Source organism: Brachyistius frenatus, unplaced genomic scaffold (genome assembly GCF_029030835.1).
Source record: "Brachyistius frenatus isolate BFR_SWC_R1_liver_20210118 unplaced genomic scaffold, ASM2903083v1 Contig_6, whole genome shotgun sequence".
Lineage (NCBI taxonomy): Eukaryota > Metazoa > Chordata > Actinopteri > Embiotocidae > Brachyistius > Brachyistius frenatus.
In genome coordinates, this window is record NW_027210605.1 from 7,151,417 (window position 1) to 7,222,590 (window position 71,174).

At 39.7% G+C, this 71,174-nt stretch overlaps 5 protein-coding genes across 6 annotated transcripts; 2 read left to right on the forward strand and 3 right to left on the reverse strand.

The window, feature by feature from the left end:
- Positions 1-748: 748 nt before the first annotated feature.
- Positions 749-3,054, reverse strand: prok1 (prokineticin 1). Its single transcript, XM_069688919.1, has 3 exons — positions 2,856-3,054; positions 1,691-1,816; positions 749-1,182 (listed from the first exon to the last, which is right to left on the reverse strand). The coding sequence occupies exons 1-3, from the start codon at positions 2,928-2,930 to the stop codon at positions 1,063-1,065; spliced, it is 321 nt and encodes a 106-aa protein (XP_069545020.1). The 5' UTR covers positions 2,931-3,054; the 3' UTR covers positions 749-1,062.
- Positions 3,055-5,422: 2,368 nt separating this feature from the next.
- On the forward strand, positions 5,423-8,093 carry lamtor5 (late endosomal/lysosomal adaptor, MAPK and MTOR activator 5). Its single transcript, XM_069688920.1, has 4 exons — positions 5,423-5,551; positions 5,644-5,705; positions 6,984-7,101; positions 7,668-8,093. The coding sequence occupies exons 1-4, from the start codon at positions 5,517-5,519 to the stop codon at positions 7,726-7,728; spliced, it is 276 nt and encodes a 91-aa protein (XP_069545021.1). The 5' UTR covers positions 5,423-5,516; the 3' UTR covers positions 7,729-8,093.
- A 563-nt stretch (positions 8,094-8,656) lies between these two features.
- Positions 8,657-37,505, forward strand: slc16a4 (solute carrier family 16 member 4). 2 transcript variants are annotated; one of them, XM_069688922.1, is made up of 10 exons: positions 8,657-8,881; positions 10,648-10,784; positions 21,020-21,154; positions 21,569-21,701; positions 21,927-22,070; positions 22,218-22,379; positions 22,474-23,124; positions 28,130-28,341; positions 31,293-31,386; positions 35,221-37,505. In XM_069688922.1, the coding sequence occupies exons 3-10, from the start codon at positions 21,038-21,040 to the stop codon at positions 35,427-35,429; spliced, it is 1,722 nt and encodes a 573-aa protein (XP_069545023.1). In that variant the 5' UTR covers positions 8,657-8,881; positions 10,648-10,784; positions 21,020-21,037; the 3' UTR covers positions 35,430-37,505. The 2 variants fall into 2 exon arrangements, with proteins under 2 accessions (XP_069545023.1, XP_069545024.1); XM_069688923.1 differs by lacking the exons at positions 8,657-8,881; positions 10,648-10,784 and adding an exon at positions 16,524-16,596.
- Positions 37,506-38,878: 1,373 nt separating this feature from the next.
- rbm15 (RNA binding motif protein 15) lies at positions 38,879-47,057 on the reverse strand. The gene has a single exon (XM_069688921.1). It carries the CDS (start codon positions 46,927-46,929, stop codon positions 44,377-44,379), a length of 2,553 nt encoding a protein of 850 aa, XP_069545022.1. The 5' UTR covers positions 46,930-47,057; the 3' UTR covers positions 38,879-44,376.
- Positions 47,058-50,610: 3,553 nt separating this feature from the next.
- Positions 50,611-56,550, reverse strand: alx3 (ALX homeobox 3). Its single transcript, XM_069689152.1, has 4 exons — positions 56,099-56,550; positions 51,830-52,104; positions 51,588-51,713; positions 50,611-51,368 (listed from the first exon to the last, which is right to left on the reverse strand). The coding sequence occupies exons 1-4, from the start codon at positions 56,448-56,450 to the stop codon at positions 51,018-51,020; spliced, it is 1,104 nt and encodes a 367-aa protein (XP_069545253.1). The 5' UTR covers positions 56,451-56,550; the 3' UTR covers positions 50,611-51,017.
- Positions 56,551-71,174: the final 14,624 nt, after the last annotated feature.

Below are 71,174 nucleotides of genomic sequence, written 5' to 3' on the forward strand. Positions count from 1 at the left end.
ACAGCTACAGCAACAAAGATAAAATGGAATTTTGTGTGAACAACAAGTAAGAAAATGCTACGTGAATTTTTTTTAGAAGTTAAAACCCACCATAAACTTTAGTTTAACTTTGAATGGAAAGTTCAACTCATATTTATCTAACATTAGATAGGCTATTTCAGTAACATTTATCAAAGCATAGTAGTGGACATTTTCTTTACTTTACTTTTGTAAAAGTAGCAATACTGAAATACAAGTAAAAGTCCAACATTGAAAATATGACTGAAGTGGCAGTAGATAATCATTTGCAAAATGTACATAAAATGTCAAACTTAAAAGTAGTTGTGCAGAAAATTGGTTGCTGTCAGTCTTATAATTATTATATTATGTGATTATTATTATTCATTAATGTATGTAGCATTTTATGTCTCAGCTGGTTGAGGTTGAGATCTTTTTTTTTTAAATTATGTACCCTGATATGGATTAACATAGGTTTTGTACTATAACAAGATTTGAAAAGACTGTTTACAATATTCAAAAAGGACAATTTTCTTTTCGAGACGTTGAAGAGGTTCTGCTGGAATTTCTTTCTGATCGAAATCTGCACTAAATATCAAATATATGGCACAATGTCATAGTTTGGTCGTAAAGGTAGCAGCACTAGGACTTTGATTATAAAGTTCTTCATCACAAAACTACTTGACACTTCCAACATATAACAGACATTATACTTTTATTGACAATAATGCTTGTACATTTCTCTTGATAAATTAACATAAAATGAGCATAAAAAAAAAAAAACAGCAAATGTTCTAATGGTTCACAAATAGCTTCCTGGGTTACTGTGGGTTCATTAATTATAGTGTGTAATGTCTACCGTGGCTCTTTACAATGACTTAGCATCTCTGTTTATGTGCCTGTTGTGTGCATCAATAGGATCCAAACTATGGGTTTTAGTGCATAGAGGACATAAATGAAGAAAACAGTCAGAGAAGATGATTTTGATCCACAGCCTGTTCAAGTCTTCTCTCTGAAGTGCTGTTTCCCGTCTGCTCGTCTTCATTTGAGTGTTTGGGCGTCTTGTTAGAAGTCCATGTTTTTGAAATCATCGGTACATCTATACTTGCTATCAGCATACCTGGTGCACACCAGGTGGGGGAGACAGGGGCAGGTGTGATGCTGCCTTTTTCCCAGATAGGGCACCTGAAAGTGGGAAAAAGGAGAAAAGAGGGGTAATCTGACAGTTTAAATCCTTCAAGTGACAAGTGGTGCTGCGGGTCTTAAAAAGCTTCTCTTTAAAGGTCTGATCTCAGAGATGGATGTGGTGTTAGCACGACTAATTGTTGCCTTGTCCAGATAATCAAAGAGATGTATGGCTCTGATCGCCTAGTTCTCTGTGGAAAAGATCGATAGCCTCTGCAGTTATCAGCAGCTTTTCCACAGCTTCAGCCAATCTGCCAGCACTTGATACAAATCAGAATTTCTGAGGAGAAGTGTGGGTGAGATGGAGAAGGAGTGTGACTTTGTGTGTGTGTGTGTGTGTGTGTGTGTGTGTGTGTGTGTGTGTGTGTGTGTGTGTGTGTGTGTGCGTGCGTGCGTGCGTGCGTGCGTGCGTGCGTGTGTGTGTGTGTGTGTATATATATATGTGTGTGTGTGTTGCAAATGCAAAGACTGTGATGCTGGAGGATTATGACATCACATTTCTACCCACCTTGTGGCTGAAGGGGTGGCATTCATCCCCGTCCACACCTCTTGGGACACACATCCTCAGACCCCTCAGCCATAGACTGACAGCACAGCAGAGACCAAAGCCACACTGTATATCTCTGTCACAGGCCTGCAGGACAGACAGAATGATGAGATGGTGGAGGCACAGACAGAACAGAATAAAAGGGGCACAGAGATGGAGGGATTGTTTGATGCCTGTGAATCAGTTTTATTTTCATTAATGCTAATAGAGATACCCTTTCATGTTTGAATCTATTTCATTACGTTTTGTAATAGAGATACCCTCTCATGTTCGTACATTGAGAGGCATTTTATCCATTGCCTGTCATCTCCTTAATCAGTTTACAAATGAATACCAATCAGAGGTCTGAAATTTCCTCTGTTTTTTCCACTGGATTTAAAGCGGAGGAGGATGTGGTCTCTCATCAGTCATTTCTAATCAAATTTTAACAATATTCTGCAGAAAAGTGAACTGCTCTGTTAATGTATTTTTCATGTTTATAAGTTGGCTGTTTTGAAATGGAGCCACAAATCAAGGGACAAAGGATAGAAGACCGTAAGTGCAAGTACACTTCCAATTGAATAGACTGACTTAGCCCTAAAGCTAATAATCATTTAATTGATCAGCTGGTCAAAATACAATGATTTTGTACTGATTAAGTCAGTTGTCAAGCAAACTATTCAAACAGTTCTTGACTCTTGCATCTGAAAGGTGAAGAGTTGCTTCTTTTCTCTACTTTGCTGTAAATTTAACATCTTTGTTTTTTTAAAAAGGAAGTTCAGACAAAACAAAACACTTTGAGGATGTCACTTTGGGCTCATGATACTAATGAGCATCTTAAATGATTGATTAATAAACAAAAAAAAAAATAAAGAGCAGATTGTCTGATGATGATAGATGCTGCCTTAGTGAGTAGCTAATTTAATTTATATATCATTTTAAGATCACATACAGTAGTGAATAAAAAAAAACTTAGATAAAGGGAGGATAACAATATATAATATTTTCAATTTGACAATACTCTAGAATAATTACAGTAGATGGTAATTTAGAGTAATTAGACACTCCTCCAACACTGATTAGACATCAATTTATAATGAAGAAAAACAACAACCGTGAGCAGCAGAGCCAGAAAATTGTCACTCACCCCTGTGATGACAGCTCCTCTGGACCAGCTCAGAGACAACAGGAGGAAGGACAGCAGCACCGCCGTGAAGCCCATGGCAGCAACAGGAGAACTGGATTCTCTCAACACCCTCAACACTGGACACCAACAGTGAACAAACTCTCCTGCACCTCACACTGGGCGACTCTTCAAACAGTTATAAAGGTTCCCAGAAGTCCTCAGAATGGGGAGCCTTTCTCTCTCCCCCTCTTTATCCACCTGCGCCCCCCTCCCCCCACCCAACACTCTCCCCTCCCTCCCTCCCTCCCTCCCTCCCTCCTTCCTGTCCTTCTTCCTCATGTCTGAAATCTCCCGACGCCCTCTCTGCCTGTCTGTTTAGTAGCTTTGTCATCTCACTCATCCAGCTGACAGCTGATGGAGGCTCACTGTGGTCCTCTCAACATGAACATCTTTGCCTGTTGTGGAGGGTTTGGTTCTACATCTCCTTAAGACTTAGGCTGTCAGAGTTGCCATTACCTCCAGTAGTTCAAACCAACAAAAATATATGGAGGACAGGTCAGCAGCAGATGACATTTACATGAACTAAACTGATTCTGACACCTCTTTGTGAGAAAAAGAGCCCAGGTGCCAAGTTGGCAGTTATTTGTCTGTCTGAAGTGGACAAGACAAAACTAATCAAAATCAAAGATGTTTGATGAGATTATTGAAATTACCACAGGTTGACTGATGGACCAGGCTTCATGTAAGACATTTATCGGCACGAAAGTGATGTTCCTTATTTATTATATAAATATGAGGTGTGGGTGCCATGATGCCATATCCTGGGACAGCTGTCATTAACTATAGCGGCACATCACTAATTAATCCACAGAGAGAATGATACATTCATAATGTTACAAAATAATCTGCTTTGTCATAGAAATAATGATGATATTTTTGTTGGAGTTATTCTACTTCTCACTGAGATTGCTGGTGTCACCAGCTACCAGAAAAGGGATAATAAGTCTTAATATCCCTGAATTATAGTATGTGTTATACAACAGGGTGGTGATACACTGACTGTGAGTCAGATCTCTATTTAGGGTCCTGCTCAGTTATAGATTTATTGTGGTTGTAAAATGGCTATATGCTGCAATTAATGAGGTCTAACATTTAATGCCAACCTCCCTTTGGTGCAAGATTAAAAACTGTGTGTGTGTGTGTGTGTGTGTGTGTGTGTGTGTGTGTGTGTGTGTGTGTGTGTGTGTGTGTGTGTGTGTGTGTGTGTGTGTGTGTGTGTGTGTGTGTGTGTGTGTGTGTGTGTGTGTGTGTGTGTGTGTGTAATGCATATAGATGCATGTGTTACAAGAAAAGAAGATACTGCATTTATGTGGCTCTTGTAAATTATTGTACATGCATAAACTTTGTGCGTGTGTTTGCCTATGGGTATGCTCGGACAGTAATGAGAAGCTGGTTGTCAGCGGAGGCAAGCAGGCTGTGATTTAGGCTGCGAGAAGAGAAATATGAGTGAGAGAAGAGGAGAGAAGAATCTAGAAGAAGCTAGAAGAATTAGAGGAAAGGAGGGGGGGACTACCCCATGGGTTACTCAGCAGGACATTACCCTGCTGCTGCGCAGGTGATGGATTCCTCCAGTGCAGCGGTCGCATAATTACATTCACCCATTTCTGCGCTGTCAGCAGGAACCCCTGAAACCTCACCGTCTTGGGATAGACAGCTGAAATCATGCAGGAAGCTCAGCCCGAAGGTCTCAAACTAACTTCTGAGGAAAACACATGAACAAAATCAACAAGGGGCTGCAAGAAATAAAGTTCCTGCTTTAAACTCATAGTCGGCTAGATTTTTTTGTTCAGGAAAAAAGGCAATATGTTGATAAATGTATTTAGTGCTTATTATGCTGAATAAATTATTGTAAAATTATTGTTATTAAAGCTGGGGTGGTGTACATGATAAGATAAGATCACTAAACAAAAACTGTTTCAAGACTGAGGAACATGTGACACTGGAGCTGTTTTAGGCAACATCGACTTGTGTGAGAGTCATTTGAATGTGACTGCTTGTGCAATCCTTCAGATCACAGCAGGAACTGGATTATTAATAGTTTCTACTTTATATTCAGGAGGGCAAAATAACTAAAGTAATCTGATTTTATACAAGATTTGTGCAAGTCTGAATATGAAAACCCATCTTTCTCAAGGGCTAGGATGAAGAGAGTGACAGATAAATGCTGAAATATAGAGTTACATTACATAACCAGTTCAGAAAATTATAATCATAATTATAATTATATCTACTGTATATTAAGCTTATATGTCATGATGTGTTTCTTTTGAAATGACTGCCATCATGACTAAAATCTCAGTAAAAACATTGTGAAAAATCTATCTATCTAGCAAATGGTCTACTGTCTAAGCATTTTAAATGTATGTAAACACATTGTTCTCAATATAATAAACAACACACTACACATATATGTCGAAAGCATATCATACCGTCACGTTTATGGTCTTTCGTCTTTCTATGGAAAGTATTTTACTGCGCTTTGTATGTTTTGGCCCTCATGGGGAACCATATTGCACGTGACGGTCAGCTGACTCTACCCGGAAGCTTCGAGGAAGCAGACCAACAACAACAAACTTTATACAGCAAAACTTGACTTTCTCGGTTGTTTAACGATTGTTACTCATGGAGTCGACCCTCGAGCAGCACCTTGACGATACGTAAGTTAAAACTGCAACGTGGTTGAGTTTGTATTGTGAAATATGCGACGTTAAAGACGACTTTTGTCTCCTTGTCTGTGTGTTTCTGGCAGCATGAAGAATCCAGCAGTTGTCGGTATGCTCTGCACGGATCAACAAGGACACAACCTGGGCTGTGAGATCACACTCGTTTTTGTTCTTTACTGAAGGAAAATAATGTTTGTTTCATCTATTCACAATGCTGCATACTTTCGGTAAAGTATGCAGGGGCAAAGTGATGCTCGACAAGGCACCATAAGTTACGACGTGTCATTGAACCATCAAAGTTGGGGTTTCTTTGCTTGAAAAGTGAGTCAATTGAATATTAATTAAAACCACAGTCATGTTTTAATAAAACATTTATTTATTTATTTTTTTAGAACAGAACAGTAAATTCTTTGCTGCACAATTAGATCTTATCGTCAACATTTCACACTAACTGTGAAATTGTTCACTTAATTTGAAGTGTTTAAATTTTCCATGCACGTAAACAGCTGGTTGAACTCTTGCTGGAGGAGAATTTTTCACAACCTGGTATATTTATATAGTAGCCTATAACATATAAGCAGTTTGTATAACTGATACATAAAGATTCAGCACATGTTTTACATTAGAGCAATTCATTAGAGCTTGAAACCCCTCTATAAATGGTGCCTTGTCAGGGCATGGTATCACTTTATTTTTTATTAAACTGACATTAGCGACATTAAACTCGACTACAAATGCTTCAGACAGTTAGAAGTCATTTTGTGGACAGTGGACATGTGATATGATCACAAAAGCCTAAGAAACCCATTTTAATTCTTCATGAAAGCCACATAACATACACACAGATTACTGTTATAAGAAAATGTACTTTTATTTTGAGAATATCACAATGTATAGAGAATTGTGATTTTCATTTGATGTTTGCGTGCTAGTTTACGAAACTGAAAAAAAGAGTAACAAAAAAATGCTCCAGATGTAAAATTTCTGTTTTACAATGCATATAACAATCAACTTGTTTCCCTTTTTGTTGTGTCAAACTTGGTCGCAAGCATTGCAAGGTTTCATCATAACAATCGCTTCTTACTGGAACTACTCATGCAGACATACATGCTTAAAACCACGGTTAAGTGGAAATTCTCAGTGACTTTTCTGATTATAACAATAAAAAAGAAAGTGAGGTTGTTTGTTAGCGTCACTTAAAATAAGTAACAGAGTCAGCTTTAGCATACGATGATCTCACTGTCATCTGATATATGAAAATACAATCTTATCGTCTCCTCTATGAAAAAGATGTAAAATCATGTGATAAAGTGAAAACCATGTTGATTTGACTTCTCGAATGTTAACTGTAGTTCTCAACTTTAGTGGAAGACATTTAATCACCACCTGTTTTTATGTTTCTTCATTATAACTCTTCTATTTCCAGGCCGTGGGTCCCTGTCTGATGAACATGGCGGTGTTGTGTCAGTTTTGGCCAAACAAGCTGCAGCTTTGACCAGAGACCTGTCAGACACTCCGACTGTGTGTCTGGAGTCTGAGTCAGGGTGAGCACTGACACAAGCTTTTGTCTAGTTTGCTTGACTGACTTGCATCATCTCTCTACTTATTTTTTTTTTTTTCCATCTCAGTGTATTTCAAGTATGTCTGTGCGGATTTGTTAATATGTGTGGCGATCAATAACAATGGAAAAAAAAACCTGTTGAAATAGATCCAAAGTCAGAGATTGTGCGTTTGTTGTTCATATCACTGCCTGAACTCAGAGTTCATTTTTGTGGCTGTGCTGCCACCTTCTGGACTCATTTGCTATCAGTTACTTCAATTCAACAGTCTTTAACATTCTTGGAGAGAAGTAATTTAACATGTTAAACGTTATAGTGACTATACAAACTGGAAGAGCCTGCTGCTTTGTGGTGACTTACTGGGTCTTTCTAGGTATAGCAGGATGACGGCTCATGTCAATCAATTGACAGGTTGACAAGTTTTATCTATCAAAGGCCAATAGTTAAATGCCATCTAGAAATATTCCCAAAACAAGTCACTTTTGTATTGTTTATCAAATTAATGTTTGTCATTGTATGATATAGAGTTTTTATTTTTGTTTGTTTTGTAGAAACATTTTGGTGAGGAGTCACGGGACCATCACAGTAGCAGTTCACAAGATCGCATCTTGAAGACAACAGGACTGACTGATGAGTTTTATTGTAAAGAGATGTACATGTAAACACACACAGAAGTTCAAGTGAATCTGACAAAAAGAAATCTGGAGTCTCCTCACTGAAGTGGTGTTTTCTGTATATTTCTTGTTTAAACCAGAGAATGCTTATTAAGTATGTGTGTGATTCCTTTGTTTTACTAAATAGATGTTATGCACTGATCGCTAAGTAATGCTGTTATATTGATGTCATGTACAGAACAGATCCAGTGTCGTGTTACAACCATGTTGCTGTGTGGTTTTTTTTGTTTTTTGTTACTGCCCTTTATTCCAAGGCAGTCATGCACAGAATAACAACCCTTAATAAACTTTAACTTGAGTTCGTGCTGGCCTCTGCGTTGTTAAGTATTAATTATTTTCTCGTTTGCACATTGTTACATGGTTGACCAATTCAACTGTTTTGGCAGCTGTGAAGACATTCATCGCCAAGGTAGAAAAAAAAAACAGGCTTCAAAGTTTACAATCATTAATCAAAACTGCTGTGAAGCCACTCGTACCTGCCCTATATATTTAGGAGCATGTAGGAACAACTAAGAGAAACGTGCCAAGTGTAGGCTGAGGAAACGAACTATAGCCTACTAATCTGACATATTGCTTGCCGATAGTTTTGGATAAAAAAAAAAAAAAAAAAAGTCCGTCCTGCTTTCTACAGCACAGGTTGCCTTTGCGCATACACTGTGCAGTGCGTCTTGGTGGCGCACCGCCTTCAGCAAGGACCCGAGTAAAGTATGCGGTGGCTCTGATGTTTTGACCGCAGAGTTTGTTTTTTTCCTCCCTCCCTCTGAGCCTTCAGATGGGGTTCATTGCTGCGTCTCAGTCACGTGGCTCTCCTCAGTGAAGGCTTTGCGCTCTGCAGCTCCTCGGCATAGCCAGCGATGCTGAGGCTGAGATGTGAGATGCAACTCAGAGGGTCCCCCGCATAGAGGCAAAGTTATGGCACGATCATCCTCGCAGAAAAGGGTTCCGCAGCAATGTCTTCCTGTCAAAAAGTCCCTCACTGGTGACGCGCATGCCTTACAGGGACGAGAAAGCGAGAAAACCCCAAATTACGCGTCAAACCAAACTAATTGAAATCTGGGCTGAAGCAAGTCGACGACAGAGGGAAATTACAGGTATGTACTGCTTATTTTTATGTTTTGGAAATTTTGAATATTTTTATGATATGATATGGCCGTACAAAACGTTCTGTTTAAATGTAATATATATATATATATATATTTATATTTATTTATTTTTTTGGGGGGGGTTTCTTTCTTTTTTGTGGTTAACATCTGTGCTGTCCTAAACACAATACCCCTCTCCCAAACTGTTATCCGTGCTTTAATCTCAATTCCTCAGGACTGATGTGTGGCGTTTCTCAGAACTCGATGCACCAGTGAGGCTGTAGTCATAGTTGGAGCCTCCAGGTAGTCACTTTGGGTTAACTTTAGGAAATAGTGAGGCAGGCAGGACAAGTTTATTTTTAGAGCACATTTCAACAACAAAGCAGTTCATAATAGTATAGAAAATTATATTCAAAATATTGGATAAATTCTTAAAGTGATGAATTCAAAAAGTTTTTGCAAAAGTAAACTAAGGTCCTATAAGGAAGAAAACAGTTCATCAGTCAATGCACAGTTTCCACAAAAAAGTGGGTTATTGATACTGTTGGCACATGCCTAAGTTTTTCTTTGAGTGTAAGTGAGTTTCTTTTGTTGCCTGTAGTATTTCTAATATTTTACAAAACGGTCCTGTTACAGGATTAAAAGATATACTTGTTCACCTCTGCTGATCACCTGCAGAGTGTGATCCGGACTTTTCATCTGCAGTCATTAGCCTTTATTCTCTGCAGGCACAGTAAGAGTATTAGAAACCATTTTACAGGCTACATTTGACAGTAATGCTGCAGGGTGAGATTCATTTACCAATCTGTGGTCACAGTAGGTACTATAAATAATGGATCTACTATTACAGTGACATCAGCAGATTGGATATAATGTGTATTTTGAAACTTGCCTGTTTTTCAGACTTTTACCGAATGCATTACTGGATGTTTTGCTGTGTCTTGAGTAATATGTGTGTGATCTTGATTGACCCACTTTTTGCTCCTCCATGAAGTGGGTTTTCTTTTCTTAGCTCTGAGCCCTGACAGACAGTTCATTTACACAACTAAGCTGTGCCAAACTTTTAATTATCTGCTGCGTAAACTGATTATTTGCAGATTTTTTTTTTTTTATAGGTGTTAGCTTTGGTCCTAAGGATGTCCATCACTAACATGCTGACATCAATTCTTATTTCAAATCCTGCCATCAATCAGACCACAGAAACTCCTTCACACAGTTTGAACACACTTTTTTTGCGAAGGTCGTGGTATATACTGTATAACTAAACTCAGACAGGAAGCATGTAAACAGGACTTACTGTCAAACACATCTTCTGCTCACCTGTGAGAACCAGCAAAACCGGTTAGGGTGTTTCAAGAGTTGATAAATCAGTTGAGGTTTGACAACTTGACTTGTTTTCAAATTCATTCTTCCCTGTTACTGAATAAATATTTAGCCTACATAGATGGTACTGAAGAGGCTGGGGCATTTATTCTTATCAGAGAGCTAGAGAAACATTCAAGGTGGATTTTTTTTTTTTTTGTATCACTATTAAACAGGCAAGAACAAACTTATGTGTCAAACAATTTGGTTTATGACCAAATACCTGTAAAACTAATGACATTGCCATCAGGCTGTTTATAGTTTTATGAATCCATCAATTATTCATGCTTTATAAATGGCTCCTTGATAAAAAAAAAATTAAAAAAAAGTGTCACCAGTTATTCTTACATCCACACTGTTCATCTCTTGTGTCATTTTTTGCTTCGCTTCTCATTGCTGCCTTCTTCTTGTAGGTATAAAGTTAATCTTGATGCAGCCATAGTTCCAAGTGCCCTTCGACCAACCTGAGAATGATACTCTGAGAAGAGAACTTCTGAGTTGTCTCTTCACCGCCAGTGCCTTCAGGCAAACTACAAAGACAGCATATCAGGTAACTCCATAAGCTGGTCAGGAAAGAATATGTGTTAAATTATTCTGCAGATGTTTTCTCTGCTTGGGTTAACAACAAAAACTGGTACCTAAATTGTGGATTACTAAAAGAAAAAATCGCATAACAGATATTCTTGTTAGGGAGGCATGTGTCTAGTTTGTCTCTTTCAGGGAAAACAGAAGCTCTGCAGGTGGAAGATTTCTGACTGCTGTCATTACTGATACAGAGAAGCTGAAATATAATTACTAATTTCAACAACAGTAAATAGAAGGTTTTCTGTGTAAAGTAATCAGTCAGAGCAGCTAAAGCGCAGGTGTAACTGTGCAGGACTCCTAACCATAAATGATCCTGAATTAAATTGGATTGTGCTACATAGATAGATAGGGGAGGTTTGCATTGATTTTTGTATTTATTGTTTGGATGCTGCTAATGAAAAAAAAAATCTTTGTTGGCCATCCATTTTTCCACTCCCAGCTATAGGGGCATCAAATACAAAAGCAAAATCTTTGAATTTCACGTAACAGCAAAATGTGATGCTAAGAACTCACGGAAGAAGAATGATATCTGCCAACTTGCAGGCAAAACTCATAACACCTTGACCCTTATCTACAAAGCTTACTGCCATATGTTTACACAACTAAAGTGTGCCTGTTTGTGTGTGTGGGGGGGTGCAATATTGGAAATGGCATCCACAGGGAGCAAATGAGAGGCAGGGACTTTGATTATAGTCTGTCATGGATTCTGATGGAAAGCAGGCTTTGAGCTCACTGTGCAGGAGGAGACACATGCTGTACATTCTTCCTCCTGGCCAAATTAGCCGTAATAAGTTTGGACTATGAAATCTACAGTGCTTGTTTCCTGACGCTAATTTGATATGAAGATAGTATGAGGATACACAGAGAGGAAATTTGAAGATAGCCATTTGATTTTTCTAACTCGGGCTGCTGTAGCATCACATTAACTTCAGCTGAACTTTACAGTGTGAAGATAGGGAACTTTGTCCCCATCATTTATTGCAATAACATTAGCAAGGCATCCCTTTCTATCCAGTGTAAACATGAGGTTCAACCACAACAATTAAAAACTGTTTCTATGTGCATGTGGGCATGTGAGTGTTGTTTTAAGACGCATTTATGAAACATCATGATCCGTCCTTTAAGTTGTTCTGTCTTCAAAGTATATAAGAAAGCAGGACGGTTAATATTTTACTGTTAATTCAACTTAACTGATCGAGTTGAAATCAAATTCACAAAATGGCCATGTTTGCATACTGTTAAACAAAAGAAAAAATAAACGTAATATCCAAAAACTGTTTGAGTGTAGTCCAATGTATTATAATAAAGAAATGGAAATGGTTGAGAATGCAATGTGCTACTTTAAATTAGAAATGATTTTTTTTTTCAATTGCTTTAGCTCCTATCATTAAAAATAAAATGCAAATTAAATTTTGAATTTCTAATTTGAATAAAATGCACCTCGCTGAATATTCGTGAATACTGTTTTGCTATTGTATTCAAACTATACAGTATTAGTTTGTAAATCAGAGATCTTGTCCCAGAGACTCAGCTGCTGCCAGATACTGTATTGTGTGAAGGAGAACCCTTAAGGAGGTTACAAGGCAGTATATCCACACAGTGTGCTCAATCCCACCCGAAACTGTAGCAGTGCAGTCTAAACTATGTGCAACTCTGGTATGGTTTGCTGTTCAGACAAAAAATGCCTTCGTTGGATTCAGGTTCCACTGCAGTTTTGTAGTTTCTGTTTAGCATCTTTTTTTAATTCTGGATTTTCACCCCTTGTCTGCAAACCTGTCCCATCTCCCACTTACATGCTTTCTTTCTCTTCTTCCCATCTGTCATAGTTTAGAGTGCAACTCTGATACAATCCTGTCCAGAAATCTGTTCCTTTATAAGTAATCTTACTCAATCCTGGCATGAATACACCTGAACAGCTGTGTTGCATTTTCTTCCTCATTTGCCCAAACTTTTGACATCAATCTGAAAATGTCAGTGTGTGATATTGATTTTCCTGAAAACATGAATCCATCACTGAAAATAAAATCAAAGACTCTAAACTAATGTCGCTCCCAAACTAATTAACAGGTCAAAGATTTACAGACTAACTGAGGTGCTAGATTGTGAACATGGGATTAAAACGGGTTTGTTCTTTCAATAATTATGAACTAGACAACTCATAAAACACGTTTATGATCTTTCATTCATTCATTGAGTCCTTTTTTACCCGTGCAGGGGCAAAACATTCACCCTGCTGCAAATTCAAGCAACATCCTTTCTTACAAACACAAATGGCAGGCTTTACAGGTGAGAGGCCTGTGAAACATGGTCCTCAACATCTCCACTACTTACATCATCCTCTCAGAAGTTCGAAGCTTCAATGTGGTACGAAATGAAAGAAAGGGAATTCTGATTTTTTTTTTTTGCGTCCCATTTTACTTTTTTGTTTGCTCATTTATTTTTCTTTCTGATTGACAATAATTATTTCTGTAGTGATCATTCAAATGAAACTGGACTGACAGGTGTACTGGCATACTTGTGTACGTGCAATGGATACTTGTTTTATGCCCAGAATTCGAACACTCAAAATGGCAGACAGAAACTAGTTAACTATGGAGGCTGATTTCAGGCAACTGGGGACTGTCACTCGTTATAGATAAATTACGATCAATGTTCTGCTAAATTTCCTTTCACTAAAACTCATAGGACTCATACTTTTCCTCCACTCCTCTTACAGTACATCTGAAACCTCAAATTAATAGATAAACACAAATGTAACTGCTTTGTTACTTTATCATGATGACATCGTAGCAAATGAGGGGCTTAATTGCACTATTGGCCCAGATTTTTTTTTTTTTTTTTTAATTTTCTGACCGTATAATCAGAATAGCCCTCTGCGTTTGAATGTACGAGCGGCTGTTGACTTTTAAGTTAAAATTTAAAACTTTTGGCACCTCCAGCACTCCTGTCAGTGCCAAAGCTTTTGGCCCTGCTGCTACTATTACTGCAACAAGCACCATCAGCACTAAAGCCCTGTGACTACTACGAAATCATTACACACCATAGCAACTACATAGTCCTCCCTTACAACCACCTGCAGTCACCACAGCAACACCCAATAAACCAGGCTCCCTTTTATGAAGTAGTTTGACTCATTTGGAAAAATATGCTAATTAATTTTTCTGTCAAGAGACAGATGAGAAAATGTTTTCGTTTTCTTGAGGTCCTAAAGCATTTTTACTAGATAGGATAATAAAGAGGGAGACACTGGTCCATTCAGCCATTCAGCCATCAGGATTCCCCACAAATTGTTATCTTCATACTTACAGATTAAGTAAATGTAATGTGTTGATCGGTGAGCTTTATAAGTGCCGGTAGGTAGATTCTGCTATGTCTGTAAAGAGCCAGGCTGTCTCTCCCTGGTTTCAGACTTTCTGTGTAGCATATAAAACCCACCACATGGACATGTTAACAAGGTTAACAACTTGTTTTCATTGAAGGGGGTCTTTAAAAATTGGCGTTGCAAATGTTTTATGGGGGAGGAAAAGGCACTGAACACAGTTGTTAGAGCTGGTAAAACTCAACATAAACCCAAACTTTCCTCGTTTCTTGTTTGAAAACTTCATGGGGCACCTTTAAGTCTTCTGTTTTCACTTTGTTCAGATGTCATGCGCAGTCCTGGACTTATAAATCAGGCTCCGAGAAGGGAGAGGTAAAAGGATCTGTCAAAATTATGTCTTTTTGTTTTTTGTCATTTCTTGGAGGGAAAGCTTTCTAAATTATATTATATTTAATGTATAGGTTAAATAGGGACATGATTTGGAGAACATTATTCACTAATTAACCTGACTAAAATCTAATATTAGAATAGATGCAGAGTGTGAAAGTTGGAGAGCGTTTGTCCCGGTATGAGCAGGCAGTAACACGGTGCTAATACAAGGTGCTGAATTCCAATCCCCCATCGCTCAAACCCTCAGACTCTCAGCACATTCACAAACATGCACTCAAGCACACTCTGAGGACAACTTGTTAACAGCACATGGGGGTTGGGGGGCGCTGGGGTGGGAAAACTTTCCTCGGACTACACTGGCCCAATTCATTCCACTTTAATCCGCTCTGTGCTCTCTGTCTGATTTGGGCCCGGCTTCTTATACATGTCTAAGTCAGACTGAGTTAGTGATGCAGGCTACAAAAGACTGGCGATAAACGCAAGGGTTTACTACACTCTCTCCTCCTACTTCCTTCAAGGTGACTTTGCTTTCCAGCATCTGATGCGACGTTAAAGGACAGGTTTTGATATAGACATTGGACCCAGTTTTAATTGTGTTTGATGATACCATCAAGAATATGCTGACTCAGACATATTTATAGCTACACCCAGCTTCATCTTGTTATGCAATTTGCTCTCCAGACTTTTGAAACTTTTATTTTATTTGTTTGGCTGGTTAGTATCGTCTTCTGATGATAAGAGTGTCCAAGTTTTCTCTTTGTTTTGCATGTTCTCTCTTTCACTGTGTGGGCTTCCTCCAACAGGGGAACTCTTCATTTTCCATGTGTGTGAATGTCACTATGAATACTTTTCACTCTTCATGTGTTTAAGTACAGTAACATTACCCTTTTATCTAGGGCTGCAAATAATGATTATTTTATTATTGATTCATTTCTCAATTATTTTGTGATTAATTGAACTGCTGTTTGGTCTTTAAAATTATAGTAATTGGTGAAAAATGTCAACTAGTGTTTCCCAAAGGCCAAAATGCAGCCTGAATATCTTGTTTTGTCCGCGACCAACATCCCACAACCAAAAGATATTACGTTTATTGTAATAGCAGACTAAAAGAACCAGCAAATAATCATATATAACAAGCTGGAATCAAAGAATTTAACATTTGTTCATTAAAAAAAAACAACTTTTATAGATAGTCTGCGATTAATTTTCTGTCAATCAACTAATCGATAAATTGACTAATACTTGACCTCTACCGTCATCCTGCAAATATTTGCATCATCTCCTGTTTACTCTAATTTACAAATTAAACATACCTCTCCTGCTTTGGTGCTTCTGATCTTCTGGCAGGTCTGAGTTCACTGTTTTTTTTTGTTGTTGGTTTTTTTGGTGCTAATTAAGAGTTTATTATTGATGGAAAAAAAGATTTGTCTCTTCCTCTTGTTTGCATTGTGGCTCCGGAAAGTCTCTTGTCAAGCAGGCTCCGAAAAGTATCTTGTTGTCTGTCTTATTTGCAAGTGATTCCTTTTTGTTTTACTTTCCGTATCTAATCGACGAGTCCCCTGTGTCCTTATCTTGTGACCTACGACCAACTCTATATTACCGTACGAAAACAGATACAAAGGGAATGGGGGTGACTGTCAACTGTTTGTCACACTGTATAAAAGCTGCCCTACGGAGGAGTGACGGAGAGGACTGCTGGGGAGAGCAATGCTGGGTAGAAAACTGCTGGGGGGAACACTGCTGGACACCTCTGTTTGAGGGTCCATGTAGTTGCTCCTTCTTGCAAGAATAAATGTCCGATGTGTTTGATTTTGAACCAAGCCTCTGAGTAATTTTTCCAACATAATTGGTCCTTCGAGACGGATCCCAACATCTCCTCCTCTCTCCGGACACAGCCTGAAACTGTGCACGGGGGAGTCTCGGACTCCTGAGGAAAGACCTCCGCGCTGTTTTTTTTTTTTTTATCGAAGCCGTTTGGACGTTGGTGAGACCAGGACTGACTGGAGAGAGGACGAGTGACAGGATCCTAGAACAAGGTTGATTCACCATCAAAACATCGGACACCCGGGTAAGACAATTTATTTTGTTGTTGTTTTGATCTAAAGGGTAGATTAGGTAAACTAAAGAGTCTGAGCAGACTAGGTAAACTAAAGAGTCTGAGTAGACTAGGTAAACTAAAGAGTCTGAGTAGATTAGGTAAACTAAAGAGTCTGAGTAGATTAGGTAACCTAAAGAGTGAGTAGACTAGGTAAACTAAAGAGTCTGAGTAGACTAGGTAAACTAAAGAGTCTGAGTAAACTAGGTAAACTAAAAGTCGCGCGTGCAAAAATAGGTCAGGGACCTACAGGTAACTATAAGAATAAATAATTAGATACTGTGAGTGTCCTACAAGTGTAAAGGTGTGCTGAAACCTAACGGTACACTGTATAAAGACCAGTTGCTTGGATGTACTCCATACAACTGGTTGGCTCACAGATAGCAAAAATGGGGACATGCTGTAATAAGATCTAAGAGCAATGCTGGACATCTCTCTTTGAGGGTGCATGTATTTGCTCCTTCTTGCAAGAATAAATGTCCGATATGTTTGATTTTGAACCAAGCCTCTGAGTAATTTTTCCAACAATTAATCACACAGTATTCCTCTCATACTTTGTTTATAGAGTTTATAATTGCTCTCCTTAATATTTGTTAATGATGCAAAATTATATTTGTATCGCATCATTTTCCTTTGGTAGGAGCAGGACAGTGTAACTGAATTGAAGTCAAATGGGACTGTATTTTCAGCCCTGTGTTAGAGTGTCCAGGACCGCAACAATCCTGGCCCAAGGTAAGCGTGTAGCGATAACTACGTTTCTTTTTGATAATGCTGCTCACATTGCTGCATGATGCATCTTACTCCTAGACACACACGGTTTGTCTGCTTCCAGAGAGCTGGTGGTTAATATTTGATCTGATGCCTCCTGCAGGTACAGCAGAATGATAGTGGCTAGTTTATTTTTACTTGCAGACAACACAGCCTGTTGGTTGGCCCTCGTGGAATGCGCGTGTATTTTTGGTCAGGTTTAGGTTCTTGGTCACCAATATGTGCTTTTACAACCACATGAGGATGTCTTGTTGGACTGACTGTTGAACACTGAGAAAAGAGACATTAGTATTTATTTTGTGATCATTTAAAATATTGAATTCTTCTTAAATTGCAATGAAAAGCAGGGAGTTTGTGGGGAATGCGAGAAGTAATTTAAGATAACTGATGTGTAAAACTTTTATTGCTAAATTTATTGCACACAGATGTTGGTTGATCTTTGTGCTGTAACACTAGCAGAGGGAGGGGTTACCTGATTTAAAAACCAGATGAATTATCTGCATGCATTACAGACCCTCAATAAATCTGCTTTGTGCATTATTTCCAATTACTGTAAATAAGAATGTATTCATTTATTGAGTCCATTCAAAAAGTAAAGCTGCCAAATAAGTGCGCTGAAGTGTTAGTGGCAAAACTACAAGTGGAAACAGTATAGGTGCAGAGATGAATGTTATCAGTTCAGGAGCCACCAGAGCACAGAGAAAGGAGACATATAGATGATGCATTACTACTGACTCGCACATCCTTCAGTGCTTGTGTGATTCAGTGCAGGGAGCAGAGATTAGGACACACGACTAATGTACAGTGTATATACGGTGAAAAGATGAGTTTGCTTAATGCCGGTGGTGTTGAAAGCATCTCTCCTGCTCAACCTCTGCTGCTGTGTGCCCTTGTGGTTTTGCTTTGGCCCTGGCACAGCCCCTGCATGCAGCTGTGAGATCTGCTTCTCAGCTGTTGCTAATAGGTAAAAAAAAAATTTTTTTATTTGAAACTTTGACTTAACTCTAGATTTCTCAATGTATTAGCCCGTATTTGTCTGGATGTTTTTTCTACCAGAAATCATTTTCAGTTTTTTTGTTTTGTCTTGTATGTTTCATTTCAACAAGGCTCATTATTCTGTAAATCTGCTGACACAAGTCAAAGTCCTTGGAGGATCCTTTTGAAACGTGCTCTATGATGAGCTCAAAGGGATTCAAGGTCAAACGTTGCCTGTTGGGATGCCAAGTCAATTGCAGTACAGCAAGAAGATGTCGCTTCTGAATCACTCCACAACAGCAGCACACCTTGCAGCTGGAATTGTTTTTGTTCTAAATGTATCCAGAGAATATTCAGATTATTATATATTATGAGAAATCTTCTGATAATGTCTTCGGCAGGAAGAGTTGTTTTTTTCTTTTCTTGTTGTTGCCACAGTGTTCCTCTTAGCAGTAGGATAATGTTGTCTAAAAACACTCCAAAAATGTTTTATGGAAAATTTCCAAAAATGTTCCACAAATGTCTCTTTTTTTTTTTTTTTTTTAATTTTGAAGATTAATTGTTTTTGCCATTTTTGCCTTCATTTAATAGGGGACAGTGAGTGAGAGAGAAAATGTGGGGAGGGAGGAGAGGAGTGACATGTAACTAATGGTTCATCCAACTGGATTTCGAACAACGAACTCGCTGTTCAGACAATTTGTGCTCGTGTGGTATGCGCCCTAACAAGTCGTTTGTTAGATCGCCTGAGAACGTCATCATTTTAAAATGGACTAATGTGCATTAAGATTGCAACACAACATTTTCTGAACGTTGCTCTGAGAGTGTTCTTCCTTTGTTATCATGTAGCATTGTGGGAATGTTTTATTAAAGAATGTGTATTAATGTGTTACCTCAACAACATCCCCAAATCATTCATGCTGCAGTTGGAACATCATTTCTTAGTTAACATTCAACATTGTAGGAACACGATTAGTATTGGTAAGCACCCTTAAAGTCTCTTTTGAACATTAGATTCAAAAGTTGTGGGAACATTCCCTGCGAGTCAGGCAGGTCCATTTCACAAAGCTTCAGTTTTACAGCTTAAGTCTTAACTTCATTAGTTACACATATACTATATACACACACATGCATACACACGTGTGAACACACATGGGTGCCAGGACAATATGGGTTGACATTTAGTAAAAAGAGACATTTAATTATCTATGTACACATTAATCCATTATCATCCTCGATGACCTTGTCTACTGTCTGCCAGTACAGATATCAAACTGCATTATCTGGGAGACAATCAGCGCATTTACATGCACTCAGATAACCACATTATTCATATTTCTACAGCTTTGTTTATGTTAAGGTACCCTATAGTGGCGAGATGTGATTTTAAATTGATTCTTTGGCCTTGAGGCCCCAATGAATGCTTGATGCATTTTCTTACTCATACTTGCCAATATTTGAGAAATCTACATTGTTTACAACCGCGTTTGCCTGCTGGCAGTCTTCTTCTTCTCTGCCTTTGTCGTTGCATTGCAGCCACCAGCTGTTAAATCGTGAAAATATCAGGAGATCAGTGTATTATGTCACACAGATGTAAATCAGCATGCATTTGTGTCCGTGTGTGCGTGCAGGAGAACTAACATACTGTAACAGGACCCACAACATTGCTCCATGGAGCTCGTAATGGTCAGAGTCTCCACCGGGTGCCTTTAATCACTGTAATGGATTAGAAGAAAGCTGGTTAATACAGCTACTTTTCTGATGGAGAAACCTAATTTCTTGGCCATGAACACAACTAACTTAGTTTCTGATAGGTTTTTCAATGTGCTGCTGTGACACAAACTTGAACAGCGACTGACTGTGGTTTTTAATTGTTGAAAAGTTGCTGTTCAGCAGCAGGTGTTCTTTTCTGAGCCAGAACCTCTTTGCAGTGAATTTGGAGATTGACATCATGTATTATTTGCACTTGCTGCGACACAGACGTAATGTCAACACATCGAAGACATTGGTGCGTGCAGTAGCTGTAATAAGGACAAAAGAGGTGGAAGAGTAACCAGCTTTAGTTATAGTGTGACTGCCCTGTTTTATAGCTCAGCGATTTAACAAGTTATTAGCATTACTGTCTTTTATTACTTACTCATGAAGGGTCATTGTGTACTGTACCATAATGGTAACAAATGAATGCTAAACCATTACTTTAATCGGCTCAAAAGGATTTGACTGATTGTTCTTTAGTTTCCTGTTAAAGCAGTGAAGGAGGACATTTGTATCATAGTTTTATTTATAAAATATTTCAGTTTTTCTTTTTTCATAAAGTGTCTGCTTATTTTCTCCTCAAAAACCCCAATATACTACATAATGTTTTGCTGTTGTTGTTGTTGTTGTTGTTGTTACATTGAAACTAAGAGATTTTCTTTCTTAAAAATGTGACAGCGAAAAACTTTCACATGTGCAATTTCTAATCTTAAATATTAATACATAAAACGCACACCACCAACTGTTTGAAGAAGGTGTTATCTTAATATGTATATAACCTTAAAATTGGTTCCCCACAAGAATCCCCACATTACCCACGGGAAGACATTTGTTTTAGAGTGTGGTTATGGCTTGTAATCAGATTAATGTCTCTGATGTAGCTTTCCTTTCTGTCTCCTAGTGAGACTATAAGGCCGTCATGAACCTGTTCAGGAAGGATGCCATGACCACCAAGAAGGAGAAGGAGAAAGAGATGCAGTATGAGGACCCTCCAGATGGAGGTTGGGGCTGGATGGTTGTGCTGCATTGCTTCCTGGTATGTGCACCACAGTTGTTTATACTTCTTAACTGAATGTGTTACTTTAATTCATTAACAGGATGATTTAAATAAAACTATAACACAAAGACTGGGATAGAAATAGGTAGATTCGGTTAGGTGCTAACTGAGTTCAATCAGGAAGTTTATTTTTCCTGCATGTGTATGAAGTAGCTATATGTATATTCTGGATGCAAGCATAACACAATGTAATGTGATCACGTGTGTGTGTGTGTGTGTGTGTGTGTGTGTGTGTGTGTGTGTGTGTGTGTGTGTGTGTGTGTGTGTGTGTGTGTGTGTGTGTGTGTGTGTGTGTGTGTGTGTGTGTGTGTGTGTGCGCGTGTGTGTGTGTGTGTGTGTGTGTGTGTGTGTGTGTGTGTGTGTGTGTGTGTGTGTGTGTGTGTGTGTGGGCAGGTAAATGTCCTCGTGATGGGCACGTTGAAGAGCTTTGGGATCTTCTTTGTGGCGTTCCAAGATGAGTTTGGAGGCTCATCAGAGAGCATCAGCTGGATCGGTTCAATCATGTCGAGTCTGCGTCTGTCTGGAGGTTCGAGTTGAAAAAAACTAACTCTTGTCTTTATCTCTTTGTTGAGTCTGAATCACGGATGTACGATTTTTCACCGGGTATGATTTTATCCACACTTACAAGCCCCTAAAAGAGTAAACCTAACCGTTTATTTGAACTGATTTGTCCTCAGTATACTTCAATGTAGATATAAAGAATTTGTTGAGCTCCTGTGTCTTTGTTCCTCCCCTCCTTTCACTTCTGTAGCACCCGTTGCCTCTATGGCCTGCGCCAAGCTTGGAGTCCGGGTGACCTCGATTGCCGGGGCAGTGCTGGTTAGTGGAGGCTTCATCGTGAGTATTTTTGCCAGCAGCGTGGTATTCCTCTACATCAGCATGGGAGTGATAGTTGGTGAGTTCAAAAATGTAGTAAAACACCTCAGTGATTTTGTTCCCCTGATGACTGACATCAGAGAGGACATTTGTTTAAGTTCATTTTCTCTTATCAGCCCACATGCTCCTGTGACTGACAGTGTTTGATAATGATAACTTTGTTTAGGAATGGGTTTTGCGCTACTATACCAATCCTTCTCAGTGGTCACAGCACTGTACTTCAGAAAAAGGTTAGCAACAGCATATGCGATTGGGCGTTCTGGGATGGGTTTGACCTTTGCCCTCGCGCCATTCACTCAGCTGCTTCTGGACCAGTATGCTTGGCAAGGTAGGCAGAAAATATCTTTATGAGTAGGCATTTGTAAGTAAATATAGCACGAGAGGTGACATTTTAGGTCCTGAACTGTCTTTGTCATCCACAGGGGCGATGCTGATTCTTGGTGGCCTCATGCTGAACCTGGTGGCCTCTGGGATGCTTCTGCGACCCATCAACGTGAAGCCGCCTGTTTCAAACCCTACCTCTTCTCCCATCCAAAAGAGCCCTGCTGTTTCTCTCAAAAGCCCCACAGAGAAGGAACTCTCAAAGAGCTGCTTGAGTGGCTCATCTCACTTGTCCAATGGTGTATCCAAATCAGACTCATTCGCATCATCTCCTCCTCCTCACAGGGACACTGAGAACCTGGGGGGGGAGGGTACTCAGGGACTTCAGGACCAGTCAGTGAACCCTGAACAGACCAGACTGGTCTTCAATGGTGTAAACGGCTATGAGCCCCACCACGACTTGGGTCAGTGTAAACCCTCAACTCCGGACAGCTCAGCAGAGCTCAATGGCAGCATGAACGGGTCCACAATTGTTGGATTTCATTCAAATGCCAGCATGCCAAATGAGGTGACTGTCAGCAATGCCAAAGTACTGGATTTCTCCTTGCTGAAGAACCCATTTTTTTGCATCTACACTTGGTCCTTGGTCTTCAGTCAGCTGGCCTACTTCATCCCCTATTTCCACCTGTCTGCACGGGCCAGAAACCTCGGCATTGACGCCATGGATGCTTCCTTTATCATCTCTGTGGCAGGTGAGTCTTACATTGGTCAATACATCCTTCTGTGTTATTGTCATCCACCTTAAAGGAATAGTGTGACATTTTGAGAAACACATCATATTTGCTTTTTTGACCAAAATTAGATGAGAAAATTGATATCAGTCTAATATTTGTACAGTACAGTACATAAGCGGAGACAACCAGCTGCCAGTTTGTTTACCCAGTTTGCATAAAGTCTTTAAATGTGTTTGATTGTGTTTGTTTAATCTGTACAAAAAGCAAAAACGTGAAAATGAAAGGTTTAGTTTTAAGGGGAGTGACGTGCCAGACTATTTCTTGGCCATATGCAGTAACCTCCTGAAGTCTGCTTTTGCTGCACTTACAGTGCCAAGAGCAACCTTAATAACAACCAGCCTTCATCTGGGACAGTCGAAGTGTTTCATGAAACATTTAGAGAAAATAAAAAATTAGTTAAAGAAATAGGAGCCATCTAGTTATACAGTAAACTGACTGGACATGTCAAAGATAATGGGGTTTCAAGCCAAATGTATTCAGGTAAAACTTCCTCAACCTAAATTGTCTCAAGGATTTTTTTTTTGGTCATAGCGATCATTAACCTATTCATTGAAAATAAAATTATGAAAATAAAAAACAGACAATCACATAGAATAAAGACTACAGAGCAGCCAAGGACAGAGTTGCAATAGCAGCACCTTTTTCAAAGTTATCAATAGCAAGCTTGCAGCTGAAGCACTCACTGTCAATTAGAAAAATTACACACTGCTGTTATTACAGAATACAAAATCTGTGTTAATTGCACTGGTTACATTTTGTCATATTTTTCCTATTCAAATGCATTTAATTGTTTTATGAACATATAAACTGAGGGCTTTTATTAATGAAACTTCACTACAAGAAAGTTAAACTCATTTTACAGATCTGACAGACTGTAGAAACTCGACAGAAACTGCAGACTGCTGCTTTTAAGTTTTTGAATGGGGCTTCTAGCAGGGATTTCACAGCGACTGTGAGGAGGGAGGTCCCGGTTTCTTTAAGACTGGGTCTAAGAAGTGATGCAAAAAAGTATTAATTATTTGTGAGCTGCTCAGATTCTGCAGTCTTATGTAATGAATGTGCTTACATAAAAGCTGAACTTTGGTCCACTGGCCAGGGCGGGTGAGTTCAGCAGTATGCCACTGATGAGGCCACTCCATATGAACAAAAAACAGCATTAACATTTTGACCACTGACCACATGTGCATGTAATTCTGTAAGGCTTTGAGAATAATTGAAACGCTCCAGATGGGGTAGTGCATTTATGAGTTACACACTTCAGTTCTATAATCTGTCCCTTGGTAATCAGTTGTCAGCAGATGACAGAAGGTGTCTTTTAGATAAGAATAATGATACATCAAATTATATTATTATTGATATCAGTAATTGACTCAAGGTACAGACATTTTATACATTCATTTTTCTTTATATCACAGCTCTTCTTGAATACATTTATTTCATTGATTGAATTCTAACAATGCTTTGTTTGACTTTTACTGATATTTGTGTGGTTTTATGTCACTGTTCAGGTGCTCCATTTGAGCAATGAGAAACAAAGATCTGTTATTGTAAAGTACAGTTTGTAGACTCCCAAAAATACTGCATTTTCTCTGTCTGTCAGAAAATCAAATTTAAAGTTAAAAGACAGATGTTTCAAGACAACATTTTGGCCTACACAGGAAACACAGCTGAGATGAATAACATTTATGGACTGAGCCAAAAAGATTGTGGTCAGGTAATGCTACTGTCTTAAATTACACAAGATACACAAAAAATAAACTAACAAAGGGCTTTACATAGAGCTCTAACAAAAACCACAGGATATAGACGTCTGAAATTTCCTCGATGGTCCGTGGGTTTACTCAGATGAGCTTCGTGCCAGAAAGCAGCAAGACTGACAGCCTCTTTTGACTCAGACATGTTTGTCCTGTCACATTCCCTGGTCACGTGCACCGTAATGAGGGAGAAACAGAGACAGAGCTAAAAGACGCGGGGTGCCACCCACACCACAAAGCCACCATCCCAACGTCCTGCTGTCCCCTTTTTTCCCCGACCCAGTACTTGTCATAAAAGCCCATTAACTTGGCTGATAGAGAAAGAGACGCTATCGTCCGGGTCTTCGTCAGCCCGCAGCCACCGATACTGGGGCTAACTGGAGTTGCTAAGCAACAGCTAACTGAGTAAAGTTGTTGGCGTGGTGACAAGAGGGGCTCCCAGTTTTGCTTGGGTCCAGCTCTAAAGTGACTGATACTTTGCAGAGGAGAACTAAGGCGGCAGTGCGTACAAAAGAGAAGGCGAGACAAGCCAGCAGTGGCTTCAGAGAAGCTGGGAAACCAACATGCCTTTTATAACCCTTTGCTTTAATCTGGTGACAAAATGTCCCTCTTTATAGCAAATGGAAAGGCATCTCTCCATGCCTTGCAACTCCATATGGTCTCTTAATACACACAGGCTTTTTACAGACTTTTATACCTGTTAACACTATGGAGAAAAATGGACAGAACTAATGTCCCTGATGCACTTGCCATCAGGTGCTACTTGGAGAGGCCAAATTTAAACAGCTTTGTGCTGAGTTTATAAAGGAACAGCTGCAGGGCTGAACCAACCTGCTGAGGCTAAAATATACAAACAAACTCACACAACTTGTCTCTGTGCAAGCAGGGGACACCCCAGGACATGTCCTGGGTCACCAGTGGAGGACACATAAACACTGCACAGCTGCCTCATGTCATTTTTCTAACCTCAGTGGAGAGAGATGCTTTAGGTTCTGTTATGTAAGGAAAGCAGAGGTGGTCACGGAAGAGGCATTTCCTTGTTCATTCAGTCAGGGTTCATTTAAAGCCTTAAAGAACGAAGATGCAATTTACTGTCATTATGTATCATCTGCATGTTAATTTATGTAGACGATTATTGAAATAATATAAATTATTGACTTTATTTTGTAATTCATCCTCTGCACAAACTCTTCTTCAACAGGCCCGCCTCTTTTGTTTCAAGCCACATGTTAATGTCTGCAGCCTGTAGAGTCACATAGCAGAGCCTGTGCAAAGGATGGGTTACTCTGATCTGCATAGAACCAGTTTGTTTCATTGATCAATGGCTCAGCGCTGCCTGCTTGTAGCTATTCCTGCGACGGTCAATACACCACTGCAGTTTCCGCATCGCCTATCGCGTTCCAGTTGACCTCAGCAGAGAGCAGTCCATATCTGCCCAGTCATCATAGTGGAGCAAACAATCAGTCAGACGAGATGGCGTGCTTACTGTAATAAGTAGTTTGCTGGTGTAATGCTGATGTTAACAGATGAATGCGTTGCCACTCACTGTTTCTGGCCACAGTCTGCTGTCAGACAGCAGGAACAACAGGGGCTCCACATTTGATATTCATGCAGACCTGTGTGGTTTTGCTGAAGGGCGTCTCACATTCTTTCTCCGCCCCTCCATCACACATGCCCACACGTAGAGATACATACTCACGCTCCTTTATGGCTTTGTTTTTGTCAGGCATAAAATAACTGAATCATTTTAAAGAAACAAGTTGTTGAATGATCACAAGTCTCTACATGTCCCTTCTTAAGTGACCTTAGCTGCACTTAAATTAATCCTTGCACTAAAGTAGCTGACTTTGACAGTTAACTCTTTCTAAGTAACTGAGCATCAGCTCAAAATACATGGAGGGCTGTTGGCTTCTGACCACTGTGATCTGCTGTGTGCTCAGGTCCCAGCCGGATTATTTTAACACCATATTACAAAGTCATTCATTCTGCAGATAGTCGTTAACCAAAGCGTTGGCCAGATTTTCATTTTGAACCACTCGCGCGCGATGAAAAGTTGAGAGTTCCAGTGGAATTGAAAGTGTGTACCAAATTTCATGATAATCCATCTTAATAGTTTTCAAGACATTTCACTAAATAAGAAACCTCATTGTGGTGCTAGGAGAAAAGACAGGAGGTGACCAATCATCAAATGGCTCCAAAAGCTAAACAAAACTTTTCTCCCCTCGATATTCTGTGTTAAACTCCAAAATACACTAGATGTTCACTGAACTCCTGCTTCATGTTGTTTCACATGACAGACAGGCACAGTGTGTTGCTGCTGCTGTCGATGGACAAATCTGGTTGGATTTCAGTGTAACAGGCTGGAGGATGGTCTAAATATATATTTTTTTAAACTGGGTCGGTATTTGATTTATCACTAAACTGTCTAATAGACTGTGTGCATGTTGTTGGTCAATCTGCACACCAATTGTGGGTTGCAGTTTGTGTCTCTTGTGTTTTATTGAACAAGTTCACCCAACATAAAACTGCTTGTCAAAGAGTCATCACTGAAAATACAGAGAATAAACAGTGTTGGATCATTTTTACAAAAGGGTTTTATACTCAGACTACGATAGAAAAATCAAATGAAACAAAAATCAATAGATACGTGTCTTTATAGAATGTCACAACAGATTTATTTGGATTTTTTTCTCCAATAACGCTTTCTTTAACGCAGTCTTCAGTCTCTTCTCTTAATCCTTGCTAAGGAAACTGTGAAGAATGTTTTGCTTCAATTTATTTAACCCGGAAAATCTACTATAACTGTATTAATACCATTTTTCCAAGGAGTCCTCGGTCCTACATACTCTAAATTTAAAACAACAATAAGATAATGAAAATTAAAGAAAAAATGTCATAAGAAACACCCTGTTATTATAATACCCTGTGTCTAAAAATTATTGCTCAATTGATTTGTAGCATATATTTTAATCATCCAAAATAAGCAACCAAAAAATATCACTGTTCTCTCTGTTTTTCTATTCTTACTTTAATTTCTAAATACTCACCTTTATCTCAAAATGTCCTTCACATTTTACTTGGAAACAAATTATTTGAAATGTAAAAAAAAAAATTTCCACTGTTTTTCGTCATATTTTTGGAGTGTTTGTATTTTACAGATGTATCTTTACTCTGTCCTAGTTTCTCATGCGCTTTTGTCTCTGTTTCAGGTATCACAGAGACCATTGCCCAGTTGGCCTCGGGCTGGGTGACAGACAAAAACCTGTTCCATAAATACCACTACCACAAAGCCTACCTAATCCTCTGTGGCTTGGTCAACCTGCTTTCCCCGCTGGCAACCTCCTACATCCTGCTGATGGTCTACGCTGTCTTTTTTGCCATCTTCTGTGGCGGCTACATGGCTCTGCTGCTCCCTGTTCTAGTAAGGAGACACTGCCTGAACATACGCATCAGTCTCTTTTGAAACAAATTAACCTCAATTTCCCATATTTGTAATACTTTAACCTACAGGTCCCATACATTTTGTAAAAAAAAAAAAAACAATCTGATATATATACACCTAATGCTAAGGGAAAGTTCCTGGTATTGATTATTGATACTTGTTCACAACTTGTTCAATGGCTGCACATGCTAATAATTAATTCCAATCAATTGCTAGTGTCACCTACAGAGTCCTTCAGTCAGTGGACAGCAGGTTAGCCAAACATGTAGCGGTGTGAAATATGTCTACAGGCAAGCAAACGCTTCAACAAAATGAAGAATAAAGTTTCCAAGAATTAATAAATCAGACTTTCTGTAACAGTCTACCACCATGCTGTTGGCACTGTGAGGCTGTGCTTAGCTACAGCAGTTTAATACAAGCCTGTTCTCAATGACAATGTTAACATGCTGATATTTAGATGATTAGTTCATTAGTTTATCAGGTGTTTGGTCAAAAAACAAATTTGCACCTGATGGCACTTGATGAAATTTTAAAATAAAATAAAATAAAATATGTGCAAGTGAATACAGGGCAATATGGATTTATCAGTACACCATTTTATGGGAAAATATCCAGTAGATGTTGACGTATTTCACAAGATAAACTCCAACCTGTTGGTGGTACGAGGGAAGCAGTGCATGTCTTGCCTAAATTGGTCCAATTCTAATGTCTATAGACAGATATCTGTATTTGGAAGCAGAATCTACCAGAAGCTTTCTAGCTTCCGTTTGAAGACCTAGCCTTATTGTTGTGGTATTGTCCTGAGAGGCTAACTCTTTGTCGGACCAATAGCCAATGGGTTCCAAGTTGGTACAATTCATCCTCTGGGTGTCAAGAATGTCTGTACAAAATTTAATAGCAACTTATCTAATATTTGCAGTGATATTTCAGTCTGGCTCAAAGTGGTTGACCAACACAGCGTGGCTAAACATAGATTAAGACACTTGGGTGTAAATAGAGCTGTTCTAAACTTATCTTGAAATAACATTTGCTTTTAAACACAACCAAGTGCATTAATAAATCCCAGAAGTATTTATCTTCCTAATGATTACATAATTATTTCCAGGGAACAGGTAAATTATTCGGAAACTAGAAAACTGCTGAAATAAAATGTTACCCAATTTAAACTGTTAAATTCAAAGGCATTAGAGATGTTTCATCCAGGCATTGCTTTATCACAAATCATAGTCGTAGCCAAACACAACAAGACACAAAGCATACATGGATGATAGGAATCACTGCAATTAATGGTACATGTAAAAAATTAAAAAAAAGACAATGACCTTTAAAAACTCAGATATTTTTAAACATGTCAGGAGAGGGTGAGATTCAGAGAAAAATATAATTTACAGCTCTTGCCAAGCTTGAAGTGCATTAAAGGAAAAGGCAGATTTAGCAAGTTCTGGTTGGGTAATTAAGACTTTTCTCTGATTAATTAGTGTCATAGTTACTGGGGAATAAAGATTAGTAAGTGCAGTTAAATGTTGCAAAATCGATTGTACCTTTGGCTAGTACCACAATGCGCTCTCACAATATCATTTGACTTCTCACACAATCCCACCGACGTCAGTTCCAGTTATATTATCAGTCTGTACTTCATTGACCTTGCAGACTCCCATCTGGTAAATTCACAATAAAAGCACTTGTGAGGGGGGAATTTTGTACCATGTGAAGATGAAATGGCTTCATTACATCACTGTGTCACGCACGGAAAGGGAAACAAATCCATCAAGGAGGCCGTTGGAGATGTTTCCCAACCGCTGTTATGGGTGGAACAACACATTAAGTCAGCGGGTATCCAGTATCTTCAGGTTATCTCACTCCTGAAAACAAAAACGCGCGGCTGCATGTGGTGTGATTTCACCTGCCAATGGTGTGGTCTCAAAGGCCAGGACATGCCTCTGGGCCTAAGTGATGACGTTTGGTGACCTTAACGGTCAATAGGGATTTTCTTTTTCTTTTTTTAAGAATCTGAATGGAAAAAACAGATTAACCTATGTCAAAGTTTGTATCTGCCGGCTGATATAAACCACACATTTTTCTGACAAGAGTTTTCTTATGAATTATTAGTAATTCATAGTAATAATCTGTTATTGATATATTGAGAAAAGGATCATCCCACCACCAGCATCAAACATTAATCTGGAGTCTGCTCTCATTCAAAAGCTGACTGATAAATCTTTCAGCTCATGGGCTGGCATTAGACAATAAGTAAATCTGAGTTAATGAAGTTTCCTGATGCAGCTTAATGTTTCTTAAATAATAATGTTTGAAAAGCAATATACCTAAATTTTCCGTTAGAGCAGGTATAAATATCAAATGCTGGCCTATTTTGGTGAATTTACCTCAAATATATATAGATGAACCAATGTGTTTTAATAATCAAGCATTGTCTTACCAGTTTTTAACACCATAAACACTAACCAGCTGTTCGGACAGGGACTGTGATTTGAGGGTTCAAATGCACGTTTTAAAAATATTTTATTACAAATCAGGCATACACCTGTACCACTTTTCAAAGCTTTAAGATCTCTATAGTCTAAGATGTTAATCCTCTTTTGGAAAATATCGGTTTTCTTACTGGAGCAGTATATAAATCAACCCAGAGTTATTTAAAACATTTTTTTACAGGTGGTTCATAATGTTTAGCTGTTTTTTTTGGTTGTTTTATGGCTAAATGTTTCCAGCTTCCTACTATCTGCCTATTCAAAATAATTGTGTACTTTGAAAAAAAAATAATTAAATATTAAGTATTTGTATATTATTTTTACAGTGATAAGAGATAAGTGTGCAAATCACTGTGTAGCTGCTTGAAAATAAGACAGTGGATGACAGCTACAAGTCCCAGCGTATGCGGAGCTTCAAGACCAATGTGTTGTTCTGCCCTGCAGGTAGATCTGGTGGGGTCGGAGAAACTTAATAACTCCATGGGCTTCTCCATGTTCTTTGTTGGCCTCGGTTGCCTCACAGGGCCTCCTTTGGCAGGTGAGTGGATCCCGTCATGGAAAACCCTCAGGAGTCACACATGTACTAACCTACTTTTACAAATCCACACAATAACAAACGCGTGCAGTGCATATGTACATGGCATGTGCATGGGAAGGTAACGATGACATCACTTTTCTGAAGTGATTTGTTACACAGAGGGAAAGGTGAAATTTGTTTACACGTGTTTCTGTGTTCTGTGTATATGTTGGTCCATAAGAGCTCCAGACAGTGAGTGAGTGAGTGTGTGTGTGTGTGTGTGTGGGGGGGGGGGGATCAGTGAAAGGGTTGACAGGCCTTTCTGCATTTATATTTTTTAGTGGGTTTGTTGTTGCACATTTTTACATGGCCCCTGAATTCTTTATAGTGCTTCCAAGTTTGTCTGCCTGTCTGTGTATGCTGTCACTGTAGAGTGAGAAGACTAAAACGCACAGGAGAAAAACAACCTATAGTTAGTGCCGGCCTCAAGGCATACTGGAATTTGGGGTTTGGTTTGTGGAAAATGCATATAGAGGTTACTGGGTCAAATTTCACCATGCCTACAAGCAAGTTAAGTCAAACCTTTAAAATAACAGTGATCTATTCAAGGCAGGTTTGAATCACTTTTTTTTAACTGATGGCAGATTGCCTCTGTTTATTTTAGAGAGCTGTTTCTAATCTTGGATGAGTTTTTTGTTACAGTGTTTTTATTACATCAGATTGTTGCAGATTCTTTCCAACAAACTAAAAACACACCAGTAAAATCACTCATCTGCGTAACTTCTGAACTGGTGTATGAGCCAGACCAGTTGTCTTCTTACTGTATAATAAATGGGGATATTAAATGATAAACACAGGACCTACACAGTATGTCTCATCACAATAAATACACATGCTCGCTCACACTTTTTGTCTTTAATTATGGGAGGTACTTGTAGGAAAAATAACTCTTTATGCTTTAATTGGTAACATTTGGCCCCAGTTAAAGTGAGGGTGCCTTGAACCTAGTGACATGGTCCCTGCTCACTGTGTTGAGCAATCCCCTCATATGGGTTTATGGATTTAGGGAGTTGAAACATGACGAATGACCCCCTTTTGGGGTGGTACGGAAATAGCATGTGGCTCTATTTACCATCCCTGCTGTTAAAGTGAGAAACTCACGTTTAGTAAACCATTGGCCCTCCTTCAGGCCAAAGTATGTGTTATCCAGTTCTTCTAGTCAGGAGAACCAACTGTCTCAGCAGTAGCTGGAGTCTAGTCAGACTAGTTTTTTTTATATAACGCAGCTCATTCAAATTCACCGGGTGGAAATGAAACATCGACGTCGGTCATGTTAAGAAAACAACTAATAACACAGGCACACAAAACTGTTACCAACAAACACTTCCTGAAGCATTCCCGAACAAATGGTCCTGAAATGTTGCCCAACAACATTTGCGGAACATTTCCCGACAAATGTTTGCGGGATCATTCCAACAAATATTTGCCAAAACATTTCCCGGGGATAATTTAGGGGATGTACCTGAACAAACGTATACAGAACAATCTTTATGGAACGTTTCCCTGGAGGTGCTTCCTGGGAAGAAAGAGTCAATATTTCCAGAATATTTCACGACAAAAGTTCGCAAAATGTTCTCCAACAAACGTTGGCAGAGGGTTCCCCATCCGACGTTGGCGAAACATTTGGCAGAGAATGTTTCTCAGCAAATGTTTGTGCAACGTTTCCCTGGGACTGTTTCCAAACAAACAATACCGTAACATTTCCCAAAAAAGTTCCCGGTCTATAAGTCCCGGAACGGTCGCTAACAGATGTCCGCTAAGCGTTCCCTATGATTCTGAGAACATTTCCCAACAAGCATTTGTGAAATCCTATCAAACAATACCATAGCACTTACAACAAAAGTTCCCAAAACGGTCTCTAACAAACATTCACGCAGTGTTCCGTAATGAACGTTTGTGAAACTTTTCCCCGAGAAAGTTTCGGCGAAAACATTTTGTGTCACATTTCTCTGGGAAAGTATCACAGGGATTGTTCCCTATCAAACATTCCCATAACATTTCTCAACAAAAGTTCCCATGACAAACATTTGCATAGCGTTCCTCTTTGGACATTGGCAGAACATTTACCCGAGAGGGTTTTCCCAAAAACTTTTGTGGAACATTTTCCTGTTCCTGAACAATCACTCTTATAATATTTTTGAACAAAAGTTCCCAGAATGGTCTCTAACAAATGTTTGCAGAGCGTTCCCCTGCAAACGTTGGCGGAACATTTATGTGAGAATGTTTCCCAACAAATGTTTGTGGAACATTTTCGTGGGAATGTTTCATTGGAAGGGTTTCCTAACAAATATCCTGTAATATTTCCAAATGAAAATTCCCGGAACATTCTCCAACAAACGCTGGCAGAGCATTCCCATACAAATGTTTGAAGATCATTCACCCGAAATCATTTTACAGGAATTGTACCCTAAAAGACGTTGCCGCAACATTTCCAACAAAAGTTCCCGGAACAGTCTCTAACAAACGTTCCACAACGCACGTTAGAAGAACATTTAACCTAACAATGTTTCCGAACAAATATTTGTCGAATTTTTCTGTGGGAATGTTTCCTAACTAATATTTTCGTAACATTTCCCAGCAAAAGTACCTGCAATGTTCTCTAACAATCGTTCACAGAGTTCCTCAATGAACATTTGTGGAACATTTACCTGAGAACGTTTCCTGTGAGATGTTTGTGGAACCTTTCTCTGGGAGCATTTCCTAACAAACAGTCCTGCGATATTTTCCAAAACAATTTCCCTGGACGTTCTCTAACAATCGTTCACAGAGTTCCTCAATGAACATTTGTGGAACATTTACCTGAGAACGTTTCCTGTGAGATGTTTGTGGAACCATTCTCTGGGAACATTTCCTAACAAACAGTCCTGTAATATTTTCCAAAACAATTTCCCTGGACGTTCTCTAACAAACGTTCGCAGAAAATTCACATGCAAATATTTGCAGAACATTCACCCGAGAACATTTCCCAACAAATGTTTGTGGAATGTTTCCGGAATGTTTCCCTTGGAATGTTTCACTGGCATCGTTCCTTAAGGTTAGGTAGTTACTTTATTAATCCACGAGGGGATTTTTTTTTTTTTTTAACAAATATACCCACAACATTTTACAACAAAAGTTCCCAGAACGGTTTCTAATAAATGTTCACTAATCATTCCCCAATAAACATTTGCGTGGCATTTACCTGAGAATGCTACACGACATTTCCGTAAAATTATGTTTGTGTTCCCCGGCAAATGTTTGTGGAACATTTACCCGAGAACGTGTTGCAACAAATTCTTATTGAACAATTCCAGGGAATGTTTCACTGAAAACGTTTCCTAACAAACAATTCTGTTAAATGTTCCAACCAAAGTAACCGGAACACACCCTAACTAATGTTTGCAGAACATTTTGTGATCTAAATGTCTGTGGTTTACCAACAAATATTCATAGAATGTTCCCCAACGAATGTTCTCAGGCCTAACAAATGTCTGTTTCTGTTCGAGTCTCTGGTATGTAATCTATATATGACCCTAAATCACTGAAAATGTTAGAATTCAGAGTTTTAACAACATCTTAAAAATTGTTTGTACTGTCTGTACAAACAATTTTTAAGATGTTGTTAAAAAGATGTTGTTCTTCACCCTTACATCAGCACTTTTATCTGGTTTTCTCAGCTTGTCCCAATGTGATGTACAAATTAGGTTATGTTACTATATGTAAAAAAATAAAAAAAAAAAAAAAAAAAATGCTCAGTGTATTCACCAATGAATTGACAAGTTTCTTACGGGTCCGTATGGTGTTTGTGTTTTGCAGGGTTCCTGTATGACTACACTCAGACTTACGATTGTTCTTTCTACCTGGCTGGGCTTTGCTATCTACTCTCCTCCCTCTCCCTATTCATGGAGCCGCTGGCTCAGCGCTGGAAGGCCAGCAAGAAACTGTCCCAGGCCAAGAGGGCAGAAAGCAGCTGTAAGACCAATGGATGCTTCACCCCTGACCGCCTGCAGAACGGCGCTGTGTAGGAATGAAATCCAGGGAAGGCCGTCAATCTTGAACCAACATGCTCATGTCCACAGGCCTACATACCTTGGAACTTGTACATTAATTTCAGCAGGAGCGTAACACAGGCCGAGGAAAAGAAGGCTGTGACCACAGTAACATGATGTCTGAGAACATTTAATAGTCAGGACGTTGGTGAATAGACGATTATGCCGAACCTTTAAAAAGCCAAAATTTTATTGTTCTGCGAAATACTTCATTCCCTCTTCTTGTTCTTATAAGAGGTACATGCCTAATCCTTCCATAAGACACTCAGCACAGTGTCTTATTAGCCAATTTACAACCATAACTTATTGAAACTAATTCTGTTTCCCAATGCAACAGCAAAACTGCACTGACTTTGCAGTAATGTCTCATCGCACATTAACTACAGCAAACCGAGCTATGCAGTTGAAAATCTTGTCTTCAACTATTTTTTTCTGTGATGTAAGCACATATCCATGAAGAAGTACTTTTACACCTAATGTCTTGGGAAGCCTTTACCTGTATCTGGCATCCTGTACCCACTGATATGCACTTTGGGCCAAGTTCTGATTATGCTGCATGACATTTCCTCTGACCTTTACCTGCCAGATAGTCAAGATACAGAGAAACCACATTATTGCCGCCTGCTCTTATGACACAATGTGTAATGTTATATGAAGTCCAAAAGCAGTGATTGCTTGTTTAACAGAGAAAAATATATCTCTTTTACCAACAGGATTATTGTAGGCATGTGTTAGCATTTAACTGGTGTACTCACTATTAGCGACGCACACTGAAATTATTGTATTTATATCTTTATTATGAATAATCTGAACGCTTTTTAAATATCTGCATACTTTTATATAGGCACACCATTCAATCTTCTCAACTTTTTGGATACATTTCTTACTTTCAGCTTTTTTCTAATAGAAATTATTCTCCTGAATGTTCCTGTTATCTTTTGATATTTGCTCTTCCTGGTTAACCCCTTCATAATCATTCGTACTCTAGATACCACCCTTTGTACCTGTTGCCATTCGCTCTGTTTTTCATTTTCTTGAGTCACATTTGAAGTTTTATGCTTTTAGAAACCCAGAGGTTTTAAAGGGTGGACATATATTTGGCTGATGAATTCTGCCAACAAAACATTTAGGGGAAGTATGAATTTCAGCTCAACTTTCACATGGTTTTTACACCTTCACATACCCCGACTCTTCAGTTTCTTTCACTGGTTTCAAGTTTCTTTCACTTGAAACCAGTTACATGCCAACAGTCAGTTCAACTGCTTTTAGCTGCAAAAACACCTCCTGACATTGCAGCGTTCATATCTTCTGTTCAAACTGACACTGAAACTGCCTTCAGCGTGTATAAGTCAAGACACTTTAACTAATTGTACTCTTCAAAAGACTATTTGAACTGACATTCAGCCACTGTCACTCCTTACATGCCAACACTTAGGGTGAACACATTTCTGCTATATCTAGTGCCTCAGTTAAAACTTTCATGGCTTTCCTTGGTCACTCTTAAACTGACAGCTTTCTTTTGTAGTGCTGCAAATGATGATTTATCTTCTGTCCTCTGGCAATTCAACTGCTCCCAACTTTTACCATTCAGCAGTGAGTTAACTTCTCAGTACTAATCTGAAATTCCAGCTGTAACACTTGAATTGATATCAGCCACTTTCAGCTCTGACCCCTCACCTCCTTTCAATGCTTACACTTATCATAAATTCAAACCTTTTTTGACACTTCACCTCCTTTAATCACATTTAACCTGTTTACAGCGGTTGCACCTGCAATCTTCTGCACAAGCGAGAACATGTCATTTTCTTGACACATTTTTTTTTTCTCATTATTTTTTTTTTTTATTGTTATTAAACCCAAACCTCAATCGTCACCTTTTTAATGCAACAACTATAAACTACCTTTCTACTCTTGTGGATCACTAATAATAATAAACATTTAAATAACTTAAATAGCACCTGCAAATAAAAGTCAATGGTCAAGTCTAGCTGAGTGCTTGTGAGCTGTTCTATGCAATTGTGGCACGCGCACGCACACATGCACACGCGCACACACACACACACACACACACACACACAGACAGAGATTTTCCTTTTACAGACTCATATTTTGACCGTAGCAAATATACCAGTTCCTGAAAGATGAATCGTGTTCAGTTGAAGTTTAAGTGTTTTCTACATATTGTGATCACAGTTGAGGGGTGATGGAGCTGATGGGCTCCTATGAACAGCAGGGTTTTCTGTGCTTTTGTGTGCGTTTAAGTGTTATGTTTTCAACCTTGTATGTCTGTTAATCTTCGACGAACTGTGTTGATGGTTTGATGTCAACCATGTAAGTGCACGATGCCCCAACTGGACTGTTAAAAACTGCTCCCCAGACTTTACAGTGCCTGCAGGCAGCCAATTAATGCAATTTATAATGATATTGTGTTTATACATGGGAGATTATTGGTTGTTGAATCTTTTTTTCTTTTTTCTTTTTTTATACTGAAGAGGGTTTTGCTTTTTGAGTGGATTCCTTATTTTACACCACTGTTTGCCTTACAAGGTAATGTATCTTTAACTAACTTTCCTGTAATACCAGCCAAAGATCACATTAGAAACCTACAAACAACTTGAAACTTAGTTTTAGTAAAAAAAAAAAAAAAAATAGAATGGACAATGTACTGTTGATAATTTAAACCACTATGACCACCCATTATTCAGTCATTTCCAAATCTTAATTGAGTCCAAAGTCCAGTGATGGACATGGGACATGGGCTTTGTAATGCTGCCCTCTTGCGGCAGAAGAAGGCTTCTACTCAAAGAATGCCATCTCAATTAGCACCAAATTATTCCCCCTCAGCTCGCTTTCACAATACTGAGCAAGGCTCTTTGTATTGTTTCTATAACGACAGTCATGCACAAAAGCTCTTTTTGGCTCACGAGTTGCATCCAACACCGGTATGCTTTTGTGATTTAGTGCCACTGAGTATTTTGTACCATAATAAATCTTTTATGAAAAGTATTTGATGCTTTAAAAGTAGATTTGGGTTGGGATAATTTTACTTGTTGAGTTTTCTGGATGTTCTAAGGAATTTTATGCTTGAGCAATATCTTGATGTAATTTTGATGTCTTTTTGGTAATGTCTCAAACACCACTGTTAAAGAACTGAGTGTTATTCAATGCCATTTGTATGTTTCTGTTGCAGCAAATGCATTAATGGGTGAAGCATGTATAGTCACTACTCTGGCTCCTGGATCTGTTGAGTGATTGATTTTAGAAAATATGCTTAACCAATCATAGTTATCCTGTTCCAAGTATATTTTTGAAGCTTATAACAGTGCGCAAGTCAGCTGTAATAAACTGATGTGTGACTCAGTATGTTACTGTGTGATTCAAACAGCTCAAAAGCACCAACACCAGACCAAGAAAACACAAGTTACTACAAATTAAACATATTTTATTGACACATCAGTGAATAAACAAATAGCAAAGTAGACCCCATCAAAGGCTTGTTACAGTGTTTCTCTAATATCCACTTCAAAGTGTTTCACATTTTACTGCATGTCATTTCAGATTGTTAGTGTACAGTTAGTCAAAACAAACTGGTTACTCACAGTAGGTGACACCTGATGATGTGTTTACTGTCCTGCAGAAAAACTGCTGTTCGGGAACTCTGTAGAAAAATATACAAACATGGTTTAATCTCGACAGTGTTACATTAAATACAGTCGTAACAGTTTAAAACAACAACAACAACTGTTTAAAGATGTTGTCAGCAAAAATAAGCACTTTTTGGGGAAATGTATGTGCTCATTAGCATAATAACAATATCCAAATTACTGTTTAGTCAGCATGGATAATATGAAAGTGTGAAATATGTCGCTTTTTCAGACATTACAGTAAATCAGATTATCTTTATATAATGTCATATTGTACATCAGTTTTCACGATTACTGGATAAAATTGTTTTGCAAGAAATAGTTATTATTGTCAGGTGTTCTGCTACATTTAATGGCTCACAATATGTATACATCTAGTGACACTTTGATTAGTGAATACTTTATGTAGTGTTAGGCTTTGTCCAGATTCAGGTAAATGCGTTTCAGCGACTAACTTTTAAAAAAATTATGACATTTGAAAGTTCCTTGTGTAAAGAAAGTCAAAAAAAACAACTTGACATTTTCCTGTTTGTAAAAACAAAAACTAACCAGAGTTCAACGACTAAAATTATTGTATGTATCCATTTCCCTCAAATTACAAATATTTGATCTCTTTAACAAAAAATTTAAAATAGATTGATGAGTGAGCATTTAGGTGAATTCGCCCAAATACACCAGCAGCAGAGTACAAACGCACACTGTTTATCGTTGAAATGCCTGCTGCCAGATTAGAAAGCCAAGTAATGATTATTACAGATTGATCAGGAGTCATTTTTTTACAAGCTACGTTTCGATTGCTGTGTGTTGGATTTATAGGGTCCAGGACGGGGCCTTCTCCATCAATCAATTAATATCGTCCGTTTCATTAACTGGAAAACATAATCTGTTAAAAAAAAAAAAAAAAGGAAATTCTTGCACAATCAATAACATCCTCTATGAACAGGAGTGAGGGAGTCTTGGAGCGGACTGCAGCTCTTTGAACCAGTGGTGGAAAAAGTAGTTACTAGTAGTACTGTACTGTAGAAATAAAGTGTTACACAGAAAATGTTTTACATTACTGGATTATACTTTATCGTGCACTGATTTGTAAATCCATTTTATGTCCCAGCTGGTACAGGAGGGGGTTCGTTTAATTACTTTTTAGTCCCCAAGATCAATGACGTGTTGCTTATCTTGGCTTGTGATAATAGATCATAATTTATTTCGTATTATTAATCAGAAGGCACTAACGGTGTGAAACAAATGTAGTGGAGTGAAAAAAAAAATCTATAGTTTCTCATGGTAATGTATCAAGTAATCCTAAATGGATGTATATTCAGGTAAAAAAAAATTTACATCAAAATTGTACTTGACTGCATATATATTAGTTATTTACCATCAATACTTGAAGCTATGTCTGCTCTGCTATGAAGGTATTATTATTAGTTTTTATTTACCACATGATATTAACCTTTCTGCTAATTAGCTTTTTCCATCAGTGACATAATCAATTATTACGTGAATGGTAATACTCCTCATTTAGTTGAAATCTCTACTAAAATTGCAAAAAAAACCACACAAAAAACACTAAATGTGCAGGATTATTTATCTAATCTAGACAGGGGTTGGTTGGGCTCAGTAGTCTAAAGTTTGCAATTATTGCAAAAAATAAAAAACATGAGTTTTGGTGTTAAAAATGGTCGCTACTTGAGACAATTCGTCATTGTGTTTAGCTCATTCTTAAGCAGCACTATATGCAATATGGTATTGTAGGCAGTAAATGTTCTTACACACTAGCCTTTGGGATTTATGCCAACTGCCATCAGTACAAATAACCTCAGTAATGACTTTGGCTGAAAACCAGCGTTACAATTTTGCATTTGTTATTGAAAAACATGTTGTGTTGACACTTTATACTCACCACTGCTGCCTCAGCCACCGACACAGAGCTGGCAGGCAGCACTTGTTCACCTTACTCACCATCATGTTGTGTCTATAACAGCTGTCGTATAGCGTTACCAGCTCTGTCCTGGGTGTCAGGTAGCTGACTGAGAGACGAAAGCAGGTGCTCCATGGTCCTCAAGATGGCAATGTTTCTCCGGTGAAGGGGTCCTTCTCAGCAAAGTGCACTGCATTTGTTTTCACACAAATAAAGCTAAAATGGATGGTAGGAGGAAATGAAAAACTTTCTTTCCTGTGTAAAGTGGCCTTAAACTGATAAAAAAAAAAAAAAAAAAAAAAAAAAGGAAGTGGCAAAATAAACAGGTTTCCTAGAAGAATTTGAGGGGTGGGGTCCGCAGTCTGGGCTCCTTCCAGCGATGTCAAAAAGGGCAAACATTTTGGCCTGTTCGTGTTTCGTTTCCGTGCTGCAGCAGACCTCAGATGACGATGGGACACAGCTTCAGAAAAGCAAACACACTTCTCCACTCGTCTCCTCGGAGAGGGTTCAATCAGAGGAGAACACAAAGACAGGGGGCAACAATATTCCTAGCTCAGGTCTGGGCCAATCCTCTTCCCTGATACAAACATTTAGTCAAATCAAATCATAACTGGGCACAGTATAATAAAGACACATCAGCCCAGTGTTCAGCTCGGCCTCTGCAGTGAGACAGCTTGAACCGGCGATGCTACGGAAATTTCAGGGCGGTGTCGCCCACAATCTCCCGAGTGGAGTGTGTGACGGTCGGTGGTGAGCTTCCCTCGCCTCCTATTCAGAACCAGGAACAATGCACATGAAACCTTTAGAGTAATGACCATGGAAGACAACAGGATATCGGCATGTGCGGCTGTTCGCTCCGGCCCTCGCTTCCCAAACGGCACCGCTGTATGCACGTGTTTCACACTGCAAACTGGATTGGGGCTCCTCCATCCTGATCAGGTGTTGGCATGCCATCAGGAGCAGTTGAGGATACAACAGAGGATCATGAGGACGTGATTTTTAGATGGGCGACTTAGCAGCACAGAACTGGCCTTTAAGCAAACAGCCATCCTCACAGGAAACGGGGGTCTCTCTTCACCGTTGCTACACAAACTGCAAATCGTCTCCCCCTCTCGAGTGCAGAAACAAACTTTCAAGTGACAACTCCTTCGAAACACAATAAGGTATGGCAGCTCGTTTCTTCAATTCACTTCCATCGAAGAAACATGTTTCCCTTCAAATGAACAATTTATTGATAATCGGTCACATTTAGTGCCCAAGCGCACTCGCAGGTATGTGAACAGCTTCGCATGGGCTCTATGGATTTTCCTTTCCCATGACATCAAAGTGTACATTGCTCAATTTTCCATTTAAAACAGAAGTCATCACAGGTGCAGATGGGCTACACAACTTAAAAGCTGCCTCATCAGCGAGGACTCACAAACACTAGGTTGCCTTCTCTGCAGAGGTCTTCAGCTCTGCATTCGTCTCCTCGGGAGTCCAAAGTCGCAGTGGGTGTGATGTTCACACGTACAACAATTTTTCCCACATATGAATGTTTTCAATACATATTAAACCAAACTCAGCAGGTTATAATTCATGGTGGGGTTACTACTGCATGACAAACATAACGGTAGCAAAACAAAAGAGGGTCAGTAGGCCTCGGGAAAATGTTGGCAAGCATGATTGAAATACTGTCAGATTTAGACCTCTAAAATTGAAATTAACATTTACTGTTAATGTACCTCTAAAACTATAAAAAAAAAAAAAAAAAAAAAAAAAAAAATGTAAAGACCTACTTTCTGAACAAATAGCAGGTTTGTTACTTTGTACCAGCATTTTTCTGATTTTAAATAGCATTTTTCTGGGAGGACCTACTTGTTTCAGGGAAATCAATGAAAGAGACCGTCAACTATCAACACAAAATCCTCAAAGCTTTTTTTTTTTTTTTTTTTTTTATCCATTACTACTGTAGTTTTTCATTGAGCACGTTGCACAATCATTTCTAGGGTAGGGATGCACAAAAAATATTAAGGAAAAACTATGAAAAAGGTGTTAGTATTTGCTTTACTATCCTATGCATATTGTGTTACGGGCTGTTCCCTGGGCAGAGATTTCACATCTATTAGTATTCAGCATTCCACACAGAAGTTGACATGACAATTTAGTTTACCAGTGGACACACACCAATTCACTGTCTATCTTGCAATTTTGGCGTTCCAATTCTGAGGAACACAATACAAACACACTCAAATCCAAACAATGAACCTTAAAATAATTTGTAATTATTCAGACAGAATTTTGTAACGGAGGTAACGGAAATGTACGAACTGGATCTGGAGATGTTTTAAGCCGTGACCTTCACAAGGTTTTCCAACTTGAAAAGTGAACGCAGGCTGACGAGAGTGACCTTTATCAAAACTTGAAATGCATTGTACACTTCTTCATCAGCACACCACGCTCCATTCACCAGACTTTTAAAGTGTCCTTGCCAGATTAGTAATACATGTAGCGCAACATTTGCTGAATTGAAAGTGGTGCACTGGTGGAGACTTGTGTGACACGTTTTGACCTTCAACATGTTTTTGTGTTTTCTTTTCTCCAGAGATCACCCAATAAACTTTCACTACAAAACGTTAAATTCAAAATGTCACGCTCAACTTTGTCTCCATCCACTAAAAAGTGATGATAGTTGAAATATTATTGCACCGTCATTTAAAACTTTGATACACCCTCATGTAAATACCTGGGCAGGAGGCTGACACAATAACACCACCTGACCGGTATAACGGCCCAGAATCAAATGGCACCATGTTTAGCTTTTTTAATTTTTGTTAACACTGTGTGGAAGATGTGGCTTCAACACTGTAGTTTGTGGTTTAATTGTAACGGAGGTGTTATGGTGTCCACTCCCTGGATAACAGTTTTTCTTTTTTTTTTTTTTTTCACTTGTAGTAGAATTGTATAGTTAACATTTTAAACCTGTAAATGAGCCAAAAATGTTTGTGTTTGACTTATCTGTTCATCAATTAACCTGAAATTTAACAGATTAAATTGTATTCCTAAAATACTCTTTGTATTTAACCATTTCTCAGCATCCTGGCTGATTTACTGAAGGTTTAGGACTCTGACAATTCATACACCCTTTGTAAAGTAATTTCAAAAACACCCTTTTAGTTTTGTCTGAGGGCGCTGTTTTTCCTTTTAGTGGATTACATGGCAACATACAAACACTCAAGAACCATACTAGTGTACCCCATGATGCAGAACACACAGCATGCAATAGTTACTGACATACAGCAGATTTTTTTTTTTCTTTTTTTTTTTTCTTTTTTTTACACCGTTTGAATTTAGTGTATTGGGATTTTTTTTTTTTTTTTTTTTAAGATGCTCCCCGAACCACAATCATGACCAGATAGTCCTCTTCACTTTTTGCCAGAGCTTTGGCAGAGGAATCCAGGAACTGTTGGGAGAAATCACAGGGAGGGAAAGCATGAAGAACCCCCGTGTTGTCTTTATCTCTGCTCCCTCGCACAGGCAGGCTGATGACTCCAGCTGCTTGTTTTTGGTTGAGGTAAGACACCAGGTTGCGAAGTGGTCGCTGGGTTGAGACTGCAGGGTCAGATGAAGATGCATCCTCTGTGGTTCCAGGAACTGCCAACAGGATGGCGTAGCCGCCGGGACCTGCCACCTTGATACGCCGGGACACCTCGTCGAGCTTGGGCTGGTCCAGCCGGAGACGCTGCGTGATCTTTAGTTCGCTCACCTGCCTCCCTGTTGTGCTGTCGACAAGCAGGTCACTGGCTACGTTGTGGTCGCCCTCCAGCAGGTGCATGTTGGCTGGGAAGTTGCTGTTCTTTAGCAGCAGCATACCCTGCCAAGCCAAACTGAGTTTGGTGCCATCTGGCTTGGACGGCAGGCCTCCCTTCAAACTGCTTTCGGAACGTTCTCTCTTGACGGGCCCTTTGCCACCATCGCCTGCCTTGCGCTTGCGCTCTGCAACTGCTGAAAGGGCGCCGCTTGAGGGTCCCTTGTCGGAGAGACTCTGGCTTTTGAGCCTCCGTTCAGCTCCACCTCTTTCCAGGCTACTGTGGCGTTCTCGTGCAGGTGAGGCTCTCTCGCCCCGCATAGGGCGCTCTGAGTCACTGAAACGCCCTCCATCTCTGCTGCTGCCTCCAGGACTGCCATCTGGAGAAGCACGTCTACGCCTTACTGTCCTCTCAGTGCTGTCGGGGGAGTGGTCCATGTGGCGTCCGTCCTCCATTACACGCCGCTTGCGTGCAGGTTCTCGTCCCTGTAGCTCTCGTTCCAAAGACCAGGGCTCCCGAGTCCGCCGCTCACGTTCCAAATGTTCCAGAGGCTCAAAGGGCGAGGCACGTACCCGTTCACGAATAGCTGGGTTTGGCCACTCAGTCCCAGGAAAGAGCTCTCTCTCCCTGAAATGAAGCGGGGGTGGAGTCCGTTCCCTGACCCGCAAGGGTTCAGGTGTAGCTCGGTGGACAAATGACTCCGCCACCATGTCAAATGGTGGTATTGGGAGAGGCTGTAGGAACTGCTGCTGGTAACGATGTTCAGTGTCTGCAAAGTCCACTCTAAGTCTTCTCTCTGGACCTCCCAGCGGGAAGCCCCTCATGTGTGTGCATGCTGCTTGTGCAGCATCTAAACTTTCATACTGAATATAGGCCCAAGTGTCCCCTTTTCTGTAATCAATGGTCCTTATGGTGCCAAAACGATCAAACTCTCTTGCCAAGGCAGCTAAAGGAACCCAGGGTCCAAGTCCACCCACCCACAGGCGTGTGGTGGGGGTTGCTTTACCATATCCTATCTTTATAGGGTTGCGGCCCACTATTTTGCCGGACATACTAAGCTTGGCACGGTGAGCCATGTCAAGGTTCTCAAATTTCAGAAATCCATATGTGCTGGTTTGCCCCCGTGTAGGCCTCTTAATGTCCACTTCTGTTATGACCCCAAACCTGTCAAAAGCCCTCCTCAGGTCTGCCTCTGTAACAGTTATGTCCAGGTTGCCTAAAAACAACGTCCTATTGGCTCTTTGGTCATCTTCCGGAGATATAAAGTCCTCTTCACGAAAAGCTGCTCGCTCTGCAATGAAAGCGGGACGTGCCCTCGCTTCAAACAGGGCAAACTCCCTGTCCCGCTCCAGTTCTCGAGGCAAAGGGGGCGGTGGAGGCGGAGGGAGCCGTCCCAGGGCCAGCTGCTGCAGCCGGTAGTCTCTGTATCCGAGTCCAGTGGGCGAGAGAGGTCTCTGCAAATGTCTGTGGCTCTGAGCGGCTGCGTACACGTCTCTCTCCACGGGGGAGCGGCTTCTCCTCCTGTTGATGTAGACCGCCTCGATTTTCAGCGGCCGGTCGTACAGCACCAGACGTCCCCGCGCGTGCTTGGCCGCCCTGGCGTCCTCCGGCTTCCGGAAATTCACGAACGCGATCCGCTCGTCGTTGCTGCGGCTTATCTTGACACTGACGTCCCCGAATTTCTTGAATTCATGAAAGAGTCCATCCTCTATGTCCTCGTCGCTGAGCTGGGTGCCGAGGTCGCTGATTTTAAGTGTCTTGTACTCACTCTCGGTGCTGGGCGGCTGAACGCGCTGCTCCCCCCGTGAAGCGGTCCTCGGTGAAGCTAAATCCAGCGTCAGGCTCAGGTTGTGGTTTTTACCGACCGAGCTGGCGGCAGCCGACTGACAGCTGTGATTATTTCCAGTCCGATTGTGCCCGTCGAAATCCCTGTCTCTTTTTTCACCGAGCAGACTCCGTCTCGTCGAGCCTCCGTCGCTTTTGGTCGAACTATTTCCATTATTGCTTCCACTGGAAACGGAGAGAGCCCCCATTTTCTTGCTGGTCGGGTGGCATCCTCCCCTGTCTCGAATATCGTCCAAGGCCCGGGAGCGTTTCTTAATCGGCGACCGCTCTTTACCTTTCATTTCAGTCCACTCAGAGTCGACCTTCGGGACAGCTAGCCTTTTCTATTGCTGTTTTTGCAAATTAATGCAAAAAAAGTATTGAAATGAAAAAAGGATTTATTCACTGACCCTGCGGCAAAACAACAACAGTCGCCATTTTGTAGAGATTACCGTTAAGACCCGCCCATTCACTCTGATAGGCTTAAAAGTGGGTGGAAAACTTTAAAGCGCACGTCAATCACCCACTGGGGCATTTTCGTAAAGATTTTTACAGAGCTTTTCACAACTTTCTACACAATAAAAAAAAAAAACCGTAAATATGACACAGCCTAATGCGATTCAATTAGAATAACCAACACAATCTGTTGCCAGTGAGTTGAGTCAACACTACGGGCAGGAATATGTCACCCATATTGGGAGACACAAACAAATTCAATTTGAAGAACTGAATTTGAATTTTTCGAGATGAATGTGGAAATAAATAGTGGGCTTAGTGTCACATAAGCATCAAATACAGTTTCAAAGCAAATTAATTCAGTTTAAAAAAAAATACATTCAGTTCCAAGTTTATTGACATTCAGTTTCAAACTAATATATTGAATTTCAAATTATGCTACTTTTTGGATACAATTGTTCAAGTTGAGCAATATAATTTCAACAGTGATTAAAATTGTGTTTCTTGTGACATATGTTTGGGCCAATACACACCTCTTGGTCATCCTCTCAATGCTCAACATTATGACACAAAAATATTTGATTTTGATTTCATACACTTTATTAATCCCCGAGGGGAAATTTCTTCACTACAGCAGGGGGGCTCTCAGGGGGGAGATGCTGCAGCAGGCTGCCACTAGCGCGGCGCCAGGTAACCTGACCTGAGGTGCATGTTTTTGGATGATGGGAGGAAGCCGGAGAACCCGGAGAGAACCCACGCAAGCACAGGGAGAACATGCAAACTCCGCACAGAAAGGCCCAGGACCGGATTCGAACCCGGAACCTTTTTTGCTGTGAGGTGACAGTGCTAACCACAAATATAAAAAATATAATATTCATTGAAAGATTTAAAGCATGTTGCAGGACTATTTGTATGAATCTTTTATTTAATCCATCCACAGTCAAATCACTGCAATATTATGGCCAGATTTTGTGACGTTAAAGTTAACCCACAGTGAAAGGAACAAGTGAAACCTTTTTGTCTTCAATTAGACCTAATACCACAAGGTGGCAGTATTTGAACAATATCTCAAAAGTACAGTAGCATATGCCTCAAACTATAATGTATCAGTGCCTTTTTCAGAAAGTATGTGGACAAAGTAAGCTGATAACATGTTTGTCTTGATGTACATAAGTTAGGTTAATTGGACAAATTTTAGGTTACTATATTCCTTTTTGGAAGTGTAAGTTGAAAGCAACTTCCTGAACAGGCTGCTGGTGTTTGGCCTTTATTGAAGTTAATTCTCCTCTATTTCCAAGTTAAACATGGACTCAAAACATGCAAAAACAAACTAACACTTGACTGAGGTTGCTGTTTCTATCTATCTCTTTTTGCAACTCAATCTGGCACTCACGTGTTTTTTTTCCTGTATAAGATGAAGAACTAATCAAATTTTCTACTTATAAATGTCTGAAAGCAGCCAAAAAACTTATGACAGACTTTATGTGAGCTTGTTGGTGTTAGCACGTTGTTTAGCTTAGTGGGACATGTTAAACACAAGTATCTGTTGGTTCACAATAGCTGCACTTTGAGGCCAAGATAAATCTTGTTGAGATCAAAGCTCAGAGCAGTGGCCAGCAGGCAGCTTTACAGATTTTAATGAGCATTAAATCATATTTTCAGTCCATTAATGAGGCCACGGGTATAACTTCCAGACTCTAGTGACAGTCTTCACCCAATGACCCTGACACACAAAGTGATGCTTAGTTAATAACTGCCGCCAGCATTGTGCAGTTTTAACTCAACATTTTTCTCTTATTTTTGACAAATCATATAAGCCCTTTGTAGCCTGATCTATTGAGTCAGTGTAGATCAAAGCTTACACCACAGGACTGTAACTTTAATGGCAGCTTGATCAAAACCAATGGCCCCCTATTGTAAGATGAGGAAATACATTTTATTTTTTGCCTTTTTTTTTTTAGGTAGAATTAACCATGCTGCTAATGTAATACTGTGAGTTACTCTATTGCAAATGTCCTGACAGTGTTCAGGAGTTAACACATCAAAATTACTGAGTCTCCTCTTTTGTTTATGGGCAGAAAGATTTGATTAACCTGTTTCGACTGAAAAAATTAATATCAAAATAAAGCATTGATTCACCATCTGTTATTTCTTCAGCTTTCCTAAAGATGGCCATCTCCTGAGTCCCTTATCCCTTTACTGACAGGTCTTCTTATCTTCTCTTAATCTGGGAAATAATCAGGGGGACTATGTAACTGCAGTAAGGGCTGCCGTCTCCCAGGGCTTGGCTGGAATTTGAAGCTGTGGGTGTGGAAAGTGTTTCTGATGGGTTTGTGCATTCTTCTATTGGAACCACATGTTAACGGCTCTCTCAAAACCCCGGCACAGACTCAGGGAATGGCAGCTAATCGGCCCCAGCATGGCTGTCATGGAGAGACAAGCAAATGTGGACACATGCGTGCTAGGCCACCTCCAAATGTGACCTGAACAGATAAGACCTCGACGCTTCTTGGATGTGTTTCCACCTGTACTTTTGCTGGCCACTTGTGGTCAGATCGCATATGCCCGAATTGAAATAGCCAAATGGAAACAGGGCCAAAGAGAAAAGAGAGCCAGCATATTCCGCCGAAAGCCATATACACTCCTGGGGAGTATGTGGAGCTCGGGAGGGCTTTGTCCACCAGTGAAACTCTTTTCTCAATTCAAGTTGCGTTCACAGTCAGATTGAAATGTTTGCCCATATGACATGAATATGTTGGTATTTAGTAATTTACACCAGATGGGATGGTATCATGCAATTCAATGTTTCCTTGACAATGAAGTAAATTGTTTGGGGTAAAGCACAAACATGGAGATTTTCTGAGAACAATTATTGGGACTGCATTTAGAAATGAGAAGCTGAATATGCTGCAGAAGTAGATTATGTAATTCTTCTTCTACACATGAATATACAGCTATTTATAAATAAAGGCAGAAAACAGATGACCTGGCTTCAGAGAATAATATTAGAAAACAAAATATTCCCCGGCTCACGGTAAATCCCATTTCTTCTGTTGAACTGTAACTCATTACTCAGATGGTCGGGTTAACCACTGATGCCAGATGTGAATGAGAAATGCCTGCCTCAGTGCACAGCCAGCCGTCTGTGGGAGGCTCTGTTTTATTATCAATAGTGACGTGTGGCAACTCGGTTAGCTTTTCACTAATGAACCTGCCACTCTCCCCTGATACATGAAGTGCCACCTGAAGGCTTCTTGAAGTAAAGCCAAGTAGGCTGCACATGCAGGGTCTCTTTGTGCCCTTCCCACACAGCAGAAATCTTTGTGTTTATGGTGACCACAGCCTGTAAAAGCATTTTTTTCCTCACGGCCACATTCCCAGCTAAATATGCAACACAGATTTTTGGTTAGCTCTCATGGTTATCATTTTCTAAAAGATTCATGAGAAGGCTAAAATAATTCTGTCTGAAATTGTTTTTGTTCCATTTTTTTCATCTCTTTTTCCCAAAAATAGTTTCCTACTGAATAAGACAGCTGATTTAGATGGAGGCCTTTATTACTGGTCATACTATAAAGCACAACAGACACGAAACAGTGATTAATATGATAATTACATTTTTTTACATGCTTAAATAATTGTTCCTCTCTGGTCTCAGCATTGTGATATCAAACTAAAACTGGAAACAAGAAAGTTCCTATTAATACGTTGGGTTTCGTGCAAGATGCTCAAGTTGCCCTTAATGTTCAGGAATTTTCTGTTCCAAGATCATCTGAAGTGTGGAGAGTCTCCAAGTCGGCTTACATAAATGTTAAGAGGAAATATTTGAGTCATATGCTGAGGTGGGTGTGTACATCTGGGACTGTGTATGGTATGGGAATCTAATATGCTTTGGCTCAGTCAGTGCATAATGAGGAGCTGGCTGGCACTGTTGTGGTCATGTCGGCCAGGAGAGGATACTGCCTGGCTCTTTGGCTTTCATTCGCAGCGCCACCAGGCCTGTCGGCTTGTATTCAGTCTCAGGCCCCTCAATGGAAGGGGACCCGAGGCCTCCTGGGAAGCTGTGGAGCGAGTAAAGGCCGTTGATGCCTGGATGGTGAGGCGGGTGGTGGTGGTGGTGTGGGTGGCCGGGGGATGTGGGCATGCCCATGAAGCTCTGCAGATTGCTGTGAGGGTGAGGGTATGGACTCATGCAGGATGAGGGGATGGAGTCAGGTCCTAGGACACAGCCAGCACCTGCACCTCCGCCTCCTCCTGACGCCGCCCCTGGCCACAGATTGCCCTGCATCTGGATGGGGAGCGATTAAGGACAGGACACATTTAGAATATTATTGATTGAATGTAGAAATGCATCATACCACACCAAATCAAGATACAATATCAGCAAAGGTGAGATTAAGTTTCATCAGCTTTGTACTTGCAAAAAAAAAAGTGAGCTCTCAGCAGGGACAACGATGTACCTCTACTACTATAACATGTAGGTCATGTGAGTCCTTGAGTGGCCTACCTGGTATGTATCATGGCGAGGGAGAAGAGAAATATCATATGTAGCAGCAAAGTGGTTTCGGACCTCCTGAATCTTCCCGTAGCGTTCCCGTTTCCTCCACTTAGCTCTACGATTCTGGAACCAAACCTTTCAAATACAAATAACAGGACATTTTCAGAAGACAACAGGTCTTTTAATGAGGCTATAAACTCTCTTCTGCGTAATTATAAAATGAAAAAGGTGATGTAGTTGCCCTAACACACCTGAACCCGAGCCTCAGTGAGCTCCGTCCTCAGCGCCAGCTGCTCCCGGGCGTACACATCAGGGTAGTGTGTCTTCTGAAACACTTTCTCTAGCTCCTCCAGCTGAAATGTGCTGAAGGTGGTGCGATTGCGACGCTTCTTGTTCTTGCCTGATAGGTCAATGGAGTCAGCGATAGAGTCGCCTTGTAGACCGCTGCCTGGCTCTTTCAGCTTCCCACAACAGTCTGTGCCAATCCCAGGATAGCCAATGGGTTTTGGAGCTCCTTTCTCTCTGACTGAGGCAGGAACAAACACAGAAAAAGGCAGACAGTTACTTGAAAATAAAAATCAGACGCAAATTTGACCATTTTTATCTTCATTTTATCACCATCGACATAAAGGTGGATAGTTTTAGACTGCTGTTGTCTTTAAGATGCTAAGGGTGTCAAATGTGCAATCACCAGATTCTAATTTAGATTTTAACATTAAGTTTGAACTTCTGTCAAATATTACATGTAGTCTCTTTCACTGTGTTTGTCTGGAACTCATTATTGTTGCAACCCATTTTGGCCCGGACACTCTTGGAAAAGAAATGTAATAAAAAAAAATGTTTTGGATCTCAGTAATTCTTTTGTGGTTCAATACATTTACACAAGATTAAAGTAAAGTTTTACATTTGGTTCATACCAGTTCATTTCTTTTAAAGAGTTGCCAAAAGGGTTGGGCTACGAAACTTAGTAAACAATTTAACAACCTTTTACATGGTAACACTGACAAAGATTCATACCTACAGCCAGCTTAAATTTCTTTTGAAACAGAAGGATGAAGAGATCATACTGCTGTGGAGAAAAAGCTCAAGTTGGAAACCGAATCTCTTTTCAACAGTGCACACAACTAAATGATCAACCACTCCCATTTTCACTGCCAGGGAAATTATTTAAATTGTTTTTTTTTAACAAGAGCAACCTCTGGATATGATTCTGGCATGTAATGGTTACATTTTGAGATCAATACAATATAATTCTACACATTCCCACAAAACTAAAACAAACATAAACTGGGTATCGGATGAAACACGTTTGTAAGGTATGACTGAAAACCATGAATGTTTTTCTTGTTTCTTATTTTGATTCTCAAATTAAAATGGCTAAAAAAGGCCACCTGAGAAATGCAACAGACACAAGCAGCTCTAATTCAGATTTAATTTGATTAGGCTAGACAAGCCATATTTAGGCAGTGAACCCTCAATGAGTTGGCCTGAATTAAACCCACAGGGCAATACGTGGAAAACAAGATTTGATTGTGGTAATACAGAAAATAAATTTTTAGGGTCAACTAAACTTGATGGGAAATTAACTGAATGTCCATGACAACATATCAACATAGTGCAGCACTGAAATGTATGATGGATTTATATCTGTTAAAGCACATGAAGGTTTGAGTTAATAATATGCATTCAGTCCTTTACATTCAGCAGTAAGGGAAAGTCTGAGGGCTTTATTTTCCTTCCTTTTAACGGACCATGGAACAGCCTGCTCCCTCCCGCAGTGTTTGGATGTTGTTGTCTCTGTTCATTACGTTTAACCCTGAGCTCCAAAACAAAACCACTCTCCATCTATCTGCAGGCACTAACTCACTGGGGGCCACTGAGACACTACTTTGCTATTCTTTTAATTCAATATGGGGCCCAACAGAGAAAACTTCTCATTGCAACATTAATTTCCTCATGTCCATTAGATTCAACCTTACAGCACATGCAGAAAATATTCTCAGTTGCAAATAGGGGCTGTGCCCGCAGCCCCTATTTGCTTTTACCTTGTCAAGCACCCACATCCGCTCTGCCTCCACTCCAGTGTAACTGGAGATCTATGCGAAATCGCAGTAAAAGGCAAATAAGGGATAAATTCAAGACGTATAGGCAGGAATATCATGCTGTGAGCAGGAGAATCTATTGTAATGCACCGTAATTGTTGTGGAGGAAATTTAAATGGTATTTTTCCAGGCCTTTTGTTCTGGACATTAACGTTTTTAATTTAAACGGTGCAGCCTTAATAACATGTGGTTCAGCCTGCTTCTTCAATGGATATCGAAGTTTTACTGCTGAAGTTAGAAAAGTACATGAGTAATACAAATAAAAATGATTCAAATTGATGTGATCTCAGCCTCTAAAAGACGATGTAAAGGTTTGAGTTGTAAATTTGTAAGGGACTGTTTGCAGCATATTTCTGTATCACAAAATATAAAATTATTAAAAAATGTATTGTTCCTGTGGACAGTTTGTCTAAATTATACGGCTACGCCATTCATATAAAAATGTTTTGTTAGAGACATTAAACATGTTCAAAAGAATTGCTAAATATAGCAAATAAAGTATAACACACAAAAAAATGTATAAATAAAATTAACACAGTTCAATTTTAAAATTCGTCAATGAGTAAAATCCAAAGAAGCAGGAGACTGCTGACATATACGATGGATTTGAATCTAAGGGGACCAGATACCAGTTCTTTCTACAAACTGGTCCCCCTTTTTTTGTACAAATAAATCTGAAGCCCTTTCTGTTAAATCAAAAAGTAAGTTTGCATGGTAAAAATCCAAATACTAATTATAAAAAATTATGAAATCAGCTAATAAATAAAAATTAATTAAAATGTGTTTCAAATCCTGTTTTAGCTGCAAGAATTCACTGTGAAAAACAACATTGAAAACTAAAATGAAACTAAATAAAAGGTGTGAAGCTGATCAAAGGGTTTTTCATGTGTTGTCCCACCATCATTTAACTTTCACCCCACTGTAGACAAAACAGGAAGAAGTGTCCGCCTGTGAAGAAGTAGGAGCCCGAACTCAAAATGTCACAAATGAAGAGTAGTTTGGGTGGGTAGGTAGACAGACACACACACACACACACACACACACACACACACACACACACACACACACACACACACACACACACACACACACACACACACACACACACACACACACACACACAATATCTATTGTGCACTTATATGCAAAACCCTGCACCATCAGTTATGTACAGTAAATTACAAAATAAATTAAATTGAATCTCAAAACTTGTGTGTGTGTGCCCGTGTGTGTGTTGGCGGTCATGAATGTGAGACAAAGAGACAAAGGAAAGAAGAAACCTTGCATGCCTTATCTAACTTAGAATTTAAAAGAAAACGTCCACTTTGAAAGAGGACAGCTGATATTGTTATTGTAAGTAATTGTGAAAAAAAATCTATTGAATCTGTTGGCTGTCTTTGGCATTAACTTGAATGAAACTGTTGTATATTATTCTGGACATAGATATCACAAAGTCCTTATCAGCAATGATATCCTCTGTTACTTTGGAGAATCATCAGCACCAATAAACAAAGTGAAAGACCACATAATTTCTTCAGGCTTCAGTTCAACATATACAGTCGTTAATTTTCTTCCCAAGATGGACATTTGTAGGCTGTTATGTCTGACAAAATTTGACCAGTGCACACGTCTGCTTGCAAGGCAATTCTCTTGAATTTTAGACTACATGAAAAAAAAAACCGACTTAAGAGAATGAGAAACAACTGAAAGAGTGGCTTTAAATGTTAAAATACAAAACTACAAGGCTTAGTTTTGACCTAAAGTCTAATGACACACATGACTTGTTGCCAGGCTGACCTTTAACCTCTCTCACTTTACATCAAGCGCTGTCAAGTGAAAGAAAACTTGTTGACATTGTTATCCAACTTTTCTTTGCATGAACATAAAATCAAGTTTTATATTATAGCTGGAAAGACATATTTACAGATCGTGTAAAAAGCGGTGTACTAATACAAATTTGGAAAACTGATCCACAGATTTGTGTCATTTGATTTCTTACCAAATAAAAAGACATTGCAAAAGGTAAGGTTTTCCTCAGACTCGATTTCTTCATCCACCGATTATTATTTTACAATCGCTTGTGAAGTGTAATAGCAATTTTATGTTGGAAACGTCTTAATGTAATTAAAAAAAAAAAAAAAAAAAAAAAACACGACTGTATAGGACTAAAGAAATTTAGGCGTAAAATAGGCTACTTTTTAAAACTAACTCCAATTAAAATCCAGACCCCGCTGTCAGTCAGTTGTGCTTAGTTTAAGACAGTTAAGACAAAAATAAAAACACTAAATGGACATTATAATTAATAAGCTAGAAGTTGTAGAGATCTTGTGTTTGCTGCGACTTTTAGGCTATTTTACGGTCTGCGCATTTCCTCAATCATTTCTTTTTAAATCAACAGTCACATTCTCTTTATCTTACCTTCCGTGTTGTTGTCATAAAACGCCGGCTTTCCGCTTATCGTCGCCCCCTTCTGATCCTGGTTTATACTATCCAAGAACTTGCTGTGTTTGGACGGTGAACCGGGCGGATTCACCGGGGCAGAGCCGTGCGTAAAGTCCGTCGCCACATCTCCAAACCTCCCCATGGCGGCGGCGTACAGATCCCCGCGCAGGCTGAGACGATGAGGAATAGGAGGAGGAAGGTGAGAAGGTTTATGCAGCTCATTGCACGGGAGAAAGGACCCGGAGCCGCCGTGCTCCAGTCCCGGAGAGCTTGCCGGCGTCCTCCTGCTGGTCTGCGAAGAGAAAGGCAGACAACTCTCCGTCTCCATCTTACGGCTCCAGCGGACAGTTTAGACAACAGCGACTGGGCGCTGTTAGCGTGGGCGCCTGAGTGAGAGAGTTTTTTTCTTTTCTGTGTTTTGGTCAAGTGGGTGGGATTTAACAGATCAGAAACAAAGACCCGTGAAACCGGGGATTGGGGTGTGTGTGTGTGTGTGTGTGTGTGTGTGTGTGTGTGTGTGTGTGTGTGTGTGTGTGTGTGTGTGTGTGTGTGTGTGTGTGTGTGTGTGTGTGTGTGTGTGTGTGTGTGTGTCAGAGAGAGAGAGAGAGAGAGAGAGAGAGAGAGAGAGAGAGAGAGAGAGAGAGAGAGAGAGAGAGAGAGAGAAGTTGTGAGCATGTTTTAGGTCTGTGTGTGTGTGTGTGTCTTTAACAGTCTGATATAATCCGCCAAAAATTCAATCACACGTGGTTTCTGTCCCTGCAATTAACCATTTAATTCCTATTTCAGATACTGTTATGGGCCTAATCAGCAAATCAAGCAGGACAAGAGAAGCAGACAGAAGCGTTGCAGTTTACGCAAAGAAGACTGAATACATTTTACGGGCTAAATTAAATACTGTTAGTTATTTATTTGATTTGAGTCACATGTTTATTTAATTGTATTATAATGTACTTAAACCTACTTTATATTTCATTGTACACAGTCGGGCATAACAAGTGCCTTTTTTTTTTTTTTTTAAATCATACCCACTTCCTTCCTTATCGTTTCGTAAACATTTCTGCAAGCACAATAAAGTCTCTATAATATTTAATAGTTCAAGTCATCTATTTATTTTTCCCATTCAAATTCATGGCGTTAATTTACTCGTATTTCCGATATTGCTATAAGGTATTTTTTTGCCGCTAAAACATAAAAGGAACCAAAAGCAAAAAAAATTCTAAGTTGTGTGACACTAGCCTAATTCTGACCGACAAAACTGACGAAAATAAAAAGCACTATAAGCCTATAGTTTACTAAGTAGGTGATCAGTTTAAGAGAGGTAAAACAAATTTGGATGATAATTAAGTATGCTACAGCATTATTACGTATGCTAATTGTCAGGCAATAGAGTGAGCATGAAATGAAAATTATTTGAGATAATTTCGAGAACTGTTTTCCCACCGTGATATTTTTTTCACCGGCTTTGTTTTTGAACACTCGGTCCATTTCGTTCGAAATGCGTCGGCATTTCAACCAAAAAAATGGTAGGCCTGCATGTCGTACTTAGATCTATTGTAAGTAACCTTTAGAGCTGAAAAATTACGGAATTTAGAGAGCCTATATAAAATAAATTTTAAAATTTAAATGGACATAAACTATGAATTTAAGCATCACTTTTTTTTTATAAACAAATTAGGCTGGCCTTTTAGTCAATAATACAATCTTGAAAATAACGCGTCATCTCAGAAACCGGAAATATTGTTCGTGCAGTAATCAAAAATAATAAATGACAAATAATTTTGTTACAGTATACAATAACAGATAACTGCCCGACATGTTGCAGTTCATTCCGTTTCCTTGTCGTTCTCCTCTAAACGATGGTGCCGATTTCCTGTGGTTGTACTAAATAATACTGAATGTCTTTCAGAGATGATGGAAACAGAACAACAACAGTTATGAATGTCATAACATTTCCCAGCATGCAGTGAAATACAGTTTTAATCACTGTAAGATTATTCTTAAATCTCTGTGGGAGTTTTACTTGAAATCACGTGACATCTGTTTTGATAGAAGTCTTTGAATGTAAAAACAATAGCAATATCTTAAATGAAAGCAGAAAAGCATGCGTTGTCCACATGCAGAGGGAGCACACTATGTGTTCTTCATTTTTTTTCCATTCGGCTCAAAACTGACTGAATGTCCTTACCAATAGTTAAACTCAGCAATAACAGAAAAGGCTTTTGATACTGACATGTTATCTCTGATCTAGACAAACCTCGTCTAAACACAGGGCACTTACCAAGTTCAGACACGGTGGCGTTGGTTTTGGGGACATCTCACCATCTCTCCGGATACCTGAGGCCGCACAGCGCTCAGATGATGGACACGTGCGTAAACATGAAGTCCATTTGGCCTGAGAGGCCTGGTAAGCCCCATTTGATTCCATTTTGAGCTCTGAAATATCAAAGTGTCCACTGTACATGTTAGAGATCCGAGTGAAGGAAAAAAAAGGCTGCGTAAAAATAAATAGTGTGTCAGGATTGCACCAGGTGAACAAATTCTAACCTAAATTAGAAATTAAATAACAAATAAAGAAAAGCTGAGAAACAAACTGTTCTTGTAAAACAAAAACAAATTTTAAAAAAAACCAAACATAAATAAACCAACAGGAAAACTTTTTTCAAATCTAATGACAATCTTCATGCTCCAGTGTGTGCAGGTACTAAAAACTAGATTCCTCCATTACACGTGTAGTCATGGACAAAATGAAATTTCCAATCTTCGGGACTCAAATTGCAAATATGTGGCTGCTTGCATGAAAAGGAAGAGCCCCTTTAAGTTTAAAATGATTAGTGACCTTAGCTATAAGGCGTAATGACATATATGTGTAACATGACTTAGATTAGCATGTGTGGGGCAGTGGAGCGGCTAAAAAAAAAAAGACCGCGCTGTCATGTTAATCACAACCACAGTGCCACCTCTTACCCTCCCCACACTCGGAGTGTATTCCTCCCCGTAAACTTCAGCCTATAAGTGTAGTTGCCAGCATTTATCAAACTGCTACCACCGTTAAAAAACCCATAATTCTGTTAAAAGGGTGTATAAGCTTTAAGACACGCATATGTTTCCCAAATCTCGTGACAAGCATGTCCTCTGTAACCCGAGGCAACAGAGCACTCTTGGATTCACAAATCCAGCTGAGTAAATGCATTCCAGAAATGTGGGCAAGAGGAAGAGCGCCTGTGCTATGATCTCAGGGCCGCCCCAGGTAACAGTGTTTATATGAATATTGCATCAAGAGAGCGTAAGATGTAGAGGATTATGGGTTTGTTATTTGCTGAGTCTCCTATGGGTCTGTGTAGACGTCTGTATGCTATGGCTTGCTTAATTACAGCGAAAGAGGGGAATCCTTTCATTCATGCACTGAGAGGTCCAAGTTTCAGAATAAAATAGACATTGAAACCTCAGCCACATCAAACGAAGCAGAGCACTTGTCCATTGTAAAATGGGCACATTATGTGAAATTATGACTAAATCCTACCTCGGCCAGAGATGTGTGCATTTTGTTTTCAATTTGAAGAGAAAGAGGTGGTTAAAAGCAGAGAAATGGTAGAGAAAAAAAAAAAAAAAAAGCCTCAACTCGCTGTCTATACCATGACCAACTCCACTCACTGCTCCCTGCAGTCCTAAACCCTTGTCCTCCAAGCCTGTCCTGGGCATGACCCTGCACAGGAAATCAGTTCAGCCTGTTGGGAGTCCCAGGTCCAACCCCCACCCCTCCCTCCCCACCTCCACCTCCACCACCTCCCAGCTCTGGGCATAGACAGCATAGATAAAGGTGACCCTGCACTCTCACTGTGCACCATGCAGCCCTTGGGCTAAATACTCACTTCCACCCCTCCCTCCACTACATCCTCTCTGCTGGGCTACCAGTCTACAGGGCTTTGTCACACCCTGTGACACCTTACATCCTCTCTCTTACGCACACATTAATGTCACAGGCCTTGCAAAATCATGAAATAATCAAGCACTTATGCTCTTTAGTACATAAAATGAGACTTTTAAAAGTTTCTATAATGATCTAGCGTTGCAATAATAGTACATAAAGTTTGTCCGGTGAAAGTAAACAAATATCAAACCTTTTCTGGTGACAATCTGTGCGATCCCCAAACAAGCAAGGAGATATAGAAGTTATTGAGATTGACCTGCCAGATGAAACCCAACATAGACAGACAGCCAGACCAAAGTACAACTATGTACTTCATGCAAGCTGGCTCTCTTTGTCTGCCTATCACTGCCTCGGGCCTTTCCTCTCACGTACAGGGTGGCGATTCAACCTGAGGTTTGCATTAGAATAGGAGAAGGATAGCTAATTTAATTACCCGCCATGAATGCACAGAGATGATCCCATATGCAGAGCCAGTGCTCCTCTCAGAGGCCTCCCTCACATCCTCCAGTCTGTGTCCAGAAGCTGCAGAGCCAGCTGAGGCTGTGACTGACAGCTGCCGACCTAGGGGTCAGCCGGCTGGAGAGGTGCATTCTGGGAACCGTGAGCTGGTCCGCTGTGGTGTTGGGGGTTGAGGTTTCGAAGGGAAATAGGAAGAGGGGTTGCTGTCCCTTGTCTGACCTCCTATGAGGCGTCATGGCGCACACTGGAGCCCGTGAGTGTTCGCAGCAAGTCAGGATCCACAGCCACAACACAGGGAAGATGAGCTGAGACATCTGAAATCAGAGGACAAAGACTCAGGCTGACAACAGCTCCACAAACTAGATGGTAATGTGTTGCTTAGAGTTTTACTGTATGAAAATATTGTTTTTCACAGAGGTTTTCAGGAGTATAAAACGTTGAAAAGAAAAGTTTTTCTATCCTTTTCACTGCTGGAAAGATCCTGTCATACTCAATCCACCCCCCAGTGATCTTCAGACACAAAGACCTTGATGTTTGACAGTGTAGGCAGACTGCATTGACATGTCCTGCAGCATTTGTTAATCAAAATATGGATGTAGTTCTTCTGTTGATTTGTCATAAAAGATTTGCTCTTGCAACACATGTTGTATGTTGCTCTCTTACTGCTTCAGAAATTGGGAGTACTTAGTTCAAATTCAAGACAGAACACCCATAAAGGCCAACAAGAATAATCTACAGTTTATGAAAATTGAGAATTGCCAGTTTACTTTGTCCATTTAATTTTTCAGCACAAATGAAGCAATACAGAAAATGTGGTTTAAAATAATTTGAAATACAACACAACAGTCTTGTACCTACAAAAAAACATAAACAAGTTTAACCATCAGGTTATCTTCAACCCAAAAAGCCTATTTTGCTAACTGCTCATCAACAGTGACTTGACAGGGGTCTCATAGAAACAAGCTAAGGCACCCTTACAGGTGCTGGTTTAAACTCTGACATCTCAGCAGTCCAATAGAGCATTTAACCTCTTTATATTAGTTACAAGAAGGTGAATGATGAGACTTGCACGGCACAGTAGCTCAGACACAGAGATGTCGTGTGTGTGTGTGTGTGTGTGTGTGTGTGTGTGTGTGTGTGTGTGTGTGTGTGTGTGTGTGTGTGTGTGTGTGTGTGTGTGTGTGTGTGTGTGTGTGTGTGTGTGTGTGTGTGTGTGTGTGTGTGTGCGGGGAACTGGGCTATGAAAGCTTAGTCTGTCGTGATGAATGCCTCCCTGCTCGGACTGGTTTAATGAAGGACAGACCGGTGCAAACTCGCTCCCAACTCACAATCTGCAGGAATCCGTAAACATGCACCTCAGCAAAAAAACATCTGGATCTATCAAATAGGCCCCGATATACGGCAGACACACGCCAGAGCTAAAAATAAATAATCCCTGAATGTGTTTCAACGGGAGAAGCGCGGCTCTGACCGGCGGTGACGCATGCGTAACGGGAACGGGGGGAAAAAAGACTGTAATTTTGTCAATTGTCAGCATATGTAGCTACATATCAGTTTTAATTATTTAAATTAAAAGCCACATAGTCCTTCGCCTTTATCTCACCTGCTCTATTTTACTGAGGTCAACTATAAAATATCCGGTTAAAATAAACTAACATTGGATTAGAAATGGTCAATAAAGGCTATTTCCTTGAGGTAGAATCATACATTTATTTGGGAGCACGTGATATTTGTTTGCCTCAGCCAAGGTTTTCGAGGTAATTGAGGCAGATTTATTCCTGCCAAGGTAGCTATTGGAGGAAATGTAACGAGGACAAATTATGTGACGAGTCCAGCGGTGAGTAATACCTTAAATCTGATTGATGCTGTTTTTTTTCTGTATTTATAACAACATTGCCCGTGAGTGACCCGGAGTATCGGATTGAATTAGTGACGACCAGCGCTGAACAGCACGAATAGAAGATCATGGGATTTTCATTATCCACAGCCGGAGGACAGGAACCTCCCCGGGTCCTCTTGTCCTGCAGCCACTGCGGGTTTCCCGGTGAGTGGATGATTAAAAGTGTCCATAAGGCATGTCGCACTTGTGTTTATCGTGAACACCTGTAGAAATCTGCTGTCAAGCTGTCAGTAAAGAATAACTCGGGTTATTTATAAATAGCCTATATTTAAAATTAGAAAATTGGTTATTTATGACACAGCAAGAATTTGTTTTAACATTTATTTGTTTATGATTAAATGGAATTGACAGAGTATAACTTAACCATTAATACTTAATAACAGTTTGTCATTCAAAAAGGTAAAACTTAAATTTAAGCTGTTCAATGTGACATACTAAGAATCATTAACGGGTAATACAGACCTATAAAGCTGATTTTTTAATTATGTTTAAGGTTGCCTACTCTGTATATAAAACTTGAAAACAGCCCACCAGTTACCCCGTTTTTTAACAGCATTGTTGACAGTTTATTTTTTCATTGTTTCTATCACAGAATAAAATCGGAATAATTTAGGTTTAAATTTTTTTTTCAGCGGGACAAGTTTTACATATCCAGATTAATTAATGATACATTTTGGCATTATATTCAGCATATAAATTAAGACGCAGACCTTTAACGGTGACTGAAAGAAACAAGTTCTTTTTTTGATTTTTTTAAAAAAAGCAGAATATAAAATCCTCAAATCAACTCAGTCTTCTGTTAAAATATGCAAAACGTTTTTTTTTTTGTGCAATAATGAATAGGAGAAACAATATTATTTATGCACATTTCATAGTCAATATAAGGGCATTTTTCCACAACGAAAACACAAATTACAAAATGAAAGTTTCTGACTAGACTTGAAACGAGATATTCACCTTTCAATATTTTTGGTAAAATGAGCGAAATTAAAAAAGTGAATTAGTAACCTGATAACAAAATACAAAGGGAAGATTATTTTAATCTGCACTGAAAAAAAATAAATCTTATTTTTACCTCAGTTATTACCTCAATTGTTGTTGTTTTTTTAAATTCCACAACAAATGACTATTTAAGTGCTTTTTACTTCATAAAGTCATGTTTATTCAATCTGTTACTTAGTGTTTGTTTGTAATTACGCATCCTCATTTTCACAAGTACACTTAATTATTCACACGGGGTAACATTTACTTAAACTCCCACGCTGTCTGCATAACCTGACACAAGAAATTAAAGCTTGCTCAGGTAACGCAAATGAATCTGGCGACCCTGTGCTTGCCCAACATGTGACGTCAGAGGAGAGTTGGCGCTCTTTTCCCTCACAGACACGCGCGCCGCTGGACTTGGCGGGACTCCAGACTTCTACGGTCACGAGGCCTTTATCGCGAGTTTGACGAGAAAATTCATGAACGTGGCTACGGGGGGTGGGGGGGGGGTTAAATGAAGTGCTTAATTTTCTTTTAACATTCTCGTTTGCTAGTCGGTTAAAGTCCCGTGTTCCGGTAATGGACACGCTTTCGCAATCGGCATTAGTTTATCAGGTTAGCTGGCTAGTTAGCTGGTTATCTTCGCTGGCATAAGTGCTTTCAGCTTTTATCTGCAGTCTGTGGCTTCCAGTACACACGCTGCTGACGTTTGTGGCCAGGGTTTTTGGTTGCAGAAGAGGATGTGGTGATTTTACAGAACTGGTAAGAGTCACACTCATACTGTTTTGCATCTTCTGCTAGCCAAAAAAAAAAAAAAAAGCCCTAACTTGACTTCTTTGCAGTATATTTTGCTGCTAATAAATGTAATGGCTAAATGATGTGGCGTGGAGAATTTTTATTTTAAAAAAAAATACAAAAAAATATCCAGCACACTCTTATTTGCACGAGACTTCCTGTCTAATATTTATCGGCAGTTAATTTGCTGTTTTAAATGAGAAACATGGTCTTCGTATGTAGTACTTAGTAACATAAAGATATGTCACTTATTTAGGACAAGGATCTACTTCGAGCTGATTCAGTCCTCATTTGTGTATTTCAGATGCAGTTTCTTCCTCTTTGAGATGGGTATCCCTGCGAAGCGGCTCGTAATCTTGGGATGATGGCAGTCACGTGAAGACTTTGGATTTTTTTTTTTTCTAGGACAGTTTTTCCACATTGAGCTGCATTGATGAAGTGCAAGAAAAGGCAACACTAAAGCTTGTAACGACACTCCACTTTTCCAAACTCTGGGTCCTGTGGAAATATGAGATGTTGAATCCTCAGTAAGGAGTAATGTCACTCATCTGGATCTCACGACCCGGTCCTGTTTCCTCCTTGGATGAAAGTGGATCCTACAGCTGTCAATGGCCAGCTAAATTTCAAATGTCTACAGACATCTAGTGCAGCTAATACACCGACTGTTGATATGTATGTCATACAACCCCACATCAAATAATTCAAACTATCTCTTTTAGACATCATATGCACCACAGAGGTTAAATGTTTTTTTGTTTTTTGTTTTTTTTAAGTCAGACTAATTGTTTTCATGAAAATAGTTAAATCAGCGTTGACAGCACTGATTTAATTTGACTGTATTTGTTGGACTACTGTGGGAAACGACCTCTTTCATCAGTGTTGTGTGAAGCATAATAATTGTAGGTGCTATTGTTAAAAAAACACGTTTTATTTCATATTTTTCAGAAGTCTTATATGAGAATTTTATTGAGTGAAAAGTAACCTTTGATTAAAATGCAATAAATCCATATTATAGTAATGCTATAGAGCAGTGAGTGGATGAAATATTATGTAAATATTACTTAAGCTTTTTGAAATAATGTAGAAAAAAACAGCTAGTTATTTAAACCTGAAAGACCAAGTATTTTTTATTGAGGTTTTGTAATTACATACAAAGGTAATCTGAGTGAAATTTACAAGCGAAAGGTGAGAACATTTTATGTCCTAAGGAAGATCATTTCTAGTAAAATCCTCCTTGAATACTTTTGATTTTACAAACATTAATAGTAAGTACATTTTACTTGATTATTTCCTGAGTAAAACTTGCAAAGGATTTCTGCGTAGAAATTGTTACCGATCTTGGAGAATAAAAGTCACTCCAAATATTTTCAGTGTGTTCACAAAACGCTCCAAGCCTTAGACTACAACACAGAAAACATGAAAAGCTTTAACTCTGCAAAAAATATAACATTTCTATAAAAAAAAAATTAGTTTAAGCAATAGCCAAATTTGTTTTATAGAAACACAGAAACAATTTTATTGTGCTAATTTCTGTAAAACTGGATCTTCGACGGGGAAGCACTTTTCTGAAAGCTCAATTGTGTTATGTTAAAATATTGTTAATCACTCGTCTTATTCTTGGAAAAGATTGGAGGCTTTACATTGTGTGTGTGTGTGTGTGTGACAGTCTGTATGATTTATCTGGCACTGCGACAGACAAACAGACACACACACACACACTCACACGCAGGTCTGTAATCCTGAGGCTCCAGACAGGACCTGCGGCTTTGGCAGCGGCCTCCGTCTCCAGCGCATCAAATGAGAGAACTCCTGACGCACAGGAGGTCTCCGGTAGCCTACCAGCTTTCTCACATTTTTGGAAGAAACCTGTCAGCTACATTCTGGATAAATACTTATGAAGGTCCGCGAAAGAACAACACGGTTTTTCTTTCGGAGCGCCTCACAATAAATCAGTCCGTTTTTTGCGAATTCAGCTGAGGGAAGGGATGACAGTTGCAAAAATTATAACCAATTTAACGCGCTCACGTTTCTTCGTTGCTGTCAGTGGCGTTAGAAGGATTTGTGATACTTAAAAGGTTTAACAAATGAGAACAGATCTGAAATGTCATCCAGGATGAAAATAAGATAGATAGATAGATAGATAGATAGATAGATAGATAGATAGATAGATAGATAGATAGATAGATAGATAGATAGATAGATAGATAGATAGATAGATAGATAGATAGATAGATAGATAGATAGATAGATAGATAGATAGATAGATAGATAGACAGACAGACAGACAGACAGACAGACACATATAGATAGTCCCGTCCCATTTTCTTAGATACTTTTCACTGAATGATCTTTTTATTCATTCTTTTAAACAATACAGCGACTAACTCTGAGCACCTCTCTTTTTCCAAGAAAACCCGTTTCTATAGGCTACAATACAGGCAACATATAGTAAGTCTGACGATGAGCATAAACATTTGCACTGCTGATAAAATGTCAATATTAGTTGAATTTAAATTAAAACACAAAACAGCTCATTTCCCATTTTTAAACCACGTGCCTTAAAACATTTGCACATCATTACCAAACAGATCAATATCTAAAATATTGGTGAAAATATATGTGATCCTTGTCTGAGAGAGAGTCAGGTCTTCTATCTGCTGAATGCCAAACCCCCCTGGTGCAGTGCAGCCCTTTGTTCCTGTCCAATCAGATACAGCTGTACAAGCCAAACTCCACAGGGATAGCTGGGGTCAACCTCCCAGCGGATGCTCAGGCCCATCCTGCTACTGGTGCCCCGAGGGCCCGGGCACAGAGCACGACCCCCAACGCAGCCACCCAGATACTGGCCATAATGCCCCCCTTCAGCCACAGCTCACTGAAGCTACTATGGTGGCGGTCGCGTTTTGTCTCAGCTCCGACTCACCCTCCACTTTGAAATTTCTTTGTATCATGTCTGGAGAGTATCGACATGCACACACTGTCAATAGAAACACATACTGTACAACCTACACAGGAGACGTGAAGATGCATATTTTTAAGAGACACATTTACGTGTCACAAAAGACAGTCATCTTTTTCCATCAACACACTGAGTCCTCCACTTGTAACTGTATGGCCTGAGGGAGAAGCTTCGTGCAGATGAAACTAGTCCCGTTTTTTTTTTTTTATTATTATTATCAGAAGATCTCCAGCAAAAGATGAATTAGAGAAACTGACACATCTGAGTGCGATGGTCACGACTCTGCTGGGGAAGAACAGACCAGCATGGCGAATTAGACTGAGTGGAGTTCCACTAAGAAAGGACATCTGAGAATTCTGCCTGTTTAAAAAGAGAAAAAACAAATGACCTTGGGGGCTGAAGTGGCTGGATAGAAAATAAACTGTTTGGAATTACTCCGCACATTGAGGAATAGAAAACAGCTGGAAAAATCTGAACTTACTCAGTTAAATTTCTCAGTGATTTGGAAAAGCTTTCAGCAGGCACATCTTACCAACCTCTAGGCTCAGTGCAAAAGCAGGAGTTGTAATGTTTTCAACATGTCCTCCACATTTCTTTTAAAACAGATAAACTGCACTGCTGGGGTTTCAAGTTAAACTCACCATTTGCATTAAATTGTTGGAAGCAGCTCTGCAGCAGACTGAAGAGTCGATGCGCAACTGAGATCATGTGAGCTACGTGACAATGGGTCAGAGAAGTTTAAGGGATTAAGGTAATGATAATGAAAGCTGCAGTGGGCAAGCAGTGCTTAAGCGCTTCAGCAAACGACACACTAGAGACTATGTCTGCACCAAGTTTCAGAAAATCTAATTTATGGCCACTTCGCAGCAGCTGGATTTGGACTTCCGACCAGGGGATACTATTACCAAACACCGTAGAAAAGGCTGATGGATAGGCAGCCGTTTGGACTCTTGGTCTTGTTCTTTCGCCTCCTTCCGACACACATGTACACTGTGTATTTATAGAGGCTTGCGAACAAACATGGCCATGCTCACACAGTGGTTAAGTGGACACTGGAATAAAAAGTATGACGCCACAATTTTCTGCACTTTAACAAAGGGATTTGAATTTTCACACCATTTTGATAGGTGCCCTTGTTCTTATTTGCCTCACTGTATGTGAAACTAAAATCTTAGACAGCGATCTATACATGGGCGGCATTGAAGAGGAAATAGCACTCATTTTAAGTATTTATATGTCATGGCTCAATGGGTATTTTGGAACTAAATAACCAAGAAACTCCCGAAGCCAGACAGCTACAACATTAATCTGTATTACCACTTAGATCCACAGTCTGGAGCTACTCCGCTGGCCATAAATTTGAGATTGACTTTCGAGGTCTGTTATGTTGCAGAAAATGCTTATATTTGATCAGGAATCCACTGAACTTTCTCTTTTTTTCCTGCTCGTTCCTTCAGGGGGCTCAGATGTGACATAACAAGTTATAGGCAACAATACTGCTCTTTTTGTTCCTGTACATGGAGAACAACAGTGGATCCCCTTCCACCCCCCCTGCTTCAGACTGAATTTGTCCCAGGACAGAGAAAAATAATTTTCAACATCTGAAATTCAATGGTGTAACCCAGTTGTTGAGGATATCAGCCCTGCCATGGAAAGTCTAGTCAGCTGCGACCACGACTTGTTCTCCGAGAGCCACAATTCACTGGCTCTGCATAGGAGTGTAATCTTACAACAAACTAGATGGAAAGAAAAGCCAAAGCCTTGCACTTACACCAGACCTTTCTCTGCCAGATAGTGTACACTATCTCTTTCAATCATAAACTGTTGCACTCTCATTAAATTTATTATCCAGTGTGCCAAGATTTAAAAAAAAAAAAAAAAAAAGTTTGGTAATCAGATAGCCCAGGATAAAACAAGACCGTTGACATTTACAGCCTCAGATTTCAGGTGTTTTTTCAACAGCTTTACTTGAATCTTCATCAACACAGAGCTAATAAAGCAACAGTTGTTGTTTATCTAAATCATCTTTATCAGATAAATCATCAATTTCATGGATACTCTTCCTCAGTTGCACTCTTGTGTGGAAATCCCACCAGCATACGCTACATATTTACAATGCTCGTTTTGTTGACTGCTGGGATAGTGGAAATGACCACTGTCCCCTCAGTTTGGAGACCTGACAATGAACTCTGAAGGGCCAGCCACCCCCCAGACAGCTTCCCCTCTGGCCTCAAGTCTCCGTTATCCAGTCAATGCCTGGGGACCACTCACCCTGGCTGCCCTCTCTGGATCTCTTTTTCCCCTTTTCCTTTTCTTTCACTATCTGTCTCCCTCACTCTCCTCTCTCTCCAGGCTCTCTTTACTCAGTCCTTTCAAGAGCTCCCTGTGTCACCAGCCTGATTAAAACAAACACTGACCCTATTTTGCTATCTAATCCAATTGTGCTCTTTTTCTTCTCACAGGGCCCGGAGCACGCAGAGTATTAGGTGTCCTGGGAGCCACGGGGCCCCCGCCCCCCTATGTGACTGATCTTAAATTTCAAACACTCAGGAACATCACATATGGTGGGCAAAGAGTAAATAAAGTTTTATTAAACTCCATTTTAGCAGTCATGTGCAAACAGGATTTACCATACGTCTTGATTATGATCCTTATATTGTTGTGGTTGGAACAATAATGTAAGAATTAAATGATGCATGTATGTGTGCATGTCCTGTTGCACGGCTGCATGTTAGGTGCAGTCTGAGTTGAGAGTGAAAGTATTAAACACCGGGGTTTGAGGGTGCTGACTGGGGGGTTACTGAGAGAACTGCTGTTTATTGTTTTATTAACGAGGGCATGTTGGTCTCAGGTCAGGGCTTTACCTTTGACCCCGAGGAAAAAGACTAGAGAGCGTTGGCCTTTGTGCTTATTGAAGTCTGTGTGTGTCCATGTGTTTTGACAAGGTTAAGTGTTTTTTTTAAAGACACTATTCAATTTTACTGCCTTACTTTTAAGACTTGCTGCAAAATTTTGGGACTTGTTTTGTGCAGTCCCTTGCTGTTTTATTAGGAAGCCATAATATATTTCCTGCTCACGCCACGTAATACAACTTCTGATTGCTGAAATACATTTTACGCTATCTATAGTTACAGTCAGAGAGTGGTGTTTGCTTTTGTCTGGCTAACTTCAGTGCTGGAGTACCAGTTGTGGACACTGCTGATATCAGATATCACTGTGGATTTCAGGCTACGTGCTGTGTAGTGAAACACAAAATGTGCCTCCACAGTCAGACAGAAGACTAAGATTCAGTGAGCTGACAGATGTGTTGTGTGTATACACATGTCCCACAGTGCAACATGCAGCTTGTGTTTCTGAACTGTCCTAAATGAGCAGCAACATACTAACACTTTGATATGGATGTACTTTTAGGCTTCAGGCCAGCTACTCATCTTCATTACATCACATCCTGAGTGACAGTAACATTAATGATACCATCTAGTGGTGATCAACAGTTATATCAACCAGAATGTAATGTCTTGCACTTGTAGCCACAGTTTTAGATTCATAAAGTCTCTATGTATGCATGTCATCAGTAGGTGTATTGATTTGGTGATAAAAATGTAATTAGGTATTTAGTTTCAATTATTTTACCAGGGGGGAGTGAAACTACTTATATTAACCTAAGTACTGGGCTTAAGTGCTAATTTGAGGTAGTGGTACTTTGCCTGAGTTTTTCTATTTTATGCTACTTCCTGCTTGTATTTCACAGAACATCAGAGGGCATGTTGTAACAGATTTAGTTTCACATTAATTTACAGATTTCAGTCTTACATGCAGAAAATATAGTATGGTAAATGTCTAAAAGTCAATGCATAGTTACAGATGAAACTACCCAATCACATAATCTATGACAGTTAAAAATTGTTCCACCTTCCCCAGCTACAACAGTAAAATACGTCTTTTACATGAATGCATCACATGGGCTTTTTTTTTTTTTTTAAATTCATTATGATTACTTAATAAATGATCTTAATTCTTCCTCCAC

What these genes read in the sequence shown, in the direction of transcription:
- prok1 (XM_069688919.1), bottom strand. Translation starts at nt 2,930, where the DNA reads ATGGGCTTCACGGCGGTGCTGCTGTCCTTCCTCCTGTTGTCTCTGAGC. An exon ending in GAGGAGCTGTCATCACAGGG is followed by an intron (nt 1,817 to 2,855) that starts GTGAGTGACAAT and finishes TCTGTCCTGCAG; the next exon opens with GCCTGTGACAGAGATATACA. An exon ending in GCCACCCCTTCAGCCACAAG is followed by an intron (nt 1,183 to 1,690) that starts GTGGGTAGAAAT and finishes TCCCACTTTCAG; the next exon opens with GTGCCCTATCTGGGAAAAAG.
- lamtor5 (XM_069688920.1), top strand. Translation starts at nt 5,517, where the DNA reads ATGGAGTCGACCCTCGAGCAGCACCTTGACGATAC. An exon ending in GAGCAGCACCTTGACGATAC is followed by an intron (nt 5,552 to 5,643) that starts GTAAGTTAAAAC and finishes TGTTTCTGGCAG; the next exon opens with CATGAAGAATCCAGCAGTTG. An exon ending in TGTCTGGAGTCTGAGTCAGG is followed by an intron (nt 7,102 to 7,667) that starts GTGAGCACTGAC and finishes TTTGTTTTGTAG; the next exon opens with AAACATTTTGGTGAGGAGTC.
- slc16a4 (XM_069688922.1), top strand. Translation starts at nt 21,038, where the DNA reads ATGAACCTGTTCAGGAAGGATGCCATGACCACCAAGAAGGAGAAGGAG. An exon ending in GAGTCTGCGTCTGTCTGGAG is followed by an intron (nt 21,702 to 21,926) that starts GTTCGAGTTGAA and finishes TCACTTCTGTAG; the next exon opens with CACCCGTTGCCTCTATGGCC. An exon ending in CTTTATCATCTCTGTGGCAG is followed by an intron (nt 23,125 to 28,129) that starts GTGAGTCTTACA and finishes TCTCTGTTTCAG; the next exon opens with GTATCACAGAGACCATTGCC.
- rbm15 (XM_069688921.1), bottom strand. Translation starts at nt 46,929, where the DNA reads ATGAAAGGTAAAGAGCGGTCGCCGATTAAGAAACGCTCCCGGGCCTTG.
- alx3 (XM_069689152.1), bottom strand. Translation starts at nt 56,450, where the DNA reads ATGGAGACGGAGAGTTGTCTGCCTTTCTCTTCGCAGACCAGCAGGAGG. An exon ending in TTATGACAACAACACGGAAG is followed by an intron (nt 52,105 to 56,098) that starts GTAAGATAAAGA and finishes TTCCTGCCTCAG; the next exon opens with TCAGAGAGAAAGGAGCTCCA. An exon ending in CTCGCCATGATACATACCAG is followed by an intron (nt 51,369 to 51,587) that starts GTAGGCCACTCA and finishes CTCCCCATCCAG; the next exon opens with ATGCAGGGCAATCTGTGGCC.